This window comes from Furipterus horrens, unplaced genomic scaffold (genome assembly GCF_987537825.1).
Source record: "Furipterus horrens unplaced genomic scaffold, mFurHor1.1.pri manual_scaffold_6, whole genome shotgun sequence".
Taxonomy (NCBI): domain Eukaryota; kingdom Metazoa; phylum Chordata; class Mammalia; order Chiroptera; family Furipteridae; genus Furipterus; species Furipterus horrens.
In genome coordinates, this window is record NW_028327176.1 from 64665392 (window position 1) to 64737480 (window position 72089).

The window sequence follows — 72089 nt, forward strand, 5'->3', positions numbered from 1 at the left end:
GATATGTATTTAATGCACCCCAGTTCTTTTGACTGATAAAAAATGTAAAAAACTAGAAAAACCAGATACTGTCTTATTTATATCATGATGAATTTCAAGAGCTATTTTGAGTTATGAAATAGGGAATTAGAATATTTAAATTATTTCAATCTCTGGAATAGAAAGATACATGTAGCAATTCGAACATTAAGATTAATCCTCCAAATGAACTAGATCACTAACAATAATTCTATAAAGTATATTTTAAATAACATAATATGTAGAGTATATGACAATTTTAATTATAGTTCAATTTTTACCCCAGTGGTAAAATGTAGGATTTATTATTTGCTATGTAAGTTCCTCACTTGAATTACTATATCACCATTTCACGCTTTGGGCACTATACTTGTTATTAAAATATTAAAGAGATGAAAGAATTTTTCTGAAATATGATATACTTATTTCTTTGTTTAGTTTACAAAAATATTTTCACTGTCTATTGGTCTGAATCTATGGTGAGCTCTGGTATAAATTAAGTTTTAAAAGTTACAATATAATAAAAAAGTGAAAATAAACTACCTAGAAATAAATTTGACCAAAGAGGTAAAAGACTTGTACTTGGAAAACTATAGGATATTGCAGAAAGAAAATGAGAAAGATATAAATAAGTGGAAGCATATACCATGTTCATGGATTGGAAGAACTAACATCATTAAAATCTCCATAATACACAAAGCAATCTTACATTCCATTCAATTTCTATTGAAATAAAAATGTCATATTTCACAGATATAGAACAAATATTCCAAAAATTTATATGGAACCACAAAAGACCCCAAATAGCCTCAACAATCTTGAAAGAGATGAGCAAAGTTGGAGGGATCATAATACCTGATATCAAACTATACTACAAGGCCATTTTAATCAAAACAGCCTGGTATTGGCATAAAATCAGACATATAAATAAATGGAACAAAAGAGGGAGCCCAAGGATTAACTCACACCAATATGGTCAATTAATATTTGACAAGGAGGCAAGAGCATACAATGGAGTAAAGACAGTCTCTTCAATAAATGGTGTTGGGAAAATAGGACTAGTATATGCAAAAAATGATACTAGACTACCAACTTACACACACACACAACAATATACTCAAAATGGATAAAAGACTTAAATGTAAGTTGTGAAACCATAAAAAATCCTAGAATAAAACATAGGCAGTAAAATTTCAGGCATCGCTTGCAGCAATACTTTTGTCAATATGTTTATTAGGGCTAGGGAAATAAAGAAAAAAATAAACAAATGGGACTACATCAAACTAAGTTTCTAGACAGCTAAATAAACCATCATCAAAATAAAAAGGGAACCAACTGTATGGGGAAACATATTTGCCAATGATACATCAGACAAGGGTTTAATCTCCAAAATATATAAAGAATTTATACTTCTCAACACCAACGAAGGATCTGAATAAACACTTCTCCAAGAAGAATATACAGAGAGCCTGTAGAGATATGAAAAAATGCTCAACATCACTAGACATCAGAGGTATGCAAATTAAAACCACAGTAAGATATCACTTTACACCTACCAGAATTGTTAGGATGTAGAGAAAGGGAACCCTAATGCACTGTTAGTGGAAATGCAGACTGATGTAGTCAATGAGAAAAACAGTATAGAATTTCCTCAAAAAATTAAAATGAATCTGTCCTTTGACCCAGTGATCCCACTTCTGGGAATGTATTCTAAGAATCCCAAAATACCTAGACAAGAAAATATGCGCACCCCATGTTCATAGCAGCATTATTTACAATAACCAAGTTCTGAAAACATCCCAAGTGCCCATTAGTAGGGGAGTGGATAAAAAGATTTTGGTACATTTACACAATGGAATACTATGTGGCCACATAAAGAAAAGAAATCTTGAGGACTTCCGGCTAAGATGGAGGCTTAGACAGACACGCTTGGTCTCCCTCTACAACTAGAGAGGAATACAACTACTTCAAAACAAAAGATAACTAGAAATTTCAGAAAATAAAACTACACGGAAGCCCAACGTATGAAGTTATAAACCAGCGGCGCCCTTCGGGCAGGTAGGAAGAGCAAAAGTGGGTGGTGCTGTTTGCGGTCGCACCAGGGACAGCAGCAGGGGGAGCAATCCCAGCTGCAGGGAGAACAATCCCGGCTGCAGAACCCTGGCAGCTTGCAACCCCAACGCTGGGGAAAGCAGCCACCACATCGTCTTGAACAGTGAGGCCCAGAGGGCGGGAGGACGGATCCCGGTCTCCTAGTAGAATAACTGTGTGAATCCATCTTGTACCCCCGCCCCCACACAAAGCGCCACAGCTCTGCGAAATAGGTTGTGGATCGGCGCTGGTCGCTGGGTTGTGACGACAAAGCACCACAGCGCCGCGAAAAAGGTTGCGGATTGCCGCCGGTCGCTGGGTTGTGACGAGTACACAGGCACTGCCCCCTATAGCCGGCCCAAGAAAACAAAACGCATCTGTCAAAATGAGGCAGACAACTATAGAAATCCCGGCGGCGCAGCTCACCAGGCAACAGATGAAGAACCTGACAGATGAACAAATAAGAAACCTGTCAGAGGCTCAGTTCAGGGCCATTGTTATCAGGTGGCTTACAGAATTAACAAAAGATCTGGAAAAAGATGAGAAAGAATCGAAAAACACTCATAATGAAAGGAACAAAACCACATATGAGACAGATGGTGAGGAAAGAAAGTCCAGAGTTCAAATCAACAAACCAGAACACAGAGAAGGAACAAACAGTCAACCAGTGCAGAGAGAAAAAACAGGAAGCAAGGAAAATGATGAGAGGATCAGAAACCTCTGGGACAGCTATAAAAGGCCCAACATAAGAATCATTGGTTTGCCAGAGGGCGAAGAAGATGAACTAGAAATTGAAAAATTAAGTGAAAATATAATAAAGCAGAACTTCCCAAACTTGGGGAAGGAAATAGACTTACAGGTCCAGGAAGCACAGAGAGTTCCAAAAAAACTGGACCCACGGAGAACCACTCCAAGACACATTATAATCAAAATGTCAAAAGTTAAAGATAAAGAGAGAATCTTAAAAGCAGCAAGAGAGAAGAAAATAATCATGTACAAAGGGGTCCCAATTAGACTATCAGCTGACTTCTCAAGGGAGACCCTGCAGGCAAGAAGGGACTGGCAAGAAATATTCAAAGTAATGAAAAGCAAAAACCTACAACCACGAATACTCTATCCAGCGAAAATGTCATTCAGAATAGAAGGGCAGAGAAAGTGTATCCAGGACAAAACAAAACTGAAAGAGTTCATTAGATCCAAACCACTGTTATATGAGATGTTAAAGGGACTGGTTTAGAAAAAGCAGGATCAAAACTATGAACACTAAAATGAAAACTGCATCACAAGAAACAACAACAGAAGCTAGAGAATTGAAACAAAGGCAAACTAAACAGGCAACGAGAGTGGAAAAAGAACTATAGGTATGGGGAACATATTGGGGGGAGGTCAGCAGGGAGGGGGAAGGGGGAGAGGGAGGGAGATGATATAGGAATTAAGGATCATGGTAGGGGGGAATGGAATAGACAGAGAGAGGTTGAGAAGAATTATATGCACAACTAATGGACATGGTCTAAAAGGGGGGGATGACGGGAGGGAGGGGGGCCACCGGCTGGAGGGGAGAAGAGGGAAGGGAAATTGGGACAAATGTAACATTATAATCAATAAAACACATTAAAAAAAAAAAGAAAAGAAATCTTATGCTTTGCAACAGCATGGATGGATGTGGAGTTTATTATGCTAAATGAAATAAGCCAGTCAGAGAAAGACAAATACACATACAACATCAGTTATACATGGAATCTAATGAGTAAGTTAAACTGACTATCAAAATAGAAGCAGAGGCAAGGATGAAGTGTTGATTATGATCAGAGACACAGAAATAATTCCAGCAAGCAGGATGGTAAGATGATCGGGGTGCTGCAGCACGCTCTGGCTTTCAGCAAAGAGCAAGCAGCCTCACCGTCCTTTTATTAGGATTTCAAAAGTTACTAAAAATAGAACATGGGGCGGGGGGCTGGAGCTCTACAGCCGACAGTGAAGAAATTTTTACAATGTATCATTAACGTGTAAAATACAGCTAGGGTAACTTATGGCTTAGATAGCACCTATCAAGGACACATAGCAGACCCACTAATCCTCAAGGCTGGCTCCAATTAAAGACTTTATCTACAAGGAGGCAGATGGAGTACTTAACAGACCTCTTTGTTCTCAGGATTCCATGACCCAGTGGCCTGAACAGCTAAAGCCACAGGCGGAGACAAGACCAGCTCATCTCCTGAGCCACAGGACACCTGGACAGAGGGACATGGGAACATGCCCCTATCCAGAGATCTGAGTTCCTGAAACACAAGGATGCATGGAACATACTGACATCTGTCAGAGGGGAAGGGTTGGGAGGGACTGGATGAAAGATCATGAAAAGATTAGCCAAAGAACAAATATGCCTAACCCATAGACACAGACAACAGTGTGGTGACAGCCAGAGAGAAGGTGGGGGGGTTGGGGAGGATGGGTAGAGATGAGCCAAGGGGGATAAAAAGGGAACTCTAATAAAAATAAAAATGACTAAATACAAATAAATAAAAAAGACATATAAAAGAATCTACACTAAAACTTGGCAAGCATAACAGTGAACATATTTGCAATTCTATATGGACTAAATGGAAATTATGCTTTTGACTGGATGAATTAACAAGTTCAGACAGATGCTATGAGTTTGGAGTAATAAATAGAAATCTTTCAGAAATAGAATGACTTTAGAATTGACTTTAAAACATAGAAAAGGGCATTGCAGAAGCATAAAATAATGAAAAAGTATGAGACTTCGAGGACATTCCTCATAGTATGATTTTGGGAGAAGGGGTGGGCTGGGAGAGGGGGAGCAGTCGGGGAAAAATGGAACAACTGTAATTAAAAAACCAAAAAATAAAATTAAAAAAAAAGTCTTGTGTCACTAATCTCTTAAATGTTAGAAAGATTTAAATAAAATTGTGAAGAAATTATACATTGAATGTTCACTCATTACACTCATTCACAGAGAGCCAACTATAGGTTTAAGCAGGGATTGTGGTTCTCAAACTAGTTTTATTTTATTTGCAGTGTGTGCATTTGTGAGTGTGTGTAGTTTAATATTTCATATATATAATAGATTTTTAGTGAATATCTGAACAAAATATGATAACAGAGTAAATATAATGGAATATGTCATTGTCTTTTCTCATTGCCAAGTTATGGGAAAGAGGGTTGGCATATTGATCTGAGTCCCAGCAATAAGACAGTCTCTTATTTGTCCAATCTATTCAGAAACATGTTTTTGCTTACAAGTGGATGATTATTAATTCAGGTATTTTATAACTTAAAAGTAGCTCATGGAATTTTTTGATTAAAATGATTGTTTAATAAATTTTTACATGATTCAACTTACCACAATAGGCCTGAGATGAAGATTTTTGTGGAATTATCAGAAAATTCTTTTTTCTTCTGTGATATCTACCAGAAAATAACCTCCATTGATGGATATATAGTTTGTACCTGGTTTGCTCTTTCAAGTTGTGCTTCACCAAATGTATCTGAACTTCATATATTATTGTAGGTACAAAACTGTGGGTAAGCTTATTTTACTATGTGAAATGATTCAGAAGTTGGTGTTAGTTAATTGACATTCTATGTTGTGGTCGAATGTATAAACTAATACATTTTATAATATTTAGATTCATCCTTGAGTTCACAAGTTAAGACTGACTATAAGGTCAAAGTAAAATATATGTGTATATATATGTGGTTCAAATAATTACATTTTTTTTGAAAATAGCAAATGAAATAATTGAGAAAATATTTTAATGTACTCTAGTTTTTCAATATTTCTATAAAATATTTCTAAAAATATATGTAGAATGTCATTGTTATATTTTAAGATTTTTTTAGCTAACCATACTATTACCAACCATATTATTGTTACTTTTGTAACAATGGGAAATTAGAACCCACCCCAGCATTCTTTTGACATTATTTCTGTAAGTGCTGATTCTAACTAATACATAGCTTATAGATGAACAACAAATTTGTATAAGAATCCTAGGAATTAGTTTTAAAAGTTACAGACCCCAATCTTCAGCATCCCAACTCTGGGAGATATGCTGACTTTCCACAATGGAACCAGGATGACATGAAGCTATAATTTCATGGATCCAGGGTGACTAAACCAGGATGATGTACACCAGACCATCACCTGCCTTAACAGAATAGACTATGCTCATCTGCATGTAGAGAATTTTGCAACCACTTCCCTCAAGCTCTTTGTTCTGTTCCCCTCTCCCTTCTTATAAACCTCTGCCTCCACTGAGACAGGGGAGGTGGATTTTGTGACATGAGTCTCCATCTTCCAGGATATGGGCCCTGAGACATGAGTACCCTGTCTTTTAGATGGCCAGCATCTATAAATAAACCACTTTTCTTTACATCAGCACCTGTAGCAGCAGGAAACTGGACCTGCTTTCACTTACATTTTTATTAGAGAAAACACCTTGATGTATAATTATTCAGTCTCCCATGAAGATGCTGCTAGACTTAATTAACCTTGGGAACACGGAAATAATTTTGAAAAGTACTTTAACAAATACCTTTAAGTAATTTCAAACATATTATTTCATTATAATTTTGATATTGGAATGTTCTTTAATCATGGACTTAACCTAGTAGATTTATGTACAAAAAGGTCTCTGAGTCCATTTCTTTGAAAACAAGAAGTCAATTTTCTTTTTGGAGAACTGACTTCACCTACCCATGATTCATATATGAACTTGGCAGTTCTAGATAAAAAGGAGCAGATGATCCTTTTACAAGTGCTAAACATTTAATAGAAAATAAACACAATTCAAAAGCTCTTTTGATCAGGAAGTGTGAAGGGGGATAAACATGAGTTTGTGGTAGACAGAAAATAATGATATTTTATAAGATTTTAAAATTTACAGAACTATTTCTTTAAAAAGTAAAAAAAAAATGTGGACAATAATTATCATAACTTAAAAACATAGTTTGACAGGGCCTGTTTAAAATTGATGGAGCCCATATCCAGTTACCAGTGTTATGTACAATAGTTAATAGCCAAAACTTAAATACCAGAAGACATTATTGGAGAGACTTCTGAAAGGTAAAATTGCCTAAAACTATTTATCATTTTAATAATTAATGTTAATATTTAAAGTACTTTTTAATGTACTCATGGATTATAAGAACATTATTAGAATGGAGCACAACAAAATCAAAGCTTACCTCTCTCAGCTCAATTTTTAATCAGGAAGGCTAGCCAAACTGGGCATGGGGGTCTGGGCTAGCCTGTTATTCTTTACTGAAGCACTAAAAGAAAGCATTCAGTGATACATGAGCAAATTGAGAGACTCCAGCAGTCCATGGAGAAATATTTAAAAGTTCCTACTGCATCAGTGTTAACTTTTTGTATAGCTCAATCAATTTACTGAATATGAAGGTCATCTAAATTGGCAGAAGTCAGTGTAAAATAAAAACATGTGGCTCCTTATTCAAAAAACACAAAAACTGTTTTATTCAAAGTCCTAAACTATAATGTATTTTCCTTTGTTTCATGGTCTTTATTTACTTGTCACTTTTATTTATGTATGTATTTATTTATTTCAGATTTTCTAATTGTTATTCTATTAGAATTGTCCCAAGTTTTCCCCCTTTGGCCTCCTCTGCCATCCCACCCTCCACTCCCACAATCAATTACCACACTGCTGTCCACAAACATGACTCATTCATACATGCTCTTTAACTAGCCTCTTCCTCTTCTTTCCACTATTCCCCCTCCCTTTTTGGTCATTGTCAGTCTGTTCCATGTTTACTTGTCATTTTTTATTTGTTATTTGATGTAATTCTCAGAAAAATCAAAATAAAGAATTTATGAGTAAAATATACTGGCCATCTTTATATTGTACATTGTCAGATTTAAATGTAAATATAGCAGCAATTGACTCACATGAAAATTCACCAAAATTATAGTTTATATTTTATAGTTTATACATATGTATTTCAATCTCTCTAGAATACTGAAAACTTCACAAAACTAACTCAATTGTTTTCATTTCACTTCTTGATGCACATACTTTCTACTGAACCTCTCCACTTTCAGCTTGTTGATAAGAAAAAAGGAGCTGAGAAGAAAAGAGAGCTCTGACTGGTGTGGCTCAATGGGTTGGGCGTCATCTCCCAAACCAAAAGGGGGCTTGGCGGTGTGCAAAAGGCAACTGATCAATGTTTCTCTCCCTCTCTTTCACCCTCCCTTCCCCTTTCTCTAAAAATAAATAAAAAAATTTTTAATGGAAGGATATATGGGCTGTACTAATGTTCCTTTTATGTCATCCTTTTCTGTTAAATGGTTGGCTAATACAGGAAATAACATGAGTTCAAGAAAATATATAATGAGGTTTCTTAATCATTTATGTATCTTAGAATGCCTTACCTTCTTTTTGTGTTTGGGTAAGCTTCTTATGTGAATGTAAAGCATGACCCTGTGGGGCTGTAAAAACTATTGATGAAGATGTAGATGTGAAATGCTTACCTACTGTTTACTCTGAGTCTCATTTAACTTTTGTGAGCTGTGGGTCCAACAGAATTCTGCGATCATGGAACATCAGAAATGCCACTGAAACTTGCTTTTTTCCCTCTATATTTTGTTTAGAATTTTTTTAAATATGTTTTATTGATTATGTTGTTACAGTAGTCCCATTTTTTTTCCTTTGCTCCCCTCTGCCACATACCCCTCTTTGCTCCAGCAATCCCACGCCCCTTAGTTCATGTTTATTGGTCATGCATAAAAGTTCCTTGGCTTCACCCTTTTCTACATTATTCTTAACTTCCCTCTGTCTATTTTGTACCAAACAATTAAGCTTCTTGATCCCTGCACCATTTCTCCATTCCCCCTGCCTGCTGTTAACCCTCCAAATGACCCCCATACCTATGACACTGTTCCTATTCTGGTTTTCTTAGCTGAATTTTGTTTTTATTTTTTAGATTCAGTTGTTGATAGTTGTGAGTTTGTTGTCATTTCAGTGTTCATAGTTTTGATCTTCTTTCTCTTAAGTAAATCTCTTGACATTTCATATAATAATAGCTTGATGATGATGAGCTCCTTTAGCTTTACCTTGTCTGGGAAGCACTTCACCTGTCCTTCCATTCCAAATGATAGCTTTGATAGAAAGAGTAATCTTGGTTGCAAGTATTTTCTTTTTATCACCTTGAATACTTCTTGCCTGTCCCTTCTTGCCTGCAAAGTTTCTTTTGAGAAATCAGCTGATAGTCCTGTAGGCACCCATTTGTAATTAACTCTCTGCTTTTCTCTTGCTGATTTTAAGATTCTCTCTTTATCTTTCACCTTTGGCATTTTAATTATGATGTGTCTTGTGGTGGTCCTTTTTGGGTGTAGTTTGTTTGGGACTCTCTGTGCTTCTTGGACTTGTATATCTATTTCCTTTGCCAAATTTTGGAAGTGTTCCTTCATTATTTTCTCACATAACTTTTCAATTTCTTGCTTTTCCTCTTCTGGCACCCCTATGGTTTGGATGCTGGCATGTTTAAAGTTGTCCCAGAGGTTCCTAAGCCTCTTCTCATTTTTTTCAGTTCTTGTTTTCTCGTTCTGTACTGGTTGACTGTTTTTTTTTTTCCTTATGTTCCAAATCATTGATTTGAACCTCAGTTTTCTTCCCTTCACCATTGGTTTGTGTGGATCTTCCTTTGTTTCATTGAGCATAGCCTTCACTTTCTCCCTTATGTGTTTGCTCTATTTAAGCACATCTGTCAAACCTGTGAGCATATTTATCATCAGTGTTTTGAACTCTTCATCAGAGAAGGAAAACTCTGACTCCAAAAAACCTCCGCTGCCTTGCGGCATACCTCTTCAGGGGAAAGGCTAAGGGAGTAAACCCCGACAGAAAATCCGGAGCCGGAGTCCCTAAGGCGGTTTGACGTTGTAGTCAACACCGGCAACTCCTGCGGCGCACCTGAACCCAAGCTGTATTGACTCCGTCTTTCCCTTGGACCCTTCAGCTGCGAAGAGAGGGGGGGTCTGCTGCATGGGCAACAGCAGACCCTCCATATTACCCTGCCCAGGCTCTGTAGCTTCAGCTTCACTGGAGAGGACACTCCAGCGTCATCGCAAGATGTCGATTCAACACGGGAGGAGACAGATACCGTGTCACTCCCGAGTCGGACTGCACAGCCATTCTCGGCGGTGCAGATAGACTCTTAAGAAACTACACCATCGTCTCTCGAGACGGATGGCTGCCGACGACGACGATGTCAAACCTGTGAGCATATTTATCATCAGTGTTTTGAACTCTTCATCTGTTAGGTTGACTATCTCCTCATTTGTTAGGTTGGCTATCTCTTTGTCGCTTAGTTCTCCCACTGGAACCTTTATCCATTCCCTTTTGAGCCATACTTCTCTGTCTCCTCATCTTGACAGCCACCTGTGTTTGTTTGCCCCTGTGTCTTAGGTAGAGCTGTTGTTCCTGTTACATGGTAAGGGATGGAGCCTTAGATATTTGTCAGTACAGGGTGACCCATTTCACCACATTGTGGTGCTGCTTGTGGAGGAGGGGTCTGAGAGTGAACAATGACACTTGCTCAGCACTTGCCCCTGTTCCAGGCACTTCTCCCTCTGCATATGAGACTTGTGCCTCTCTAACTGTTGCCCTGTCTGTTTTGCCCAAAGTGGGTGGGTATGCAGATGTTTTAGGACCATGAGGCCCTCTAAACAAGCAGACTCTGCTGAGAGACCGGCAGTCTCTTCCTCCACCCCAACTCTCCTGGTTTGCACAGTCAAAAGCAATGAGGCTTTATTTTCCCCAGCTGGGAGCACTCCCCAGGTGTCCCAACTGACTTTTTAAAATGTGTGACTGTGCTTTCTGCTGGCCTGCTGCTGCATCGCTTCTGCCACCATGACACTGCATCCTCTCTGCCCCACCTCTGCCTGGATGAGTATTTCTTCTTTATATCTTTGTTTGTTTGACTTCTATGCAGCTTGATTTTCTGGAACTTCTAGTTGTCTCCAGTTTTGAGGTAGTTGTATTCCTTCTCTATTTGTGGAGGGAGATGCAGCATGTCTGTCTAGGCCTCCATCTTGGCTGGAACTGCTTAGAATTTTTTATCTTTTATGTTTGTAGATATTTAAGGATGTCATTAATTTTATGTATTTGGTATGCCATTGCTTCCATTTCTTTACTTTGCTACTGCTGATAGTGCTTCATAAAATGGCTTTAAGCTTGTTACTCTTTAGATATTTGTCATAGCTATTTTTAGGTTAAGTAACCCTAGAAATAAAATTGCAGTCAGAATATGTTCAATCTAATGTATGTTCATTCAATCTGATGTATATTGATATGTTGCTCTTTAAGTTGTAGCAATTTCTACTTGTTTCAAGAGGGCATTGAGTGCTTCCATTTCCACATTCTTGTCAAAATATCTATGTATTGGAGTTTTAATTTTTTGGCCAGTCTAATGATGGTCAAAAGTAATTTGTTTAACATACTTTTCTCTTCTTATTAGTGAGGATGAAAAAGTCTTTATATATTTATTAACCATTTGTTTATTTGAAAGATTTTAATGTCACTTACCTATTTTTCTTTGCAGTTTTTTACTTTTTATTGATAATATAGGATTTATTATACATGTTATGGTTATAAATCTTGTCAGTTATGAGCATTGCACATATCTCATTCATATCACTGACTTATCTTCTATCTTATTACACGATTGTGCTACGAAGAATTTGGTTGTTGTTAATGTAGTAAAATTGTCACTTAAAATGTTTCATAAGGTTGAGGTTTTTAAAATAAATCCATCTCTACCCTGATCTCTTCTTGAGAGTCTCCTAGATTTTCTTCTGAAGAAAATCAGGATAACCAAACTTTCTGTAAAGGGCCAGGTAGATAATTTCTTAGCTTTGTTGTTATGTTTGTAATACATCTATTAAATATGTTATGGTTAATGTATTGTGTTTTGCTATGCTATTTAATAATTACATTTATTTTCTTATTCAGTGTAAAGATAATTTGCTTTTATCAGGTAAATGTGGTCAATTTAACATTTTTGATTCCTGTTATATTTGGACACATTTCTACCATTTTAGTTTGTGTTCAAATTAAAACTTTTATTTGCATCTTTATTCACCTTTTAGAATCTTTTTTAATTTTACCTAATTTTGCTAATTCATTTACCTCTTCTTTAACCTTCCTCATTCTCTTATATTTTTGTAGATATCCTTAATATTTTAACAGGCATATCTAACTGAAAATCTGAATCAATCAGTAAATTTATTCTGCCACTGAAGACCATGTAGGTTTTAAGTTTTATTTAAAATAGATACCTTCAATATCTTATTTGAAAATTTTATTTCATCTTTGATTTAGTTATTAACTTTTTTTGCAGTCAGGTCTTGCTAAGACATAATAAATGTTAACTAATTTCTTATTTCAGCACTGTGTTCTCCAGAACCCATTTTTTCTTTTTATTTTATTTTATTTTATTTTTTGGCTTTTCAATTACAGTTGTCCCATTTTTCCCCTATTTATCTCCCCCACGCAGCCCATCCCATCTCCCACAATCATATCCCTCCCAGTTGTCCATGTCCATAAGTCATTTATACATGTTCCTTGAATAAACCCTTCCCTTACTTATCCCCTGTCTCTCCCTCCCCCTTCCCTCCTATTGACTGCTATTCTGCTCTTTGTCCTATTTAGTTCATTTGTTTGTGTTGTTCTTTAGTTTCCTGTATTAGGTGATATCATATGGTATTTTTCTTTCTTTGCCCGGCTTATTTCACTAAGCATAATTCTCTCTAGTTCCATCCATGTTGTTGCAAATGGCAGGAGTTCCTTCTTCCTTACTGTTACATAGTATTTCATTGTGTAAATGTACCACTGTTTTTTGATCCACTCATCTACAGATTGGCATTTAGGCTGTTTCCAGCACTTAGCTATTATCAACAGTGCTGCTATGAACATAGGGGTGCATAAGTTCTTTTGAATTAGGGTTTTAGGATTTTTCAGGTATAGTCCTAGCAGTGGAATCGCTGGTTCAAAAGGCAGTTCCATTTTTAGTTTTATGAGGTAATTCCATACTGTTTTCCATAGTGGCTGCACCAGTCTGCATTCCCAACAACAATGCAGTAGGGTTCCCGTTTCTCCACATCCTCACCAGCACTTGTTGTTTGTTGATTTGTTGATGATGGCCATTCTGACTGGTGTAAAGTGATATCTCATTGTGGTTTTTATTTGCATCTCTCTGATGGCCAATGATGTTGAGCATTTTTTCATGTGTCTATGCACCTTCTGTATGTCCTCTTCGGAGAAGTGTTTGTTCAGGTCCTTTGCCCATTACTTAATTGGGTTGTCTGTTTTCTTGATGTTGAGTCATATAAGCTTTTTATATATTTTGGAGATCAGACCCCTGTCTGTGATGTCATTGGCAAATATGTTTTCTCATATGGTTTGTTTCCCTTTCATCTTGCTGATGTTTTCTTTTGCTGAACAGAAACTCTTTAGCTTGATGTAGTCCAATTTGTTTAATTTTTCCTTTATTTCTCTTGCCTTAGGAGATATATCCGTGAAGATATTGTTAGGTGGGATATCTGAAATTTTCCTGCATATGTTTTCCTCTAGGACTTATGGTGTCATGGCTTAAATTTAAGTCTTTGATCCATCTTGAGTTTATTCTCGTGTGTGGTGTAAGTTGGTGGTCTACTTTCATATTTTTGCAAGTCCCTGTCCAGTTCTCCCAGTACCATTTGTTAAAGAAGCTCCTCTCACTCCATTTTATGTTCCTTCCTCCTTTATCAAATATTAGTTGACCATAGAGGCCTGGGTTTATTTCTGGGCTCTCTATTCTGTTCCATTGATCTATATGTCTGTTCTTATGCCAGTACCAGACTGTTTTGTCACAGTGGCTTTGTAGTATTGATATCTGGTGCTGTGATTCCTCCTGCTGTGTTCTTCTGTCTCAAGATTGCTTTTGCTATTTGAGGTCTTTTTTTGTTCCATATGAATTTTTGGAGTATTTGTTCTATGTCTGAAAAATATGTCCTTGGTATTTTAATAGGGATTGCATTGAATCTGTAAACTGCTTTGGGTAGTATGGCCATTTTGATGATGTTGATTCTTCCCATCCAAGAACATGGTATTTGCTTCCTTTTATTTGTATCTTCCTTAATTTCTTTCTTCAATGTTATGTAATTTTCAGAGTACAGGTCTTTGGTTAAGTTTACTGCTAGGTACCTTTATTCTTGTTGCTATAGTAAATGGTATTTTCTTTTTTGTCTCTGTCTCTGATATTTTATTGTTGGTGTACAGAAATGCCTTAGATTTCTGTATATTTATTTTGTACCCTGCTATTTTGCCAAATTCACTTATTATATCGAGTAGTCTTTTAGTGGAGTTTATAGGGTTTTCTAGATATACTATCATGTCATCTGAATATAATGATAGTCTTACTTCTTCTTTCCCAATTTGGATGCCTTTTATTTCTTTTTCTTGTCTGATTGCTGTGGCTAGGACTTCCAACACTATGTTGAATAGGAGTGGAGAGAGTGGACAGCCTTGTCTAGTTCCTGATTTTAGGGGCAATGCTTTCAGTTTTTGTCCATTGAGTATGATGTTGGCTTCAGGCTTCTCATATATAGCCTTAATTCTGTTAAGGTATGCTCCCTCCATTCCCAATTTGTTGAATGTTTTCATCATAAATGGGTGTTGTACTTTATCAAATGCTTTTTCTGCATTTATTGATATGATAATGTGATTTTTATCTTTCATTTTGTTTAAGCGATGTATTATATTTATTGATTTGTGAATATTAAATCATCCTTGCATCCCTGGGATGAATCCCACTTGATTGTGGTGTATAATCTTTTGATGTATTTCTGGATCCTGTTTGCCAACATTTTATTGTGGATTTTAGCATCTATGTTCATCAGTGATATTGGCCTATAATTTTCTTTCTTTGTTGTATCTTGACCTGGTTTTGGGATGAGGGTATACTGGCTTCATAGAAAGAGTTTGGGATTTTTCCCTCTTTTTGGATTTTTTGGAATAGTTTGAGGAGGGTAGGAGTTAGTTCTTCCCTAAATGTTTTGTAAAATTCGCCTGTGAAGCCATCCACTCCAGGGGTTTTGTGTGCAGGGAGATTTTTGATTACTGATTCAATTTCCTTCTTTGTTATTGGTCTGTTGACATTTTCTACTTCTTGTTGATTCAGTTTTGGAAGGTTATATATTTCTACAAATTTGTCCATTTCTTCTAGGTTGTCAAATTTCTTGCCATACAGTTGTTTGTAGTAATTTCTTACTATCATTTGTATTTCTGTGTTATCAGTTGTGATTTCTCCTTTTTTGGTTCTGATTTTGTTTATTTGGATCTTCTCTCTTTTCTTCTTGATGAGCCTGGTTGGAGGCTTGTCGATTTTGTTTATTTTTTCAAAGAACCAGCTTCTAGTTTTGTTAATCTTTTGGATTGTTTGTTTAGTCTCTATGTCATTTAGTTCTGCCCTGATCTTGATGATTTCCTTCCTTCTTCTTGCCCTAGGCTTTGTTTGTTGTTGTTGTTCTAGTTCTTGTAGCTTTAGGGTTAGATTTTGTATTGAGATTCTTCTATCCTTTTCAGATATTCCTGTATTGCTATGAACTTCCCTCTTAAGACTGCTTTTCTGTGTCCCATAGGTTTTGGGCTGTTGTGTATTCATTATCATTAGTTTCCAGAAATTTATTGATTTCTCCTTTGATGTCATTGTTAATCCATTCATTATTTAATAGCATGTTATTCAATCTCCATGAGTTTGGGTGTCTTTGATTTTTTTCTGTGAGGTTGATTTTTAGTTTCAAGGCATTGTGGTCTGAAAAGATGCTTGATATGATTTCAATTTTCTTGAATTTGTTGAGGCTTGTTTTGTGTCCTATCATGTGATCTATCTTTGAAAATGTTCCATGTGCATTTGAAAAGAATGTATATCTTGCTTCTGTGGGGTGAAAAGTTCTATATATATCAGTTAAGTCCATGTGGTTTAGTGTGTTGTTCAATGTCTGTATATCCTTGGTGTTTCTTTGCTTGGATCATCTGTCTATTGTTGATAATGGAGTGTTGAAGTCCCCTACTATGAGTGTGTTGCTGTTAATATCCTTCTTGTGGTCTTCTAGTATTTTTTTTATGTATTTGGGTGCTCCTATGTTGGGTGCATATATGTTTATCAGTGTTATATCTTCTTGAATCATTTTTCTTTTAAATATTAAGAAATGTCCTTCTTTGTCTCTTTTTATTGCACTTGCTTTGAAATCTATTTTGTCTGATATAAAGACTGCTACCCCGGCTTTTTTTTCATGTCTGTTTGCTTGGAATACTTTTTTATATCTCTATACTTTCAGTCTATGTAAATCTTTTGTTTTGAGGTGTGTTTCTTGTAGACAGCAAATATGTGGGTCCTGTTTTATTATCCATTCCGTTACCCTCTGTCTTTTAATTTTAGCATTTAATTCATTTACATTTAAGGTTATTATTGACATGTATTTATTCATTTCCCTTTGTACCTGTGTTCCGCTCTTTTTTTTTCTTCTTCTTCTTTTTCCTTAGAACATTCCCTTTAGCCTCTCTTGCAATGCTGGTTTGGTGGAGATGTATTCTTTTAGTCTTCCTTTGTCGGAGAAACTTCTTATTTCACCTTCCATTTTGAATGAGAGCCTTGCTGGGTAGAGTATTCTTGGTTGTAGGTCTTTGTTTTTCATTGCTTGAAATATTTTTGACTATTCCCTTCTGACTTGTGGTGTTTTCGTTGAGAAACTGTTGATAGCCTTATCGGAACTCCCTTGTATGTTATTTGCTGTTTTTCTATTGCTGCTTTTAGCATTCTCTCTTTGTCTTGGAATGTTGCCATTTTAACTATGATGTGCCTTGGAGTGGGTTTTTTTGGGTTCCTCTTCATTGGAACTCTCTTTGCTTCCTGAACTTGTATAACTTTTTCTCTCATCAGGTTGGAAAAGTTTTCTGTCACTATTTCTCCGATCAGTTTTTCTATTCCTTGTTCTTCTGATCCTTATTTAATTTCAATGATTCTGATATTTTTTTTTTCTTATGCTGTCCTGTAATTCCCTTATTTCTTCTTCATACTTTTTCAATCTTTTTTCATTTTGATGTATTGTCTGGGAATTTTTCTCTACATTATCTTCTAACTCACTAATCCAATTCTCTGCTTTGTTTAGTTTGCTTTTGAGTGATTCTACTGTGTTTTAAGTCATAGATTGAATTCTTCATTTCTTCTTTGTTCTTGTTAAGAGTTTCTATGTCTTTTTTTATGCTGGTGTAGTTCTCTGCAAGTTCCCTGTAATTTTCTTGGAGCTGTTGGTAACTTCCTTGGAGGTTGTCATAGTTGTTTTTAAGGTTGTCGAGTATATTGAGCTTCTTCACCACCATTGTTCTGAATTCCATGTCTGACATTTGGGCTATGTCTATTCCTTTCACCTCTCTTTCCAGGGATTCCTCTTTTCTTTTCATTGAGAGGTTATTTCTTCATTTTACCATGTTGGATTCTTCTTGTTTGTTTTTGTTTTTTGGGTTTGTCTGCTTTGACTTCCCACCTTTGTGGTATGAGATTCTTTATAGAAGGTCTGGGGGTTTCAGTGGTGCAGTCTCTTTGATCTCCTGAGCCTAATGTTTTTGGGGTACCCCTTATGTAATTTGTTTATGCTGTCTGGTTATATTTCAGATGCTGTTTGGTAGAATCTTCCTTCTGGCTAGTTGACTGAGAGTCACTCTATCCACTTTGTGTTGAGTTCTTTTGTGGAGATGCTGTTAAAAACATAAACACACTGCCCAGGCAGGAGACCCATACCCTCAAATGTATCCCCACCCTCTCTCCCACTATTGTCAGTCAACGAGCCAGTATTAATATAAATGTAGAAAGATTAGAGCTTTTATACTATAGGAAGAACAGATAAGAGTTGTTTTGAGGGAGGAAAAATATAATTTTTGAGAGAGGGGATGATAGATTAATAATAGTTGAGGCTATGCTAGACAATAGTAGTATTTACATTGTATGTTACTAACAATAGAAGAAAAGGAGGAAAGAATGCATAATATAGTAAGAAAGTGCGATTGTATAGTATTGAGTTTATATAGTAGTTATATATTTTTTATTTAGAGTGAAAGGGAGGCTCAACTAGACACACAAATGAATAAAAAACAATTAAAGAGAAAGGATGAGAGGGAGAGATTGCATGAAACAGACTAGAGATATAGTTTTTTTTTTTCCCTCCTCCCTTTAAAGAAGAAAAGAAAAGAAAAATGAATGCTTTTACTCAGTTCATCCTTTGTGTATCATCTTTTTCTGCGTCCACAGCTGGTCTCATGAGGCGGGTCAGAGGTTCCTGTTCCTTGCAGCAGTGGTGTGCACCCACAGTGGCCAGCATGGCGCGTTCCTTTGGCATTTGTTAGAGCTATCTGAGGTGTCTTAACACGCGCACCCCTGTACGCGCAAGGCGGCCCGAGAGCTAGCCTCAGTCCTTTCAAGCTGTGCTCGTGGAGTTGGTCTCTCACTTCTTAGAGTGTGGCCCCAGACTCTTGTGCACAGTGGAAGTGAGTATCTGCGAGTTGCTGCCTACCGCTGTTCTCATGCCACAACCGCCCAAAGTTTCTACACCCGCCTGGGCGACCACGAGCAGAGCCTGAGCAAGTGGTCTGCGCTCCAACCTGGCACCCACTGGAGCTGGCCAGGGGTGTCTGCACACAGTCTTCTGCGTGTCCTGTGGGCCCTCCCTGCGCCTGTTGGGGCACTGATCTTATGTCTCTTGGGGCGTGTTTGAGGAGCACCTGGACTCGCGGCCCCACACACTTATGCCAGTGAATGAGGGCACTTCCCTATGCACACCCAAGTGATCCAAGGGGAGGGTTGGGGAGTGGACAAGCACGCCTCTGCACCTGCGCTCCTCAAGAATGTCTTACCACCCTCAAACTTTCCACCCCTCTCCACAATCCACAAGAGAGAAATATAAAGGAAAATTACATTCTCACTTGCACAGCAGTATGCTTTCTCCTGTCCTTCAGTGCCAATGCCACCTGGTCGAGTCCTGTCTCTGCCAGTGGGAAGAGATCTGCTCTCCTCCCGACTCCTCTCTGGGGAAGCCTGTGATCACCAAAAAGCCTTTGTGTACTTTCAGCCGCAGCTCGGGGAGCCACCCAAGTCAGGAATCCCATCTCATCCTTTTTTCTTCTGCTATCCTCACTAAACAGGTTGTTCCCAGATGGTTTTTCTCTAATCCAGCAGTGCCATGGCTCAACTCCTGCCAGTGTCCAGCTGCTCACTGAGATGTTCTGTCTGCAATTAGCCCAAACTGCAGACGGGTCTCGGGATCCTGAAAGCGCAGCCTCCCCTCACTCCTCTGCCATCTTCTCACCCTCTATAACCCATTATTTTCTATTTTCAATAAAACCTCTATTGATATCTGGTCACTAATATTTTGTTTTTTTCATATGAAACTTTTCTTTTGTATTGTTAATTTAAATTTCTCTAATTAAATCTAAGTTGAAGATATTTCTATTGGCATCTATTTTGTTGATAATACAAATGCCATCCATACAATGTAATCTTATCTAGGTTATCTTCTTTCTCTTCTTGCTAATTAGATTTCCCTTTGTCTCTGATGCCACATAATTTTTTTATAAGCTGACTGCATAGAAATTTTTTCTTATCCTGGAGTGGAATGTTGTGGTTTTCCAAGACAAAAACACATTTTCTTTTTCCATTCCTGGTAATAGCACTTTTATCTTTAAATGTTAATTCTTTCTCCTTCTCTCTTTTATTTATTTTCTTATTTCTAGAATTCCTATTAAATGTTATGTGTCTTCTCTATAGAAACTCTATATATTTTAGATTCCCTTTCACATTTTATGTCTTTATACAGCTCCAAGTACAATTATGCATAGTTGTCTGAAATTCATTACCTTCTTCAGCTATGTTTATTCTACTCTTTTCTTTTATGATCAACTATTAATGTTAATGACATTTATTTATCATACAAATTCAATTTAGCTCTTTGGGCAATCTGCTAGTTATTTTTTCATAATGAATTAAAGTTAGAATAAAACTTCAGAGGAAAAAAGATTCTACAGCAATAACAGATTTGACATGAATGAAATGTATTTGAGTGACTCTGCTCTACCCTAATCACAACTTCAAAGTATCTCTCCTTAAGCTCTGTGGTTTCTTTCTTAAATACACCTGTTGGTTTCTAATATTTGAAAAATATGAATTCTAATGTTCTGTGCATTGAGCTGTCTAAAGCCTTTTTTGTTTGTTTTTTGTTTTTTATAAATTGTTTTAATCAAGTATAACTAGTTTTGCTCTGTTCTAATTAATACATATTTTCTCTGAATGTCTTTCAAGTTAGTAGAGGCAGTCTTCTTAAATGTAATACCACATTGATGTAATAATGTATTCTATATTTGTGACAAAAGAAACAAAATATACAATTGATTGACTAATTATTGTATACCTTGACTAACCTTGATAAATATACTGGTTTGTAGATTTCAGCTTCTAGATTTGGTTGTGGCTTTGTATTCTTTCCTGAGAAAGTAAGTCTACCTGCTTCATAAGTTAATACTTTCCTAACTGTAACTTCCCTAATTAATGGAATTGAAGCATCAACCTACACTCTACCATGTCCCACATCTATTTATCCTATCATCTGCTCTGATATCTCAACATACTCCCATGACAATATTTGAAATTCTATTTTTTCTTTTCCCTTTTTATGATTATTTTTTATAAGATTAACTTGACTGACTCTGAAACCTGGATCATAATAAAGACTACAAATTGAGAACAAAAAAATAAAAACTGGAAATCAATCTTATGTAGGTTTCAAGTATATAGTTATGATATATCATCTCTATGTTATATTGTATGCCCACCCAAATTCAAATCTTCATCTGTCACCATATATTTAACCCCCTCCATCCTTTACTTTCCCCCACCCCCTTCCTTCTGACAGAAGTAAAAAAACATGGGATTTCACTCATATATGGGATATAAAACTGAAGGAAAGAAATGAACAAACAAAAACAAAACAAAAAACTCATGAACATAAACAACAATATGGGAAAACTTAATTTATATTATTTATCCTAATAGTGAATTTATTAACCTGCCTTTGTCTTAGGTTGGTAGAAATGGTCTATAATTAGGAGAAAATTTTAATAGTGGATATAACCCTAAGTAACAAAATTAACCTAATACTGTTCACCTCATGACCAGATTAAATTAACTTCACAAGCTCTTTTCTATCAAAACTTGATACAAAATCTCCACCCTGACTGCAAAATACTTCCAGGAATCTACAGAGGGCAGCTGTAAGTACCCTTGGTCCATCTGTGGTAGCCATCGTGCAGTAACACCGTGCCCTCCTTTGGGTTTCTTGCTTACTTTTTCTTGGCTTGGGAAATTTCTTGAATGTACTTCACTATTCATATTGCTGTGAAAGCACACGTAAAATGACAAGACTGCTCTCTCAAAGAGTTGAGCACTTGAGTGTTTAGAGACATCCTTGAAAACACCGACAGATTACTTATCTAAATCCCACTGTGTCAGTCTTTGTCACTTGGGAAACTAAGCAGAGCCACTTGTATAACTGCCTATCACAAAGTAATTCAAAAATAGAGACCCTTCAGATTCAACCTGCAGTCACTCTCACTGTGTGACTTACACTGCCGATAATAGCAGATTAGGCAGAGAGCATTCTGCAATTCCTCTTTCCCCCGTCTCTTTATATTTTGTCTCCATTCTTTCCCAACAATCTTCTCAAATATCCTCTTCTTCATGCAAACAAAACAGATTCTTCACATTGTAGGAACATCCCAGACAGACCTGCATCCACTTTAGTCTTAGTTCAGGTCACTTCCTACATGTATGAGTATATTGCACTTCAGTAGGTTAGAAATACTAAGGTAATTCATCATTCTATAGCAATCCTTTCATTTTCTACTCTAGATTTGAATCAAACTTGCCACCTCTCTTGTTATCAGACTCTTTTTGGGGAGAGGATCAACTGGGTTCTCCCAACCATCGGTTTGCCCTGTGTGGTACTAGCAGCCCTACATCCTCATACTCAAGCCTGCTGCTCCACTTACCACCAACCTACCCACGCCACTATCCTTAATTGACATCCAGTCAGTTTCCTTTCTGGACATTTCCCTTGACTTTAATCTCTGCCTGTCTGTAAGCTATTAGAACTCTAACAGTCTCAGACTGGGGCATAAGATCACAGGCAAACTGCTCAGAAAAGAGGAGAAAAATCTTAAAAAAGAACAAGGCCACAGTATTTGGAATCAAAATTCTCAGAGGAATTTTTCAAGTGCTTGGAGGATTGTCTTGGAGCAAGAACAGTTTGAGATGGTGTTCCAGTCCTGCAGATTGCTCTCTCAATCTCAGCAGGAAACAATGGTAGTATGTTCTACAGATTTTAAAAAATAAGTATCTTAACAACTTGGAAACACCAAATCCAATCCTATTAGTGAGAGAAAGCAAGAATGAAAATCAAAGATATGGTGAGAACTATGTTTCTGCAGTCGTGATGGGGGGAAAAACTATGCAATGAAGATATTTCTAAATATAATTTTATGTTTATTTGAAAATAAAAATGCTAAATTATGGCAAGAAATATTCTATTTTTTGATTCAAAAGATAGTGGGAATCAACCATATGTGAAAAATTATTTTTTTATACAGTTGCTAAGCGAGACGTATGCTTTATGAAAGTAAAATTCTGTCTTAAGATGAGAATACAGTTGCCAAGAAAAGCTGTGAAATATTTCCTGTAGAATTTTTCCCACCTGATCCTATTATATGTAATTATTTTTGAAAATCTTTCAAAGCAGTGATGATTTCAAAGCTATAAAATGAATAAAGAAAAGGGCAATAGTTCCCAGCTGATATTGGAAGAGTAATAAAAATGTAAAGAATATGAAGGTCCTTTCGGCTGCATATTAAATTTTGAGAATCATATATCTAAAATTTTTCTTTCAAATGTCAGCAATGGTCTGATCTCATATGTATTTGCCTTCTTTAAAATCTTAAAATAGAAATTTATTTAATATGTACATGGAAAATAGATAAAGATAAAAATAGTCTATCCTGCACATCACTGCCCACATTCCTACTCTGAAAAACATTTCCCCAAAGAGTCTCATAATATGAATGTCTCCCCTATGGATAAATGTGTCTAGTGATAAATATAATAGTCATATGCTTCTGAAGACTGAGGCATGTGTGCTGTGGTCCCGCTGCCATAGGTTCTGGGTTTCTCAATTTTTTTCATTGTGTACTTAAAATTTTTAGAGAGAAGTTAAGAAAAATGGAGGAGAAGGTAAAGGATTTTCCTATATTTCATTTCTTAGGGATTCTTTTATGTCTGCTTGGTCTAGAATGTTCTGTAGTCATAATATAAGGTGTTCCCTTCTTCAACTTCTCCCTCCTCCTATCTTCCATGGTAAATGCTTTCATTTTCCTTTCTGACCACCTTTGTGTCTTTTACCAAATCCTATTCTAGCCCTCATTTCTTAGATATGGTGGTAGTCAGTGGTTCAGTCCCCAATTTTCTGCTATCTTTTCATTTATGGTCATTATCTACTCTCAAAACATCATAAACTTTCTGTGTGTTTGGGTTTCCAAACTTTATCTCTAATCACTCAACTGATTTAAACTTTATTTGGATGCCACTGATTCTTTAGAGCTTATTACTAATTGAAATGTTTCTTTCTAAAGAAGCTTTACTTAACCAATTTGTTGCAGAAAAAGAAGTTTTATGCAGCATTTTATGGCATATTTGCAATTTGTTATAATTATTTGTTTGCAAGGCCCTGAATGAGAAAAAGTTGTATAAGTTGGCAGTGGTGTGTCATTTTGGGTCTGGTAACATATAGATAGATAGATAGATAGATAGATAGATACAAAAAGGGAGAAAACACATTTGTAAATGTCTTTAATTTAAATATAATATCTGAAACAAAATGATACAACAGAAATAATAATGCATTCTAAGAATAGTGTATATAAATATTTGGTATATTTTTCTAGGCATTTTTATAGTTGAAAAATTTACTTCTGGAAAAACCACAGTTTTAGACAATCATCATATTAAAAGTTCAGGCATTTGGTGTATGTTTAGAAAATCTGATATTGGCACAACCTGAGTTGGCTGCCACCCATTCTGTGATTCAGGCTTTACAATATTGAAAAAAGATACAAAGACCAAAAATTAATTCACAATAGCTAAATGTAACTTTAAGAAATGAAATATTTATTTTCACTAACTGATCAAGGAATTCTTTATGATACAAATAAATGCAGTTGTGTTAGAAACAAGGACATAGTGACTCCCAAACCAGTAAAAAGTCATTAGTAACAAAGGGCAAATGTAATTAAAGGGTCTTAAGGGTAAATGTAATTAGAGGATCTCTGAAAAGGGAGTTGACAACACTGGCATATCTACAAACCACAGAAGGGGCATTTAGATAACTGTGTTAAATTGTAACTCTGGAGTAACCAGTAATGGAGAAACAGGGAAGAAGGAGAGGGGAGGGGGAGCTAATTGCGTTAGGGTGGGGAAGCTAATCGCTCCCACTTTAGGGCAAGGAAGATAATCACTTTAGGGTGGCAATTTTAGGGTGGAGAAGATAATCACTTTAGGGTGGCAATTTTAGGGTGGAAAAGATAATCACTTTAGGGTGGCAATTTCAGGGTGGGGAAGCTAAGACTATAAAACCAGTTTCCTTTGTCTACTTGGCACGCACATTCTCCTGGCTGTGAGGGTGCGCCCGGCTCTGCAGACTCATGAATAAAGGCCTCGCTTTACTGCTCAAGTCCTGTGTCCCAGTTTTTATTGTGAGCATTCCTCACAGTTGGGAAGTCAAATTATAATACGTATAATTGAATAGCATAGAATTTCTCCATTAAATCACATATGCATGCCCCTAGTTATTAATATCTTTGCCAAAGTTTGTGTCTTTGATTTAACCTGTTTTATATTCCCACCTAATTACACATTTTCACTGTGCTTATTGAAGCCTTAAATAAAATTAATGACAAATATTATCCTGGGTTTCATCCTGGCTTTAAAAAGAGCTTGGGATATAAACAATTTTCTTTTGTAATGGCTATTTTATAGGTTAAAACTCAGAGAATGATCTTATTTTTATATTTTGAAATGAAGCCAAAAGAGATATCAAGAATGGGGAAATAAATTTGGTATACCTTCCCCATGGCTATTTTTTCTTATATTCTAGGCAATTCTTATCTTACATAATACCTTGATAAAAACATAGTATAAAATCAACATATAAGATTTGAAATACATAAAGAAAATGGAGAATTAAATGAAGTCTATATTTTACTGTTAAACTTAAAACTCTAGGCAATTATGGATATAAAAATTACAGAAAAATACTCTAAAATATAAATTATGCTTCCATTTCTGTCCCTTTATAGATATGTTCACACTATATATTTGAAAATTGAGGATTGTATTTCTGTGCTCACATGGGGAGAAATGAAACAGAATGCTTGTAACCTTAGAGATAAGTTTTCTTGAAAAAAGGGACAGTGAACAATAAAACTGTTACAGAACCCAACGGGCTGTTCAGTTATGAGGGGCCTGATTGCCCGCCACCAGAAGCATAACTCAACATCAGAGTTTGGTGAAAAGAAAAAGGATTGTTTATTTAAAGATTATGCAGATTTAGACCTGTGGAGTTCCCATCTTCCTTGCAAAGAGAGCATGGATCTCTCCTCTACTTCTCTGCAATACTGCGTGATTCTCTTTCTCTCCCTTTCTCTTTGTAAACCACCTAATTCTCCTCCTCTGCCAGCCACGTGGAATTCTTCTTTTCTTTCTCTCCTCTTTTCTTCCTCCCCAAAATATCTGCCACCCTCTCCTTAAATCCCTGACTGTGGCATGTGATGCAGTAGGCATGGTAACTGGTTCTGACAATTCACAGAACCTTCCACAGGCCTCGCTTATTCATTGCTTATTATTCCTTGGAGCTGTGGAAGAATCAAACCATTTACATAATTAAGACCCTCGCTACCAGCCATAGATATGAAAAGACATCTTGAAAGCTGTTTCCCTCCCCCATCCTCCAAATCACAGGCTCTGGGCTTTTCTGGGGGACCCCACTCTGTAACAAAGTGTAGGAAGAAATGTATCAAATATTTTATTTTGAATCCAGAATTTAAATAAATACAACTTACTCAAGCAATGGGAAAGTCTTATAATTTGTCTTTGTTTTGTATTCTATTTTAAACTTAATAAAAAGCAATAAAGGAAGTGTAGAGTAAGAGACATGATTTTATATTGTTCTATCCTAACTCCATTATATTTATCTATCCTGACTCTATCAGTGCTGACAGCATTTCAGAGAGTGGAAGACTCTTAGTGGAGAACGGATATGCTGCAAAAATCCTATCAATTTGTTACCTGAAACACTAGTTTGCTTAGGTTTTATTTCAACAACACAAGTCATTCAGGTATTAGCATGACTGAATGTCTTATTCTGAGCATTCCCTTGGCCCAGCAACTATTTAATACTATTTCCTAAATTTACACATCACTGAAATATTATTATCTATACTCACGCTATTAAACATATATATTGCCATAATTGACAATCTTCCAAGGGTCCATCATACAAGGTGAATACATATCACTTAAGTCTGTCATATTTTATTTTCTTCCCATGGGCCTTAAAAATGCACCAGCATATAGTACAACTTCTACATGTCCACAAGAGATTGGCCTTTTTGATTAGTGTGTGAAATTCATTCTTGAATTACCCCAACTTTCTATGCTAAATAAAATGAAAAAACAACAATGGCAACCAAAAACAAACAAACAAACAAAAAACAGATCTCTTGAGGCCAAAGCCTCTGTTGATCTACACCAGTTGTTATTAATATCTGGTCCTTGAATCAGCAACATTATTATTACCTCCTAATTCATTAAAATGCAAATTGTCAGGTCCCATTCCAGACCTAATAAATATAAATGGTAGGGTAGGACCCAGCAATCTGTACTCAAATAGAGCCTCAAATGAATCTGATGCATGCAAAAGTTTTAGAATCACTGCTTTGTACTATGTTAAATTATGTTAAATTACGGTGGACAGTGTCTTAAGAATGTATAAACAATTGTTATAATACATATGTTATCATAGGCAACTTTCAAGTATTAGTAAATCCAAGACCTACATTTCATATCTTAGCTACAATAACATTTGATAATGTAAAATAAAACCAATAGAAACTGAATCAAATTTTTTGAATGTTAAGAATCTACTTAAAATAAACTTCAAAAATAAAATAAGATCAGACACAATGTGTATTTAAAGACAATGATATAAGATTTGAAATGAGCAGTTCCTATATTCAAAATTTGGGGACAACTGTAATTGAACTACAATAAAGAAAAGAAAAAAAAGAAAAGAAAGATTTTTCACATTTTTACCCTTTTTAATTAGAGGAAATTATATAATTTTCTGCATTTAATAAGTGTTGTTTGTGAGTTACATCAATTGATTTCCTAATGTAAAGTATTTTTACATTTGTATAATACATTCCAATTGGCTATCATGTATTAACAACAGCAACAACAACAAAAACTGTTTCAGCTACTTAGGATATGGGTGCCCTTGCACATGCTGAGGGATTTATAGGACTGTTGTAAAAGTAGCATGGGAGCGCATAACAAAGATCCTGAGACAGAGAAAGTACTCAATATGTACTTTCAACACTTAAATTTTGAGTGTTTTTTTTTTTTCCTTTGCTGGCATGAACCTGGATTATTTTTTGAGACTGACCTCATTGCTCTAGATCTCTATATGAGCTGTATGGAGTCCACAGACATTTTACTGAAGTTGCTAAACAATCCTCTTGAATATTTACACCTATATTCTCAAGACACTTATGCAAATACACAGGATGCCCTTGAGGAGTTTGCATTTGGATCTGTGATTAAGATAAAATGAGTCAAGAACATTTTGAGTGGCTTTACCTTCCTGGCAAAGCATCTGAAGAAGCTAAAGAATTGTCATTGTTGCTATTTTCCTAAACCCTCGTACTGCATTTCTTTCAAAAAGAGCCTTAAAAACTGCTGAATATAAAAAGTATGTAAGTAAATTCTTATTTACATACAAAACCATATTATTCAATCCTTCAGAAGAGGTAATGGGAGGTCTAAAGCCTGGGAAAGATATGTTTTTTGCTTCTATTGTATGTGTTTTATAAATATTATAATGAGATAGGATATTAAAATACACTCAGTTGTTTTGACACTGACTGAGTGAATGGAATTATTATCTCTTTATAAAGATCAAAGTGATTTTAAGCAATTATCTTTCAGCTTATTTTATATGTAATATTCTGAATATTTATTTCTTAGGGTTTTTTTTTGTATATGTATATGTTTTTGTGTATGTGTTAGAAGTTATACTGAGACCTTCTTATGGAAAATGTACTTAGCTAAGACAAGAGACAGAAGGATCTTCACAGAGATATGAAATATTGTCAAAGGGGTCTAATATTTCTGTTTGATCTTAAAATGGTAAAAGGATGGAAATGAAACCTAAAATAATAAAATTACAGTTGAGTATGACATAAATAGCTACAAAGAGTTCAATGGTCTAAGCCATTTGTCTTGAGGAAGTCAGAATTAGTATATGCAAATATTTTAAGTAGAGATCAAGTATTTAAAAGGAGTTAGGGTAGACACATGGGGTACTTAAAAATGAGATAGAATTAGTCACTGGCTTGCATATAGTTTAAGACTCCAATCCAAGAAAATTAAATGTTATTTAAATTTTTTTATGGAGGAAGAAACCAAGGTTAAAGGAGGTAGTTTTACGTGGCTAAGGTCTTGCAAATAGAAGTAAAGTAGAGGAATTTTCTAGGACTTCTTAACAGTAATAAGAATGTTCTTATCTCAACTTACAGCCAAGAGGAAGCCATAGACAGACATGCTGCGTTTTCCTCCACAACTAAGAAAGAATACAACTACCTCAAAACTAGAAACAACCAGAAGTTCCAGAAAATCAAACTACATGGAAGTCCAGCAAACAAAGATATACACAAGAAATACCCAGACAGGTAGGAGGGTTGGAACTGGGATAGAGAGGACAAGGTGTGCTGGCGGCAGCAGCGGTGGCAGCGGCGGGCCAGCAGAAAGCTTAGCAACAGGTTTTAAAAACTCAGGAGGAACACCTGGGGAGCATTCCCAGCTCCTTACCGAACCTTGAAGCTCATGGTCCCAGCACCAGAGAAAATCAAGCCTCAAAGCTTCTGACTGTGCAGACCAGTGGGGATTGGAGTGGAGGCAGAAACTGCCACTCTCAGCAGAGTCCGCCTGTTTAAAGGGTCACATGGTCCTAGAACCTCCACAGACCCACCCACTCTGGGAATGACAGGCAGGACAACAGCTAGACGGGCACCAGTCCAGTGCGGAAGTGGGAGAGGTGCCTGAAAAAGAGGCAAGTGCTGGGCAAGTGACATTGTTCCCTCTCAGACCCCTCCCCCACATACAGCGCCACAACGTGGTGAAACAGGTTGCCCTGTACTGACAAATACCTAAGGCTCCGCCCCTTACAATGTAACAAGAGCGACATCTCTACCTGGGATGTGGAGGCAAACAAACACAGGAGTCTGTCAGAAAGAAGAGACAGAGAAGTATGGCTCAAAAGGGGAAATGGATCAAGGTTCCAGTGGGAGAACTAAGCCATGAGGAGATAACCAACCTAACCAATGCAGAATTCAAACCACTGGTGATAAAGATGCTCACAGGCTTGACAGATATGCTTAAGTATGGAAAATGCATAAGAGAAGTGAAGGCTATGCTAAGTGAAACTAAGGAAAATCCACACAAAACCAATGGTGAAGGGAAGGAAACTGGGGTTCAATTCAATGATTTGGAACATAAGGAAGAAAAAAACAGTCAACAAGTACAGAATGAGGAAGCAAAAATTGAAGAAAATGAGGAATATTCCCAAATTTTGCAAAGGAGATGGACATACAGGTCTGGGAAGTACGGAGGGTCCCAGGTGAGCTGGACCAGAGGGGACTGCACCAGAACACATCATGATTGAGATGCCAAAGATGAAAGATAAAGACAGAGTCCTGGGGCAGCAAGAGAGAGGCAGAGAGTTGCCTACAGGGAGGTACCTATAAGACTATCAGCTGATTTCTCAGAGGACACTTTGCAGGCAGGAAGGGACTGGCAAGCAGTATTCAATGTGATGAAAAGCAACCTACAACCAAGATTACTCTATCCAGCAAAGCTATCATTTGGAAATGAAGGACAGATGAAGTGCTTCCCAGAGAAGGTGAAGCTAAAGGAGTTCATTATCACCAAGCCATTATTATATGAAATGTCAAAGGGACTTACTGAAGAAAAAGAAGATCAAAACTATGAACACTAAAATGACAACAAACTCACAACTATCAGCAACTGAATCTAAAAAATAAAAACAAAATCCAACTAAGCAAACCAGAATAGGAACAGAATCATAGGTATGGGGATCATTTGAAGGGTTATCAGCTGGGAGCGGGGGAGAGGAGTAATGGGGAAATGGTGCAGGGATTAAGAAGCATAATTGGTTAGTACAAAATAGAGGGATGTTAAGAATAATATAGGAAAGGGTGAAGCCAAAGAACTTATATGCATGACCCATGGACATGAACTAAGGGCGGTGGGATTGCTGGAGGGAAGGGGAGTACTGGGCAGAGGGGAGCAAAGGGGAAAAATATTGGAACTACTGTAACAACATAATCAATAAAATATACTTAAAAAATAAAAGAAATTTTATCTCCTTTACTAAATTCCCTCAGTACTTAGGAAGAAGGTAAAGAATAATTATGTGCTTAGTCTAAAAGAGGACTGAAATGTTAACTTAGTCAGAATAAGGATGTCAATGGGTTGCCAGATTAGTGGTATAATTAATAAAACAGGTGGCAAGTATTCATGATGAGGCCCCTGCTTTTGGTTCAAGGAGAATATTCATTGAATTTCCCTGGTTGGTTGTGAGGTTCACGACAATCTTTCTAGGGAACAAACAAAGGTTGCTTTCCTGAAGAACAGCTAGGAGGAACCTTAAGGCACAATGGGAAACCTGAAGGGCTTGTAAAAAGCATGGGTTTTACAGGCAAGGCCAGATGGCAAGTGTGTGGCTCAGCTTCTGTGACCAGAAGGGCAGACTGAAAGTCAACCTAAATGTTCCTAGTGTGAGTTCCAGCAAAGCAGACTTAAAGATAATATAAATCAATTGTTGCTCTTGTGTTTATGCAAATAAACAGGCTAAATTAAAACTGAATTTAACACAGTCCCTTTAATGACAAGGAAGGTAATATTAAGGAGAAAAATCATGATTTAAGGAAAATCACGATGCTCAGTGGTAGACTATAAACTAGTGCAGCTAACTGTCTGTAAAAGTTTGTCTTCATTTAAAAGTTAAAACTAGGTTTATAACAACATCAAAATATTCAATCAATAGGCAAGGAGGACCGGTCAAATTGCCACTGTTAAATATCATTCCAGCAAAGGCCCTGTGGCTGGATGTCTCCACAACTTACAGATTCAGAGGCTGGTTTGTGGGTTATGTTGTGTAAATTTACATGTATATTTTTCCTTATGTTTGCACAGGACATAAGCCTATTATCTCATTACCTGAGTAATTGTATGAACAAGCCTCACTTAAGAAGCCCATCTGTATCACTGCCTCCTGAGACTCAATGGTTTGGCTGAATTAAGTGGTAGGGTTGGTAAAGTATAGGACAGTCTGTGGGCTTCACTTCAAACTGGTTTCTCTTTTTTTCTGTCCTAATGGCTTGGATAGAAAAGGCCCAGAGGCCTGAAAGGGGGGAAATCCTAAAATATTCCCCTCAGCTCAAATTAAGTGTAGTGGGCAAAAGGGTTTTAAACAGGCGTGACATGCCTTGCACACCTTCTGCCAAAGAAATAAATTTTTTTCTTAATGTAGGACATTCAAAATTAATCCCTGTCTGTTGTCATCTAGTGGATATGATTTTAATTATGCCTTTTAACCCTGTGGCCAAATCTGTTGCCCCCAGAATATGACAAGGATGCCAGTTTTTTCAGAAGCCAGCCCTTGGAAACCAAGCATGCCATTGCCCAGGGACAGTCAACTGACCTGGACTTTACAAAACCCTTCCCAATGTGGGAAGGCCACATTCCTCTTCTCACTCCCACTCTATTAGGGATTTCTAGATCCAAGGGTAGGTAGGATGACGGCCATGTCCAGTTTGAAGCAGCTAGAGGAGCTGCTTATAAGATTATAAGGGTCTTAAGTCTGAGAGGAGGAATTGTTGCAAAGTAGGGTCCCCCAAAATTCCTCAGAGCCTGTGGTTGGGGAATGGGGGAAGAGGACATCTTTCAAGATGCCTTTGCATAGTTATGGCTGGTAGCTTGTATCTTAGTTATACAAATGGCTTTCTTCCAATGCCCCAAGGGGATGGGAGGGATTTTGACTGTAGAATGGTGACAAAAAAGAGGTCAGTGACACCTACAGGATCATTCAATCCTCACATCTACACTGATGTTGTTAAGGTCCCTAAAGAAGCTACAGATGAATTTAAGACTAAAAATCAAATAGCAGCAGGTTTTGAGTCAGTCCTCTTCTGGTGGTCGACCATTAATAAAAATGTTAATTGGATAAACTATATTAATTATAACTAGCAGAGGTTTATCAATTATACTAGGAATGCTATAAAAGGAATAATTCCACAATTAGATGTTACCAGTCAAATGACCCGGGCGAATAAGATGGCACTGGATATGATGTTGGCAGAAAAAGGAGGTGTATGTATAATGCTCAGGGAGGCAGTGTTGCACTTTTATCCCTAATAATACAGCCCCTGATAAGACTATCACTAAGGCTCTGAAGGGACTGACCACCCTAGCAAATGAACTAGCAGAAAACTTAGGCACCAATGATCCTATAACAGGGTGATTAGAAAATTAGTTTGGCAAATGGAAATGAATGATCACATAAGCTCTTGTAACCCTCATAGTGGTAGCAGGAGTCCTCACAGCTTTAGGCTTCTGTATTACTCCCTGCATCAGAGGTTTAGTTCAGAGACTAATTGAGACTGCACTAACTAAACAGATACCATTAACTTATCATAATCTCCTCCTGCTCGAGGCCAAAGAAAATCCTTGCTATGAGGGAGAAAGTCAAGAAGTCCTTCTTAGGTTTGAAGGGACAAATTAGAGGTTTGAGTAGTCTATTTCCCAAAAGAGACAGGGGGAATTGCAAGGAGCAGAAAAACCGGTGACTCTCAAACCAGTAGGAAATAATTAGCAGCGAAGGACAAATGTAATCTTGGATTAGGGGGTCTCTGAGCCAGAGTTAACAGTATTAGCACACTTGCAAGTCAGGGAGGGACATTCTGCAGCTCAGCATGAATGCCTGCCTCTGAGATCAAAAGGGAGAGATACTCATCACTAAACACAGGGAAATGGGGAAATGTAGCTAGACAGCTTGGCAAACAACTTAGGGAAATTTCAAAGGAGAGCTGGAGACAGACCTATAACCAGATCACCCTTAGTTAATTACTATCCTCAGTTAACTTAGTTAACCGTGTTAGATTGTAACTCTGCATTATCCGGCAAGTGGAGAAATGGGGGAGAAAGGAGGAAGGGGGGTTACTCACATTAGTATAAAACCAGTTTGCTTGTCTGCTTCTGTGTACTGCATGTCCATGATATGGCTGTGTATCCAGCTCTGCAGACCTGTGAATAAACAATGCCTCATTTGCTGATCAAGTCTTGTGTCCTGGTGTTTTATTGTGAGCATTTCTCACAATTTTAACAAAAAAGCAATACATTTTTAGAGAAATAAAAGCACAAAGGAAAAAGACTTTGAACTTCTAAGTGGGCAGATTCTTATAACACAACTATATGGGGAAATTGATGGATAAGGGCTTCTTTTAGCAAGGTTTGTTATGTAGATTTTACTGGTGCTGTTTCTGGGCTGATAAGGATCTAGAATTGTCTCTGGTGATAAGTTTCTATCCTTACTGCTAGAGAGGAATGGGGACACCATTACAAATCTATATCCTTCTATTGAGCAATAGGCAACCAGAAAGTGTTTCTTGTATTTATTTCTCAAATGCCTTTAGCTCAAAATAATCTGCATGACAAAGCAGTACATTTGGGGGTGGAAGTTTATGCTATATTCACTATTTTCATCTTTGCCTTTCATAATCAGCATTATTTTGTTATTATTTTAGAAATATTAATGCAATTTCTACAACATTTTTATTGAAATATATCTCACAAAATGTATTATATCCTACTAACAGATTTTTAAGAACAAATTTCTTTAAGTATTATGCTACTTTAATATTATTATATCCCTAAAAAGATTAATTCTGTTCATTAATTCCCTCACTTCCCTTTTTTCTGAATTTGTTACTATGAGCCATATTATTAGAGTTAAAATTAAAAGATGAATATATCGCTGCTATAAAGGAAATTCCAAAAGTAGGGAAGGAGACACTTGACAATAAAAGAAGACAGAAGATATAGTAGTAGAGTAACAGGTATACAATACACATGGTTTATTTAAACAAAAGCATCAATTTCATTCACATGTTTTACTATTTTTTTAGATGGCTACCTATAATATCTATTCTTCCCCTTTAAAAATTACACTGTAGTAGTAAAGACAAGAGTAACAAATAAAGTTAAGAACTATGTAATTTCAGAAAGATCCCAAATTTGGTATTTAGACACACACACACAAAAATGATGCAGAATGAAAAAAATTTAGTAAGAGACAGTATTGTAGTCACACATGAAAAAATATGATGGATATTACAATATCCATTAGAATATTTGAAACATATAAAACATTTTAAAGACTACTATAATGAATATTCTTTTGCATGTTACCCAAAATTGAATACAAAATATTGCCAATATATTTGAAAGCCTCTTAGGCCAACTCTCCAATGACATTCTCTTTCTTCTATCTCAGAGTTAATTATTGTTCTTGTAGTAGTAATTTTTATCCCCAAGTAAAACTATACCTTTTAAACAAATTTTCTGAGATACAATTCACATTCTATACAATTAACAAGTTTAAAGTATAAAATTCAAAGTCTTCTAATATATTAACAAAGTTGTGTATGCATGACCACAGTCAATTTTAGAACACTTGTTACCTCAACAGGAAATTCACACTCTTTAACTGTAAATACCCAAACTTCCACTAACTCCCAGTTCAAGCATCCACTAATATACTTGTGGTCTCTATAGATTTGCCTATTCTGGACAGTTCATATAAATGAAATCACACAATATGTGGTTATTTTAAACTAATTTATTTAATATGATGCTTTCGGGGTTCATCAATCTTATAACATATATCAGGACTTCGTTCCTTTTCATTGCAAATACATTCAGTGTATGACTATAACATGTTTTATTTGTTCATCATTTCATGGACATTTTATATTGTTTCACTTTTTCGCTATTATAAATATTGTTTTTATAAAGACTCATGAACCAGTGTTTATGTGGACATGCTTTCATTTCTCTTGGATATATTCCTAGCAATGAGATTGCTGGATCATATGATAACTCTATATTTAGCCATTTGAGGAACTGCTAGACTGTTTCCCAATGCAGCTACACCATTTTACATTTTTACCAGCAGCGTATGAGAATTCCATTATCCCTATTTTTCAGCTGATGCATTTTATTATCTGTCTTTTTGAGAATAGCTATTTTAGTTTTTGTGAAGTAGTATCTCATTGTGGTTTTTATCATTACTTTCCTCATGGCTAATTATCACTTGTATTACATATTTTAATGTTCTTAAACAACAGGATAGTCTTTTACAATTTTTAAAATGCTATATATTATCCCACTGTACTTATTGTCTCTAATATGTTTATTCAATATTTTATTTTTGAAATTCAACATGTGTTTATTTTTAACTATCATTTATATTTTTACTACTATATATTATTTTATAAATGTAACTATTTGTTCATCATTTCTCTTTTATTAATTAATGTTAAAGTTGTTAACAATATTGGTTATTATATGCAGTACTGCAATGGATACACATACAATTCATGCCTCCTTGTGCTCAAATACCAGAGTTTAGAGTAATCAACTTGTCCCAGTTTTTATCTGGCTTTAATTCTGAAAGTCTCACATTTGGAAAGCTCTCTAGTCTCAGGTAAATCAGGATAGCTTATCACTTTATCTCTGGTATATAATTAGATATAAAATTGTGAGATCCTGAGCTTTATGTGATATAGTTACAATCTTCTCTAATACAATTTCATCAATTTACATTCCCACTAATGGAATATGAGCTTTATGGTTTCTCCATATTCTTATTGATTTTAATGTTGTCCATTTGGTGTTTTCAGCGATGTTGTAAACCCTCAGCATAAAACACATTTCTTGATAACTTTAAGACATATATAAGTTGATAATTAGCTCCTCTTCTCTGTCTTGCCCCAGTTCTCAATGACTTGAAGCCTCATATTGTGGTTGGGATGAGAGGAAGAATGACAGGCCACCAATATCCTAAAATGGGCACATCAGTGATATTCTCCAGACATAATTTTACAAACTTGTGCTGATGAAAATAACTTCTGGAATCTCAGCCAACAACCAACCCTAAAAATGTTTCAAATATTTTTGAAAATAAATAGAAAACTATCATCAGTTTGTGATAAAGAACACCTGGATCAGAATAGTGTTGCATCACACATTTTTACATTAGAATTTTGGGGGGATGGTGGCTTAGACTACTAGTTCATGTCCTTTTATTATATAGTATTAACAAATGCCTAAAGTTTGTGCAATTTTAAGAATTATAGTTCACTATCACTCTATGGCAGTTTGAATTATATATTATAATTATAAGGAAAGTATAGATATGTGGGAGGAGCCAAAATTTGAATTTATTTATTAAAATTGTGTATTTATTCTTACATGCTTAAACTTCAGTCACTTTCAAAGTACTCTTCATTGATGCAATACACCTATTGAGATGTTCTTTTCACTGCTCAGAAGAGTTTTTGAATTCATCAATTTTGATGCTCGTTAGTGCTTCTGATACTTTTTGTTTCACCTCTTCCATATTGACAAAACATTTCCCTTTGAGGACATTTTTTCATCCAAGGAAATAAAAGAAATTGCTTGGGCAGAGATTAGGTGAACAGGGTAGTTGGGCCATGGGGGTCATGCCATTTTTGCTGAAAAACTGCTGAACACTCAGCACCATGTGGGCAGATGTGTTCATAAATCACTCATCATGAAATGGGAAAATGTGTTGAAGGAGTTTTTAAAAAAATCTCACTGAGGCCAAATGCAGACTTTCACAACAATGCCAGCTGGTACATTGATACAGATGGGTTTCTAGAACACTCATCTAGCAGGGAAAGCCTGTATTACAAAAAGCTCACCCTCTAGAAGATAATTTTGGTTTTGATGGGGTCCCTCCTATAAGTCTATATTTTTAATAGAAAGTGTTACATAAATGATTTTGCTTTATACTTTTGGTTTGCTGTTGTAAACTTTTAAACATACATTATACAAAACATATTTCCTTAAATCTATTTTCTAGCTCTACACCACCTTTTGCATCACTTTCTCTTCATTCTTTCTTTTACCATCATGACCAACATGCTCTCTCACCTGCATTAATGTACTTAAAGTCAACTATGTTATAATTTCTGATATCACTTAATTCTCTTTTGTGTGGGTGTGCACGCGCACGCGCACACGCACACACACACACACACACACACACACACCCCTAAACTCCTCCAAATTTTGCTGCTAAGGTAATTTGGTGAAATGTAAAATTCAATATGCAATGTTCACAGCAGAATAGCTTTTACTATGGTTTCTAAATTCACAAGCATATTATTATCATAGAAGACATGGATGATGCTATTCAATGTGTCATCTTAAAGGACATGTTTTCAAGTGATATGAGTATTTGGTCACTCAACCTATAACCAAAACTCTGAGCTACTTCTTGTGTTCAGATTTAGAAATTCTTATATTTTAAATCTAAATGATTTCTAGATACATTATACATGTGAGAGAGAAAAGTCTCATTTCAACTGGTATTGTGAGAGCATGAATATCCACATAACAGTAATTCCAGCTGGAGAGTAAGAGTCCAAGAGTCAAAGATTCACATTTTTACTACCATAAAATCACCCTCTCAATGACTACGAAATTCATAAGCACTTTGAACATACAAAACATTTTATTGATCCTTTCATAAAAAATAATTTGCACACTGTGGATGAAAGTTAACAAATTTATTGCCAAACTCTTTTAATTGAAGTAGCAAAATGTATAAGCCCTTTTTACCCAATGAGTTTCCAAGTAAGTGAACATTTGGAAAAATGAATTTTTGGCGACTCTTTTCAATCCAATTTAAAGAATTAATAAGAAGTCAAGCATAGTTATTAGTTCTAGTGGGATTAAAAATAGATTATTGTATTAGATAAGTAGTTATCTCTATTTATATATTTGTATTTTTAGTAAACAACAATGCAGAGCTACATTGTACTTCAAGTCCAAATGATGTTAGATGAGAGATGGATATATGGTAAATCTGTAGTATATTTGAAAATATAACCTCTAATTTTCTGAAGGTAAGAATTCATTTTGTATCATTAAGTTGAAACTTTTCAAAAAGGTGTGTCTATTGCCACTTTAACAGTGAGTCAAACAGAGTGATAGATAGAAGTCTGAAAAATCATTAAAGAATCATTTGCAAAATTTGCAGGATAAACACTCTTAATTTATGATTACATTTTTTCTTGTTGATTTACCTCTGCAGAGGAAAATCTGAATGGAAACCACAAAGGGTAATATTGTAAATTATTAAATTGTTAGCATTTGAAAATATGAGGTTGATTCATTTAAATACCCACTACTTATCATCATATCATTATAATAGCCTTCCTCAAATGCTCCTGTATCGTCTATTTATTACAGCCTTTTCTCAAATGTACAGAGCTTATAGACATTATATTTTCTAGTGGTTTTTCCAACAAACCAGTGAGAGAGTTACAGTAAAAATAAATATTCTTATTTCCCAACACAACTACCAGTATTTTTGTTCTTGTAATTAGTTAAGCTATTGCTATGGAGTACATTGAGATTAAAATATTGTGGTAAGGCACTTTTTTTTTACTTCTGGACATATCTATGTATTAGTTCCTACAGACTGAAAGGTTTAGTTTTTTTTAAATTTTATTTATTGTTAGAAAGAAATGGAAGGAGTCATAAAGAGGGGGAGAGAAATGTGGATGTGAGAGCCAAATATTCATTTGTTGCCTCTCATGTGCCCAACAACCCAGGAGAAAACCTATAACACTGACAGGGAAATGAACGAGCAACCGTTTGCTTTGCGAGACAACGCACAACCAACTGAGCCACACCATCCAGGGCCAGGCTTAGTTTTGAAGTAGACTTTGAAAAAAATTGAAACCCTTTTCAAATACTGATGTCAGCTCTTAAATTGTCATTTGAGCTGTGTCTAAAGTAACCACTGAATAAATTAAAACTATTTGATTGTTTCAGCAGATAAATTAATAAAAATAGATCCTAGAGTTGGAAGAAAATTTAGAATGCTCAATTCCATTATTCTATCTCTTTTTCTAGTATATATTTTTTTAATATGCTTTATTGTTTATGCTGTTATAGTTGTCCCAATTTCTTCACCCTTTGTTCCCCTCCACACAGTGAAACCCCTCCCTCCAGTTGCCCCCGCTTAGTCCATGCCCATTGGTTGTGCATATAGTTCTTCTCAACATCTTCCTATCTACTCCACTACCTCCTACTATGCTTCTTAATTCCTGTACCATCACACTCCCTTTCCCCCTCCCCACTGACTTCCCTCCAAAATGTTCCCCATACTTATAATTCTTTTCCCACTCTTGTTGCCTACTTAGTCTACCTTTGTTTCGATTTCCTAGCTTCTGTTTTTGGTTGTTTTGATACAGTTTTCATTTAAATGTTCGTACTTTTGATCCTCCTTCTCCTAAAAAACTCCCTTTACCATTTCATGTAGCAGTGGTTTGGATCTGATGAAATCCTTCAGTTTTGCTTTGTCCTTGAAACAATTTCTCTGCCGTTCTATTCTGAATGACAACTTTGCTGGCTAGAGTAATCGTGATTATAGGTTTTTGCTTTTCATTACTTTGAATATTTGTTGCCAGTCCCTTCTTGCCTGCAGAGATTCTTTTGAGAAATCAGCTGAGAGTCTTATTGAGGCCCCTTTGTATGTAATTCTCTTCTCTCTTGCTGCTTTTAAGATTCTCTCTTTAGCCTTAACTTTTGACATTTTGATTATAATGTGTCTTGGTGTGGTTCTCCCTGGGTCCAGTTTTTTTGAAACTCTCTGTGCTTCCTGGACCTGTAAGTCTATTTCCTTCAGCAAATTTGGGAAGTTTTCCTTCATTGTTTTTTTCACATATTTTTCAATTTCTAGTTCTTCTTCACCTTCTGGCAGCCCAGTGATTCAGATGTTGGCTTGCTTATAGCTGTCTGATAAGTTTCTGAGCCTCTCCTCATTTTCCTCACTTCTCATCTCCCTTTTCTTCACTGGTTGACTCTTTGTTCCTTCCCTATGTTCTGATTTGTTGATTTGATCCCTGGTTTTCTTGCCCTTACCACTAGTTTCATATGTGTTTTTGTTCATTTCAGCAGGACTAGCCTTCATTCCTTCCCCATCTTGTTTAAGATCTGCTATTAGGTCTGTAAGCATTTTTATAAGCAAAGCTCTGAACTGAGCCTCAGAAAGATTTCCTATCTCTGAGCCATTAGATTATATATTTGCTGTCTGGTCAGCTGCATCACCGGGATCTCTATTGTGATCTGTGCTATCCTGACCATTTTGTGTTTACCTTTGCTTCCTGGGTGGGGCTGTCACACCTCCTTCGCTATAGGGGGCAAAGCCCTGTGCACTCATCACAACCGGGCAACCCATCTTACCATCTGTGGGGGTGGGGGCCCAAGATGGATTCCTGCTGTTCACTCTCCACTGAGAGACCGGGAGCCTCCTCCTCCATCCCCATGCCCTCCGGGCCTCACAGTCCAAGGCAATGGAGGTCTGCCTTCCTCTGCTTTGGAATTGCAAGCTGATGGGTCTGGTATGTAGCCAGGGGTACTCCCCAGGTGCTTCTCACCTCCCCCTAAATGCAGGTGTCTGTGCTTACCACTGTACTGCCTCCATCACTGCTGCTGCCATGAACAGCACAGTTTGAACTCTCCTCCCCAGGTTCACCCATCCTACCTGTCCAGATGAGCACCACTTTTTTATAATTTCATATGTTGGACTTCCATTTTTTTTTTCTGGAACTTCTGGTTATTTCTGGTTTTGCAGTAGTTGTATTTCTTCTTAATTGTGCAGAGAGATGGAGTGTGTCAGTCTAGGCCTCCATCTTGGCCAGAAGTCTCCTGTGTTTGTTTATTTCCATGTCCCAGGGACAGCTGTCACTCCTACTACGTTGTAAGAGGCAAAGCCTTAGGGATTCATCAGTAATGGGCGACCTGTTTCACCACGTTGTGGCCCTCTATGCAGGGCAGGTGTCTAGAAGGAACAATGCCGCTTGCCCAGCACTTGCCCCTTTTCCAGATACTTCTCCCACTTCTGCACTGGACTGGCGCCCCTCTAGCTGCTGCCCTGCCTGTCGTTCCCAGAGTGGGTGGGTCTACAGATGTTCTAGGTCTGTGGGGGCTCCTTAAACAAGCAGACTCTGCTGAGAGGCCAGCAGTTTCTGCCTCCGCCCCAACCCCCACTGGTTTGCACAGTCAAAAGCAATGAGGCTTGGTTTTCCCTGCTGCTGGGAAAATGAGCTGTGTAGCCTGGTGAGGAGCTGAGACCGCTCCCCAGGTGTCCCTCCTGATGTTTCAAAACATGTAACTGCACTTTCTTCCAGCCAGCCGATGTTGCCGCTGCTGCCACCACCACACTGTGTCCTCTCGGCCCCGGCTCCACCCCTTCCACTTGTCTGGATGAGTATTTCTTATTTATATCTTTGTTTGCTGGACTTCAATGCACTTTGATTTTCTGGAACTTCTGGTTGTTTCTAGTTTTGTGGTAGTTGTATTTCTTCTTAGTTGTGGAGGGAGATGCAGCATGTCTGTCTACACCTCCATCTTGGCCGAAAGTTGGTATAATATTTTAAGTTACATATAAAATATACAAGGGCTATCCAGAAAAAGTCCAGCCACTGTTAATATAACATAAGTTATTTGGGCAACATCAGTATAACCTGACAGCCAAGGAGAGTGGACTGGAATGTGCATGTGTGAACAAGGAAAACTTTACTGTACTAGTCAGTGGGGGGTGGTAAGCACTGATTCAGTAATTATGTGTACTGTGTGGCCATTGACTGATCAAATAGAGCAACAAATCTGCCTCAAATTTTGTGTTAAGCTTGATAATTCTGTTACAGAAACATGGGTGTCCAAAAACAAAACCCAGAGTTTGCGGCTCAGGGATGGAGAAAAGGAAGCAGCTTTTACGACACCTTTGCATGCCTGGGGCTAGTTGTTAGTGTCTTTGTTATGCAAAATGGCTTTGATACTCCCAAGGCCCAAGAAGATGGGAGTAGTCTTGAACTGTGGGATGGTACCGAAGGAGCCTACAGAGCCTGTATAGGGTTCTGTGAATGGTCAGAACTGATTGCAACACCCACTGCATCAGAGGACGCATTCAGGGATATATAAGCAGCTGCAGACATTTTAGCTGGGACTTGCTCACTTGGACCCGCTCTCTCGGGCTCACTCTCTCTCTTGCACCTCCTCCATGCGTCTTGGTGAAGGGGTCTTCTCCATGCGGATTAAAGAAGCTGAGTTCTCCATGCAGTTTTGAGAAGGGGAGGAGATCCATGCGGTTTGCCGGAAGAAGGCAGTTTACAAGAAGGGTGAGAATCCATGCGGTTCTGCATTGAGAGCTGAAGGGCACCACAGCACAGAAAGGACCTCCCCAATCAGATTTGAGTGATTGGCAACTACTGGTAAAGCTGAACTGTGCCTAGGAAGTAGGGAAATGGTGTTTCCAACTTTCTTAAGGCTGGCCTGGGTTGGTAGGGGGAGACAGAACTATGTGTTTGTGGGTATTTTAAAGAACATAAGACTCAACAGCAGAAATCCACAAATAATCTAAATCTAACTATTAAATAAACAGTTCTTTTTTTCTTTTCACTAAACTCTAGTACTGAGAGTTGTAATTCTGGTGGCGGACAATTGGGCCCCTAATTAATGGCCTGTGGGTTCTGTTTTAATCAGAGTAGCCCAGAGGTTCTGTTACAATTCCTTGGTGGAAATTATTTGGATGATTCAGAAGGCCGCAGCTACGCCAACTGGCAATTGACAACCTCATCACAACAATATGCCTGCTCCTGCATCATGTCCTATGCAGAGTGCTTTGGTGAAATATCAAATCACCCGGGTAACACAGCTCCCCTACAGCCCAAATTTGGTGTCCTGCAATTTCTGGCTTTTCCCAAAACTAAAATCACCTTTGAAAGAGAAGAGATTTCAGACCATCTATAAAATTCAGGAAAATATGACAGGGAAGCTGGTGGCAATTGGGAGAACTGTGTGAGGTCCTAAGGTTTCTACGTTGAAGGGGATTGCAGTGTCATTTTCCTATGTACAACGTTTCTTGTATCTTATATATTCTTCAATAAACGTCTCTGTTTTTCATAGTACATGGCTGGATACCTTCTAGACAGACCTTGTATATGTGTATATATTCTTTCTCAGATGAATTACAGCTCCTTTTTGATCTTCAAAGTCCTAATTAAGAAATCCAGACTCTAAGGGGGAAGAAGACTGAGATAAAAGTTCTAGAATAAAAAAATAGAACAAATCATAGAAAGTCAAGTCTAGTAAATTAATGATCATGGCTTTGAAACCAATACGAGTTTAACTGCAAAGAGAAAGTAACAAACTGGAGAGCTGTTATTCTCTTAAATCTAAGTTTTTCTTGGAATAATATTTTACAATCAATAAAGAGTCATATTTTAATTTTTACTGTTTTACTTCTTTTTATTAGTTGTATGAGTTAACGATGCATTTTGCAAGTGGTGTGTTTAGTTCTATGAGATATGATATCATAATTCCTATTTTATGAGGATAAAGAGCCTGGAACTCAAGAAGATAAGTAAACTTACTGTAGGTTATACACTTTAGAGATACTATAGCCATAGAAGTATAACTTCCCAGACAGTATTATATACTACTCCTTTGAAATATAAAGACAAATTTGTCATAAGCACAGAAAAAAGTAATTGTTTGATGCTCAAACTCAACAATGACCCTCAACATTCAATGCAGTAATGAAAATGTAAGAAACAATAACTAGAATAACAGATCAACACATTATTTAAAAGATTTTATTTTATTCAATTATTGATACCTTTTATGAATAAATAACCCATCAAACATTTATTAATTCCTTTAGATGTTTAGTACATTAAAATACAGGCAAAAATTTCAATGAATCAGAAATTCAAGATCTATTCATTTTAATACCTACACAAAATGTATTTTATTTCCCCAAAAGGTACATTTTTTTTAAGAATCCTATATTAATTTAGTAGTCTATGTATGTGCCTGGCACAGTAGTGATATACACCAGAGAGTGAACTTCTGGAATGTTTTTACCAGTAAGTGTTTTAAAGAGCACCAATAAAATGCTAATGAAGAGCTATATTTCATGTAAAGGATTTGGCACACATTGCAGGCCTTTTATGAGGCTCCTCCTCAAAAACTAATCAAAGGTAGTATATTTCCTTTTAGGTTCAAAACGTTGGAAGAAGATTGGCATAACTGAAGGTCAATTGGCAGACAGGCATGTCTCCTTAGGAAGCTGGCCTTGTTCTGGTGCATTCCTAATCAGGTTTTGTCTGATGGCTCTCAGCCTCACCCCTCCTCAGGGCCTCAGGCATTCCGCTCCTGCAGCTGCAGCAGCTCATGTTGTTGAGCAGTCACTGACCTATTCATTACACAGGAAAGGAAGAGCAAAAAGCAAAGATCAATCAGCTATGAACTTTGCCTTCACAGATCTTATAGTTTGTGAAGTGAGATAAAATAGGTATGTCAATTTTGGTATATAAAAATTAAAGAAAGAAACCCTGGCTGGTTTAGCTCAGTGGACTGAGCTCCAGCCTGCTAACTGAAATGTCATGGATTTGGTTCCCAGTTAGGGCACATGCCTGGATTGCGTGTTGGTGACATGTGAGAGGCAACCACACAACAATGTTTTTCTCTCTCTCTGTCTCTCTCCCTTCCCCTCTCTTTAAAAATAAATAAATATTTAATAAAAAAAGATTAAAAAAGAAAAAAATTAAAGATTTATGTCTATGTGAGAAGAATGGAAAAATCCACAATTTCATTTAGGCAGCATTTTTAACATAAATATGATTTGGATTTCAAGATAGTATCTTGCTAGGTCAGTAGGTTTAATAAATCTCTCTCCACCTTTAACTTTATGAAAACCTTAAAAACAACACCTTTATCTGAACTCTGAGACTAAAGATTTGTCCAGTCATTTCCTATCCACTCCTTAAAGATTATTTATTTTTTGTCATTCTTCTTTTTCAAAAACTTTATTCCTATTAATTGGTATTCCCATCTATATTTGGTACATATGTATAAATAACTAGCTAAAATGTCTGTTTTGTCTTGTTATTTGATTCAATGAATATTAAACAAATTAATAAAAGTAATTCACTGTACTAGGGACTAAGGTGAGACAAAAGAGACATATTCTTTTTCCTCATCAAGTTTGCATTTTACGACATTGGATGGTTTTGAAAGCTGTCCTTCATTTTCATGTATACTCATATTACTATCAGTAAACTTGTTTAATTTATTCCAATAATCAACAAACCATGTAAAATTCTGTCAGTTTCCTATTCACAGTCCACATAGGTAATTCATTGAACTACAGCTTATGTTGGAAAAAATTTATAAATATGAGGATGCAACTATTAACACAAAATCCTCAGCAAGAAGGAAAGAACAGAGAAGATGTGATGGACACAGAGGTGAAAGGTCATTGTTTGATTGCTTTTTGGAGTATGTGAACTTGAGTAGTAGAATGAAGTTCAGGACACAGATTACTGATTACCATAATACAAGGCCAGGCTAAGTGATTAAAGGAAATCCTTAAATACTTTAGGCTATTAGAGAAGAAAAGGCTAGAGAGATTTAAAGTAAAATAGGAAATAATAGCTCAATAGAATATTTGCAAAAAGATTTAGATTGTCAAGGTAAAAGATACTTTTTTTTTCAAATATTTATAAATCATGTTAAGGGGACTTTATAAAACAAATGGATTCTTAGTTTTAGTGAGGATTGTAGGCCAATACACTCTTGAAAGCCAAGTCTCATTGCAGTCAAGGTCTCTAATAGTCAGGAAATTATAAATGAACCACTGACCTTTATGTCCTATCTAATTAGCTAAAATGTTTTCAAACAACTGGGCTCTGGAATCACCTTTGGATGTGAAGGCAGATGTCATGTGTGACAATTTATATGAATAGAAAAGGTTGCTAAAGAGGAGTAAAGAACAGAGGTCTGAAGATGTCATAGCAGAAATGGTGTATTCTTATAAAATTACTTGAGTATTAGAGATATAGGCCTTCAGTGGCATGGAAGGTTTGGGATTCATTCTTCACATTTGTATAAATCCCTAAATTTCCAAATGAAATCTTTATTTTCCACAAAACTTTAATCTAGTTTAGATTGTATTATTTTGTGTATATCACACATCATTTTGCACTTCATTTTTCTACATATACGTTTACATTTTTCTCCTTTGACACTGAGTGTACCTGAAAGGAAAGCTTATTCTATAAACTGCTGAGCACTTAGAACAAAACAAAGCTACAAATAGACAATAGGTTGATAATTAATGATTCATAAGTTTGCAACACTGCATAACTACCTCTTAGTCCCTCATGTGCCAGTACCCTCAAAGGAGTAGAAGGCACAGCAGAAGAAGAACTGGAGCCAGAAGCCCACAGAGCTTAAAGCCCAGTAATATCAGCTATGGCAGCTGCCATAGGACTGAAAAATTGCAATGATGGCCTGGGGCCAACCAGAAGATGTTAGTCAAGGGGGAATATATTTCTCTATCCCTTCCTGAACACCTGCACTGGCTTAATTTAATGTGGTTGATTCAGCAGTGCAGGCCACTTAGCAGACCATATCTATGGCCCAGAGAAGGAAAACTCTGACTCCAAAAAATCTCCGCTGCCTTGCGGCATACCTCTTCAGGGGAAAGGCTAAGGGAGTAAACCCCTACAGAAAATCCGGAGCCGGAGTCCCTAAGGCGGTTTGACGTTGTAGTCAACACTGGCAACTCCTGCGGCACACCTGAAGCCAAGCTGTATTGACTCCGTCTTTCCCTTGGACCCTTCAGCTGCGAAGAGAGGGGGGGTATGCTGCATGGGCAACAGCAGACCCTCCATATCACCCTGCCCAGGCTCTGTAGCTTCAGCTTCACTGGAGAGGACACTCCAGCGTCATCGCAAGATGTCGATTCAACACAGGAGGAGACAGATACCGTGTCACTCCCGAGTTGGACTGCACAACCATTCTCGGCGGTGCAGATAGACTCTTAAGCTACACCATCGTCTCTCGAGACGGACGGCTGCCGACGACGACGACGACGATCTATGGCCAGCATTCAATACCCACAACCTCATTAAACCCTGATCAAGTAGTAGGAAATGAAAAAGAAAGAAAAATAGGGTAATTTTTTTTTTCTTCTTGGCTCCTGGGGTCAACAGAAAGCACATATTTTGGAAACAACACTACCAGAGGTCAAATTGTATACACAAATTAAACACACAGCCCTGTGACAACCTAATTAATTTTATGTCAGATTTCTGGCAATCCCAAAGCTCTGGAAGAGGGTCAATTATATGGGGGAAAAAAAAGACAAACCTGACATTTACTTGGCTTATTGTAGCTTATGGAGGACTGTTTCATACATTATATTTCTTGAGAATTACAAGAATGATATGAAGTTATTACACAGTCAATATATACTTTTCTTCAAAGGAAGCAAAGGTAAATATAATCATAGAAATAATAATATCAGTCACTATTTAACACATTTTATAACCACTATCAAACCTCATAAATGACAAGGCTATAATTCAAAACAGCATGTTTCACTTCAAGTTTAGGGTATACTCAAAGGACTTAACCTCTTATAATGTCCATGAGTCTAAACTGTATATTCCAAAAACATGCTTCTGAGAAAATTAATTCCATGGTTAAATGGGATAGATTATGATAGCATAAAAAATGTTTATTTGCTTTATTTTCCATAGGATTTATAAACATTTTATATCTTCTTAAACATTAAGATATTAAACTAATTTAAAAAAAATAAAGAGAGTTGGTAAAGTCAGACATAGTAGCAATAAAAAGCTGTAGTTATGAGTGAGGGAGCTAAAATGAAGAATTGTACACACTTGTGCAAACACAGTCATAAAATGTAAATACTGCAATGAGGAGATATTATGTCTTAGGTTAAAAACAAGCTGTTTTACATACTGTCTTAACCACACATTATAATAACTTGTTCAAAATAATGACCTCAAGGCAATAATAAAAATTGAAATTGAGTTTGGAGTGTTCCACCTAAAAAAGCAGGTAATTGTATTACATAGTTGAGACTTTCATCTAAAAAAGAACAGTAACAGCAGCAACAAAATCATTATACTTATTTTTTAATAATTTGTATGTTTATTTATTTTATTTTTAGAGAGAGAGGAAAAGGAGACAGAGAGGTAGAGAAACATCACTGTGTGGTTGCCTCTCACATGCCCCCAAATGGGGACCTGACGTGCAACCTAGTCATGTGCCCTGACTGGGAACCCAGCCAGTGACACTTGGCTCGCAGGCTGATGCTCAATCCACTGAGCCACAGCAGCCAGAGGGCCTCATTATACTTTTGATGGAATGACCTCCAGTTCTTTGGTAAAAGCATTAATAAAACAGGTAAATGGTATGCAATTAATTTCAAATTAATGTTTTAAGAGCCAGTAAGACAAATCATAATCAAACATATACTGAATCAATAGCTTATTCATTTTGTATAAAAATAGTAAACATTAAGAACATAATGAAAATGTAAATGCTTATAATAAAGTAGAATGAGCAATTTATGAAGCTCCTATTGAAAACCACACAGTTTAACAGCTTATAAACTTGTCCATTTGGAAGGAGAAACCACCCCCAGTGCCAGGTCCTAGTAACCCAATGGTCCTCTTTGTTATGATATTCTCTTTCAGAGGAAAGGCCCTCACTTTTGTTATGTATGGTTGAATTAATATATCCCTTCTGAGTTGGTGGACCCAAATTATGTGTCATTTGTTTATTCAAATATATGTTTCAAGTGATTGATGTATGTTGGGGGATGTGACAGGTGCAGTGTGATAAAAATATTAAGATTTGAACCCATTCTATATATGTCTTTTGAATACGATGTAATTGTATTCATTTAAACTTAATGAAACTTCCCCTATAACTAAAAAGCTTGAAATATTTGCAAAACAGTGATATTGTTTTCTATTATGAACTTTCCTGGAATAAAATCAAAATAATAATAACAATAAACCACCTATATATAGAATCTGAAGGGATGGCATTAATGCTTATAATTTATAACATGGGATGAAAAGACAGAAACAACAGGACTTTCTGGGTAGCCAGGAGGGGAAGGATGAGGGAACTGAAGAAGGGAACTGTGGGCATACAAAGAGGCAAGTTAGCAAGAAAAAAACAGAGGACTCCAAATATATCCTCTGCTGAGTAGTTTTTCCAGCAACTTGAACACTAGATTAATGTACAGCTGTGACTTAATTGCTTCACACTTGACTAGAAATGGCAAGAAATTTTGGCAATGGGTGCACTGTATTTCTATGTACATATCAACTTTAAAATCTTCATGAAATATTGGAAAGAACATAAGCTCAGGAGACAAACCTAAAATTAAATCCTGGTTGCTTTACTTTTTAAACTAGTAAATCTGGACAAAGTACTTAAATGTTTTCTTGTTTCAAATGCTAGCTTCATCATTACACTGATGGTAGTTACCATTAATGGAGATTATAACATGCCAAGTACCATTTCAAGCACTTCAGGCACATCAGTACATCCTTTCTTGCATAACCCTATGAAATAACCTTTTACAGGGAGGAAACTGAGTCACATAGTTTTTATGCAATTCACTTAAGATCACACAGCTAGAAAGTATCAGAGACAAAATTCAATGTCAGGATCTCTGGTCCCTTTAAAACCCTTATTTTTAACTATCTCCATAGTTTAAAAATTTACCCCCAAAGTGATATGCACATGCATTAGAATGGCCAAAATTCAAAACACTAAAAACACCAAATGCTGATGAGGATGAAGAGCAACAGGCATTCTTATTCCTTACTATGGCAAATGCAAAATGGTAAAGCCATTTTGGAAGACAGTTGGGTACTTTCTTAAAATGCTAAACAGGCATTCCACAATATCCCACAATTACACTCCTAAGTATTTATCCAAGTGAGTTGAAAACTTATGTGCACACAAAATTCTACACACAAGTGTTTATATTAGTTTTATTCATAATTATGACAGATTGGAAGCAAATAAAATAACCTTTAAAAAAGTGAATGAATAAACAAACTATGGTATATCCATTCAAGGAAATATTCAATGATTAAAAGAAATGAGCTTTCAAGTCATGAAGCAAAAAACATAGAAGTTAAACTGTGTATTGTTGAATGGAAGAAGCCAATTTGAAAAGGCTACCTACTATATGAGTTCAACTACATGATATAAAAAGAAAGGTAAAACTATGGAAAAAAAATAGAAAGGTTAGATGTTGTTTGGAGCTTGGGGATAGAGATAGAGGTATGAAATGGCAGAGCACAGAGCATCTTTTAATGTAGTGAAATTATTTTAAATGATCCTATAATGATGAATGCATGATATTATGCATTTGTCAAAACCTATAGACAATATAACACAAAATGTTAACACTAATGTAAAATATGGACTTTAGTTAATAAAACTGTACTAATACTGTCTCATCAATCATAACAAGTGCACTAAACTAATGCAAGATGTTAATAATAAGATAAACTTTCTGGGTAGAATAGAAAGAAAGTATATGGGAACTCTCAATACCTACTGTGCAATTTTTTGTGAGCTTCAAAGTCTACATTTCAGTGTTTTGAGGAGTAAATGAAATAAAACTGAGTAAAATACTGAACATGATGCCCTGAGCTGTTTAAAAAAAGAAATCCTACAAAATTCACTTTAAGTTTTTATAATTACCATTGAGGATAATGTCAGACTTTGAAAATCTTTCTAAAATGCACTGTTACCCAGTGCCTATAACTCAATGAAGCTGTTCCTTCTACTTCCAAAAGGGAACTAAAGGCAATGCTGTAAAGGCATCTGTTCATGAGATATGAAGCACATTTAAGTATTAAGTGTTGAAAGCTGAGGCTTTTTCATTTCAGGTCATATTTTTCTTTATGATGCACTCTTTTTAATTGTTTCCTCAGTAGTCCAGCTGTGTTAACTGGGACTCTCTGGATGGTGATCTTTTCTAAAGCTAACAATACTTTATGGGGAAAAAAGGGATTTTATTTTACATTAACAAGATATTTTCCCCAACAATAGTGTAATCCTAGAAAGAAAAGCATTCAGGACAGTCATCAAATGAATCCCCTATTTTCAAATGTGATCATACGTAAATTGAATACAAACATTATTTGTCAATCATATCCTTAAAGTGTTATGATGGTCACTGAATTTAACTCCTTTCAAAGCTTTTTAATGTGGTTTAGATGTGTTCAAAAGATAGTAAATTAGGCTCGGTAAATCAAATAAACATGTATGTCAATGTTGGCATTAGTATGTGCATAACAAATCCATTTACTAGTATAGGATTGTAATAATTTCTCACTAAAAATTTGAAATTAATTATCCATTACATGTCTAAATACTAGCAGGATTTTTAAAAGAAAATAAAATAAAAGAGAAAAGAAATGCTAAGGTCTAAAGAGTTCAGTAGAAAGAAAACAACAGGAAGCTTTAAAATTTTGTGCTTCTTTTTGTCTCCTCTGTGAAAAGCTTGCTCTTTATTTAATGTCTTTCTATTATCACCATATTTGTGATGTTAAGTACAGGCACACCTTAGTACTATAGGTAGAATGAGCCAACCTTTGGGCCTTAGAGCCAGCTCTGTCACTCCACAGGGAGCTCTGGTTCACACAGACATGTAGAAAAAGCTTCAAAAATGACTGCTGAATACCTGGATGACTCACCTTTATCAGTCTTTCCCATGTTTCATTTCTGACTTTATACTCCAATTTTATATCTAGGGATAAGCCCTGGTTTTGCAGGACGTGCTCTAGGGATGTTGGAACTAAAACAGAAATGATCACTTGTAAAATTTACCATATCCTAAAAGAATAAACAAGCCAGGTCCTCACGAGGAACAAGAAATAGCATAATTTCTGATACTCAGAGCAAAGAGAAAATTTCTGCAAGGATTCCAGTAAGAGTGTACATGATTTAACTGAGTGAAAATTAATCTCAATAAACAAAGAAAAATAATTTTATAAAGCCATTTCTCTATGGCATTGTAAACAAAATAAACTGTTTAAGCAATTATTCATGGAGCTAGAGCTGTGTGTTCCTGGTGCAGCTTTCTCATGGTCAGAGTTGAATTTTTTAATTAAAAGTACCTCAAATAGCAGTTTTCTTTTTCCTTTATTGATTTGGGGTTCATTTGTGGTGAGGTAAGTCAGAGACAAAGGTAGTGTGAGCTCTTGGGCATTTTAGAATTTAACATATATAAATATATACTCAGACTTTTTAAAAATAATACAATTCCAGGGAATTCAGAAAGCTCTGAAATGTATCCGTGAAAGCTTAAGGAGGCTGTAAACCCAAATGGATGAATATATAGCATATGTTTAAGGATTTTTATATGAAAACTATCATCTCCTCGATGGGATTGTAGGAGTAATGATTTCAGTGAGTTCTAGGTTACTGTCTGTCACAAATATTCCTAGTCTGTCCTGAATGCTTAATGTTGTTTATTTCAGTCCACGATCTGAATGTGAATGTGCAGCCTCACACATCAGCCATGAGAGGCTCTAATAAATAAAGCAAGGCCTAGAAAGCAGTACAACGTAAACTGACACCTCATGAATATGAACTGTGTGATGACTAGGTTCTCTGCAATTAAGAAAAGAAACTCCTCCATAGACTTATTGGCAGTATTTGTCATCCCTCACACAGTAGAGAGAATGTCAAGGTTGTCAAAGTCTGTTCACTTGCCGATGTGACAGATTTTTCTTCAGTCTCTTCAGACTGCAGTCTATGAATACATTTTCCTACTTGTAGTTTGGGAACTAGCCAAGGCAATTTGCTAAGAGCCTACAGATTGGAGCTACCTAAAGAGCTTTCACAAATGGATTTCACACTTAAAAGACCTGATATGATTAGCCTGGATTAGGGCCTAGGCATAGGAATTAGTAAAATTCCTTAGACACACTTTACAATCACTCTTATTGTCTGGAGTATGTGTTCTATCCAAGGAGGCTGTGAAATCCAAAGGCCCATTCCACTAATGTTGTCTCTTTCAGCTTTGTTAGGAATTAGGGCAAAATTTTGGTCTGAATGTATTCTTATTGCTGTTGGTACATGCTTTGTAAATTTATAGACAATAAAACAATAAATCTGTGTTGTTTTAAGCCACTAAATTGGTCAAAATTTGTAGCAGCAGCAGTAATAGCGAAGTAATGCAAACAATAACAGATTTTATGGTTGTTGTTTCCTTGGTATTTTAAAGACTCTTTGATTTCCAAGAATCTATGAATAAACAGTTTAAAATGGGTGATTATTTTGGGATATCTTTATTTTTTTAGTTGATCTAGAGAACATGTTCAAATCCAAATTCAGGTGTTACAGAGCTTGTCTGAATTGATATATGTTTTCAACTCTGTGCTGTAAAAAGTAAGTAAAAGCTGGTAGCAATACCTTAGCATATGGAAAATACTACAAATTGTAATAATCTGATAAATGAGATAGATGGTTAAGTTTTGAAGAAATGAAAATATAATCTTATAATATTAAATTCCAACATATAGAAGAATTCTTGGCATCTGGTGGCCAAAGCATAGGTATTTAATAAACATGTGATTGATTCACCTGCTCTTCCCAGAAACATCACGTTGTTTCTTGCCTTCAAGCATTCTCATCCAGTACCTCTCAGAAGTGGCCTCCATTCCTTATTCTACTCTTTTCACTGGCTTACTTACAAACATCCTTTACATTATATCTGATGTTGCTTCTCTGGAATCTTTCCCAATGTTCTTTGTGTGAACATAATATTTGGTGTATGTTTTTAATAATAATACTAACAAGTATTTTTATTATTATTTTTCCTATGTTTATCTCCTACAACATAAAGTGGGTGATTTCCTTTTGGGGATCCTCTACCACATTTAGTCTATAGCTTTAGCATCTATGCACAGTAGATAGAGCTCAGAGCTTATAAATGCATATAAAAATGAACAAATCAATATGTGACTAAAAGTATGATAAACATGTTACTTATATATATAAAGAAAGGTAGTTTCTAGGTTCTTTCCTGTTCTCTGTGTTACTGTCATAGCTCCTTAAATTACTTTAATGACCTATTCCCTTTTTTAAAAATTGAGATATAATTGATATATCACATTTTATAAATTTAAGGTGTAGAGCATGTTGATTTGATACATCTGTGCATTGTAATATGATTACCACTAGGGTGTTAGCTAACATTGTCATCATGTCACATAATTTTTATTTCTTCTTGTGATGGAAACATTTATGATCTAGTTTATTAGCAACATTGAGGTATGTAATACAATAGCATTAACTATAATTAGGTGTTGTGCATTAGATCTCCAGAACTTATTCATCCTTCCAATGAAAAGAACTGAAAGTTTATATGCTTTGACCTATTCTCTCTTGAAGATAGAATGGCCTCAGGGAGTCAGGAAAGTTACTTCTCATACTTCCTTTGAAAGAATTTACCTTACCTACTAAAAGTTGCATTTTTTAGATTAAAAAAATAAAATCAAGTTTGGAACCGGTGATCTTAAATGTTATTCCAAACTTAATGCTCAAAATTTTGATTTGTGTAAGTCAGAGCCCCCAGAACTACTCCTAGAATCAGGATTAGTCCACTGCCTTGATGATTGAAGCTTACTGAAACTGATAAAAATCCAGTACTGACACCATTAAAGGATGAGCTAACCAGCGATGATGCTGTCTCTTGATATTGTGCACTAGAAATCCCAAACTCAGCTACTAGTAAGATTTATGTGAACTAAAATCATGATTACTCAGCAGATGTGTCCAGCTTTGCAGTGCAATAACTTTAAAGTTCTGTCACAATGAGTTTGGAGCATAAATAGCCAGAAATTCACAAATACTCTTGGATGGCCATTAGCCTGTTCCCACCTCAACCTGTACTCTTTTTCAAAATACCCAAATTCCTATTCTTTATTATAGACTACTGGTTTTTCACATGAATGATTTTGTGTAAATACAATCTTACTAAAAAGATTTTTGCTGCATTTTATTAAAAAGTTATTATTTTAAAAGATGTCTAAAAGAATTATTTAAATTATTGAACTAATATTTTAAAAATATTTAAGTTTACTATTTAATCTTTACCTCCAAATCTGGAAAATCAATGGATGCAAAGATTTAGCACCTTTCCTCAATTCTCAGCTATGGCTCAGATTTCCCATGAGGCTGTATGTTTTTCTATCAGTTTTTAAAACCCTGAAGCATTTAAGAGACATTGGTTCTTCATATATACTATCTAGTATTGTGATAATAATAATAATAATAATAATATCTAGAATTGTAATAATTTTTGAAGACCCAAAACACTTTGAAGGACTAATTATTATATTTTATCTTTACTTACAACTAAATAAGGTAAACAGTACAACTGATATTTAACATATTTAACATGAGTTAACTACATGGCACCAACTGATCAGTAAAGAACAGATCACTGAGAGTAGGTACAACTGATATGCCTACTGTTACACTTCAGATGAAGATTAATTCTGTTTTCTACTTTCATTTTATGGATAAAGAAAGAAAGAATAGAAGTAGTATTATGATTTAGAACCCTCAGCCAAATTCTTGAGCTGAAGTCCTCTGTTCTTTCCACTGAATATAGGCACATATAAAGTATTTGCCTTTTAATACAAAATAATATGTACTATTCTTTTCTAATCACATTTAAAAGCTTATATATATAGATATAGAATAGGTATAGCTATAGATATGCATATAGACCCATAATAGAAAGTACTGAAACAATAGAAAGTTTAAAGAATATCATGTAAATTTTAGATATCATTGATACTATCAATTTTTATACGGTTTTAAATGTTTTTATAAATTTCTATTGCTTTCTCTTTGTTTACTTTTAAATGATTCTTTTAAAATTGTTTAAATAATAAAATATATATCTTGTCAATTACAGTTTTGAGCATTTTTATATATTAAATATGTTATTAGAACATTTTACCCTGGTTGGTTTGGCTCAGTGGATTGAGCGTCGGCCTGCGAGCTAAGTGTCGCTGGTTCGATCTTCCAGTCAGGGCACATCAGAGAAGGAAAACTCTGATTCCAAAAAACATCCACTGCCTTGCAGCATACCTCTTCAGGGGAAAGGCTAAGGGAGTAAACCCCGACAGAAAATCCGGAGCCGGAGTCCCTAAGGCGGTTTGACGTTGTAGTCAACACCGGCAACTCCTGCGGCACACCTGAAGCCAAGCTGTATTGACTCCGTCTTTCCCTTGGATCCTTCAGCTGCGAAGAGAGGGGGGGGTCTGCTGCATGGGCAACAGCAGACCCTCCATATTACCCTGCCCAGGCTCTGTAGCTTCAGCTTCACTGGAGAGGACACTCCAGCGTCATCGCAAGATGTCGATTCAACATGGGAGGAGACAGATACCATGTCACTCCCGAGTCGGACTGCACAACCATTCTCGGCGGTGCAGATAGACTCTTAAGAAGCTACACCATCGTCTCTCGAGATGGACGGCTGCCTCCTCCTCTATTAGAACATTAATTCTAATGACTTCCTAATCTGCCAATGTAGGAAAAAACATATTTACCCTTTTTTTTTATTGGAAAAATAGGATTTTTTTTCCATTTAGTTAATATAAATAAAGTTTCAATATGCATCCATGCACTTGATTTTCTGTCTAAACTGATTATTTCTAAAGACTGTTTTATAAGTCATAATAATATGTTAAATAATAGGAATAATATAAGGTTCTTAATCTATATTTCCAAACTGATCTACAGAGACTCTGGGTGAGTTTCCATGCCTTCCCATATTGTATTATTGTGCCTTATGTTAGGCATATTACATGTTTATTATATATGCTATAGATCATTTTATTCAATAGAAATATAATTCAAACTACAAATGTGATCTACATATGCAATCTGAAAAATTTTATTAGTCATATTTTAAAAATTAATAAAAATGGGCAAATGTATTTTATTTAGTTTAATCCAATATATAAAATGATTTTTATTCACTATCCAATTGATATAAAATTATAAGTGAAATATCTTACATTATTTTCTCATAGTAGGTCTTCAAAATTAAGAAGGTATTCTATACTTGCCTCACATATCAGTTTCTACTTGCTCCATTTCAACTGCTCAATAGCCATATCAAGGCACCAGTAAATTCAATGTCTGGTAAGGGCCCAGTTCCTCAGATATGGACAACTTTTCCCTGTAAAATCACATGGCAGAAGGGGGCAAGGGAGTTCTCTGGGATTTATTTTATAAGGACACTAATTCTATTTATGAGGGATCCTACCTCATAACATACGCACCTCCCTAAGGCCTTACCTCCAACTGCCACAGCTTTAGAGATTGTTTCAACATACAAATTGGGGGAGGGGGACAAAAATCCAGTCTATAGCAAGCCCCTTGTTTTATTTTGTTTTTTTCTGATTTCAAAATTACATTAGATCAAATCATATGATTTAGAAGTAAACATACAGTCATTAAATGGGTAAGATTACAATGATCAATTATGGCTGGAGAGAACAGAATTCCTTAAATTAAAAGAAACAGTAGAAACCAAAAACATGAATCTTGAAGCTACTAACGAAGCAAACAATAGGTCCTGAATAACAATATGTTACAGAAACAGGGGTGTTCAAAAACAAACCCCAGAGTTTGTGGCTGGGGGATGGGGAAAAGGAAGCAGCTTTTAAGATGCCTTTGCATGCCTGGGGCTAGTTGCTAGTGTCTTTGTTATGCAAAATGGCTTTGATACTTCCAAGGCCCAAGAAGATGGAAGGAGTCTTGAACTGTGAGGTGGTACCAAAGGAGCCTACAGAGCCTGCATAGGGTTCTGTGAATGGTCAGAACTGGTTGCAACACCCACTGCATCAGAGGATGCAGTCAGGGATATATAAGCAGCTGTAGACATTTTAGCTGGGACTCGCTCACTTGGACTCTCTCTCACTTGGACTTGCTCTCTCAGGCTCGCTCTCTCTCGCGTGCCCCCTGCATGTGGCTTGGTGATGGGGCCTTCTCCATGCGGATTAAAGAAGCTGAGTTCTCCATGCGGTTTTGAGAGGGCTCTACAGGCTGCTTTAAGAGGCTCTTGCCATGCAGTTTTGAGAAGGAGAGGAGATCCATGCGGTTTGCAGGAAGAAAGCAGTTTACAAGGAGGGTGAGGATCCACGTGCTTCTGCATTAAAAGCTGGAGTGCACCATGGCACAGAAGGGACCTCCACAATCAGATTTGAGTGATTGGCAGCTACTGGTAAAGCTGAACTGTGCCTAGGAAGTAGGGAAATGGTGTTTCCGACTTTCTTAGGCTGGCCTGGGTTGGTAGGGGGAGACAGAACTATGTGTTTGTGGGTATTTTAAAGAACATAAGACTCAACAGCAGAAATCCATAAATAATCTAAATCTATTTAACTGTTAAATAAACAGTTCTTTTTTTTTCTTTTCACTAAACTCTAGTACTGAGAGTTGTAATTCTGAAGGCAGGCAATCGGGCCCCTAACTAAATGGCCTGTGGGTTCTGTTTCAATCAGAGCAGCCCAGAGGTTCTGTTAAAAGTATAGTATTTTAGAAAGTTCTAATCACTACTATAAATAACAACATAAAATTAAACTATCTTGGGGAGTCTGTTTACAAAATGTTAAGGAAAAAAATATTCCCATAAAAGAAAAAATATTAAGCAGGGTATCCTTTTAATGTCATGAAGACATTATTTAATAATCCCACCACAGAATTATTATTGATTGAATATCAAATAATTAGTGTTATACGTTAACTTGTTTATTTGTTAGAGATGCAAAACAATTTAGTAGTTGAAGTAAATTTATTATGACTCTAAACCATGAAAAGATATTTCACTTCTATGAGTTCTAGTCTTTTTTTTTTTTATAGAATAAAAGACTGGCTTACATAACTGGGGGTTGCCTAAGATTTTAGCATGCTATGATTCAGCTTGAGTTTTATTCAGAGAAAGCATTTTTGGGGTTTCCATAAGCCACAGAACACAGACTATTGGATCAGCTTTGGGCGGTGTCTGTCAAGTTGTAGACCTGAGTCACAAATATGCACAGTGTCACTTTCAACTAAACATTGCAATCTGTCATGCTTCTTATATGTATTCTAATTTTAATCCAAATTTTTGCATCTGTCCCTCTAAATGGTATAACTTCTACAAGAATGACTTAGGTCATCAATGGTCAGTCTTGGAAACATTTGACTTAATCAAAATTATTCATTTAAGAGGTAACTTAGACAAGAAATGGAATACTATTTCTCAGACACATGAATAGATTTTTTAATTAGTATCCAGAAGCCTCCAAATAAAATTCTGAATAAAAAATTACTTCACTAAGGACTTCCAGCCAAGATGGAGGCTTAGACAGACACTCTGTGTCTTCCTCCACAACAAAGAAGGAATGCAACTACCTCAAAACTAGAGACCAGAAGTTCCAAAAAACTGAGCTGCATGGAAGTCCCACAAGGAGAGATATTAAGAAAAAATACTAATCCAGACAAGTAGAAGGTGTGGAGTCAGGGCAGAGAGAACACGGTATGGTGGCGGCAGCAATGGCAGCAGTGGCAGGCCAGCTGAAAACACAGTCACACATTTTAAAAAGTAAGGAGGGATACCTGAGGAGCACTCCCAGCATCAGACCAGACTGTGAAGCTATGGTTCCAACACCAGGGGAGATAAAGCTTCATTGCTTATGACTGTGTAAACCAGTGGGGGTTGGGGCAGAGGAAAAAACTGCCTGTATCTCAGTAGAGTCCACTTGTTTAAAGGGCCCCCACCATCCTAGAATGTCTACAGAACCTCCCACTCTGGGAATGAAGGCCAGGGCAACAGCTAGAGGTGCCAGTCCAATACGGAAGTGGGAGAAGTACCTGGAAAAGAAGTGAGTGCTGAGCAAGAGACATTGTTCCCTCTAAGACCCCTTCCCCACATACAGTGCCACAACATGATGAAATGTGTCGCCCTGTACTGACGAATACCTAAGGCTCTGCCCCTCATGACAGGAGTGACAGCTCTACTTAAGATACAGAGGCAAACAAGCATAGGAGCCTGTCAAGATGAGGAGACAGAAAAATATGCTCCAAAAGGGAGAATGGATCAAGGTTTCAGTGAGAGAACTAAGCGACAAGGAGATGGCCAACCTAACAGACAAGGGGATAGCCAACCTAACAGACGCAGAGTTCAAAACACTGGTGATAAAGATGCTCACAGGCTTGACAGATATGCTTAAGTATGGCAAACGCATAAGGGAAGAAGTGAAGACTATGCTTAATGAAACGAAGGAAAATCCTCACAAAACCAATGGTGAAGGGAAGGAAACTGGAATTCAAATCAGTGATTTGGAACATAAGGAAGAAAAAACACTCAGCTAGTACAGAATGCGGAAACGACAATTGAAAAAAAATGAGGAGAGGCTTAGGAACCTCTGGGACACCTTTAAACATACTAACATCATAATCATAGGGGTGCCAGAAGAAGAGAAAGAAATTGAAAGGTTATGTAAAAAAAATAATGAAGGAACACTTCCCAAACTTGGTGAGGGTAATAGACATACAAGTCCAGGAAGCACAGAGAGTCCCAAACAAGCTAAATTCAAGGAGGGCCATACCAACAGACATCATAATTAAAATGTCAAAGGTGAAATATAAAGAAAAAATCCTAAAAGCAGCAAGCAAAAAGAAAAGTTACCTACAAAAGGGTGCCTATAAGACTGTCAGCCGGTTTCTCAAAAGAAACTTTGCAGGCAAGAAGGGACTGGCAAAAAATATTCAATGTGATGAAAAGCAAGGACCTACGACCAAGATTACTCTGTCCAGCAAAGCTATCATTTAGAATGGAAAGGCAGATGAAGTGCTTTCCAGACAAGGTAAAACTAAAGGAGTTCATCATCACCAAGTCATTATTATATGAAATGTCAGAGGGACTTACTTAAGAAAAAGAAGATCAGAACTATGAACATTAAAATGACAATAAGCTCACAACTATGAACAACTGAATCTAAGAAATGAGAACAAAATCCAAGTAAGCAAACCAGAATAAGAACAGAATCATAGGTATGGGGATGATATGGATGGTTATCAGCTGGGAGGGGGAAAGGGAAGAAATTGGGAAATGGTGCAGGTATTAAAAAGCATAATCAACTGGTACAAAATAGACAGGGGGAAGTTAAGAATCATATAAGAAAGGGTGAAGCCAAAGAACTTATATGCAAAACCCATGGACATGAACTAAAGGGGGTGGGATTGTTAGAGGGAAGGAGGTACTGGCTGGAGGAGAGCAAAGGGAAAAATATTGAGAATATTGTAACAACATAATCAATAAAATATACCTAAAATTTTTTTAATTACTTCATTAAAAGTGCCTTTGTCCAAAGCTAATGAGATATTTGACAAAATTAAGCAACAACAAACTTGATCCATTTACCTAGTAAGTCTTTTCTGTTCTCCAGTTGTCTCTCAGTATAAAGTTCTCCCTCTTTCCCTATTCTTCCAATATCTCTTCTTTACTTTCTTCTATTTCTTTCTCCCCTTTCCCTTAGCAGACTCTCTTTATTCACCCAAACTATCTTAAGACCCCCAACTATCAGTTACTTCTAAATATTCATCTCTCTAACAAGCCAAGTATGAAGTCAACTATAAATTTTAAGTCCTAAACCTGGCTGAATTAAGTGCTATACTTAAGGAATTCTATAAACAGAGATAAGACAAACACATAAGAAGTTAGCATTATTTTAGAATTATTTTTAATGCATATGACCCAGGTTTAACTGCCCTATTCCAACTTGTGCACATGTTGGTTGGAACCTCAGATGCTAATTCCTGGCTGGCAAATCTGATTGTACTAACAGAAAAAAGAGCTACATAATTATTTCTCCTACAGTAAACCTCAGGGTCAAAACATGACCCCCAAATAAAATAAGGTTTCCTCAAAGATATATCTGAAATGTTTTCTCAAAGGTATATCTGAAAGGTTTCCAATAAGAATAAATTAGATCATGCATTTCTCATAGAAAAATGAAACTTTGGTTTTTCTAATAGGCTAGAGAATCTTCAATAACATTTGAGATTTTAAAAAAGGTTCTGGGCTTCTCCATGCGGCCTCTCTGCATGGGCTAGTTTGGGCTTCTGTGCAGTATGGTGACTGGATTCCAAAGACATTAAAAATGTTGCTTTAGAAAGAGGTCTGGGATCAGAGAAGATGGAGGAGTGAGGGGAGGCTATGCTTTCTGGCTCCTGAGTCCCATCTGTAGTTAGGACTAATTGCAGACAGAACATCTCAGTGAGCAGCTGGACACTGGCAAGAGTCAAGCCTTGGCAATGCTGGATTAGAGAAAACCATCTGGGAGTAACCTGTTTGGTGAGGATATCAGAGGAAAAAAGGACAAAATGGGATTTCTGACTGGGGTGGCTCCCTGAGCTGCAGCTGGAAGTACACAAAGACTCTTTAGCGACCACAGGCTTCCGCGGAGAGGAATCGGGAGGAGAGTGGATCTCTGCCCGCTGGCAGAGACAGGAGAGTACTAGGTGGCAACTGGTGCTGAAAGACAGCATACTGCTGTGCATGTGAGAATGTGATTTACCTTTATTTTTTTCTCTTGTATACCGCGGAGAGGGGAGGAAAGTTGGGGGTGATAGGACATTCTTGAGGAGCGCAGGCGCAGAAGTGCACTCACCCACTCCCAAACCCTGCCCCTGGGTACGCATGGGGAAGTGCCCTCATACACTGGCCCAGGCATGCAACCAGTTCGCTGGCAATGCATCTGGGTGCCCCTCAGACACACCCCAACAAACATAAGATCAGTGCCCTAATGGGTGTAGGGAGGGCCTGCTGGCCACGCAGAAGACCATGCACAGACACCCCTGGCCAGCCCACTGGGCAACAGGCCAGAGCGCAGACTACTTGCATGGGCTCTGCTTGTGCCTGCCCAGGCGGATGTGAGAACAGTGGGCAGCGGTGACTCACAGATGCTCACTTGCACTGTGCACAGGTGTCCGAGGCCCCACCCCAAGGGGCAAGAAACCAACTCCCGGAGCGCAGCTCGGCAGGCCTGAGGCTAGCGCACACACATGCTCCCCGGCCGGCTCAAAACAGGTGCCAAACCTGCAAAGATCAGGAACCTCTGGCCCACCTCATTAGACCAGCTGTGGATCAGAAAAAGAAGACGAACACAAAGGCTGAACTGAGTAAAAACTTTCCTATTACATATGTATATTTTTTAAATTTTTATTTCTACTTTAGTTTTTTTATTTGTATTTTATTTTATTTTAATTCTTTTAATTTCTTATATTTTATTTTTATTTTTATTTTAGTTTTTACTTTTATTTAAAATTTTTTTTTAAAACTATCTCTTTAATTTGTTTCATACCATTTCTCCTTCTCATCCTTCCTCTTTAATTTTTGTTTACTTGTTTGTCTGTTTTGTTTAGCCTCCCTTTCACACTAAATAAATAGAATATAACTACTATATAAATCTAATACTATACAATTCCAATTTCTTACTATATTCTACATTCTTCCCTCTCTTTCTTTTATTATTATTAACATACAATGTAAATATTACCTACTGTCTTGCATAGTCTTGACACTACTTGCTACTATTACTAATCTATCATCCCCTCTCTCAAAAAATCATATTATTCCTCTTTAAAAATAACTCATAATTCTTCCTATAGTATTAAAGCCTTAACCTCTCTACATTTATATTAATACTGGCTCATTTGCTGACGATAGTGGGATAGAAGGTAGGGGATATTTCTGAGAGTATGGGTTTCCTGCCTGGGCTGTGTGTTTATGCTTTTAATAGCATGTCCACAAAAGAACTCAAGACAAAGTGGACAGAGTGACTTTCAATCAACTAGCCAGAGGAAAGAGCCCACCAAAAATCATCTGAAATATAATCAGACAGCATAAACAAAAGACATAAAGGGTACCCCAAGAACATCAGGCTCAGGAGATGAAAGAGACTGCACCACTGAAACCCCCAGATCTTCTATAAAGAACCTCATACCACAAAGGTGAAAAGTCAAAGCAGACAAATCCAAAAAACAAAAGCAAACAAGAAGAATCCAACGTGGTAAGACACAGAAACAACCTCTCAATGAAAACAAAAGAGAAATCCCCAGAAAGAGAGGTAGATGTAATAAACATAGCCCAAATGTCAGACATGGAATTCAAAACAACGGTGGTGAAGAAGCTCAATATACTCAACAACCTCAAATAAACTACAACAACCTCCAAGTAAGTTACAAACAGCTCCAAGAAAATTACAGGGAACTTACAGAGAACTACACCAGCATAAAAAAGGACATAGAAACTATTAACAAGAACCATGGAGAAATGAAGAATACAATCTTTGAGCTAAAAAACACAGTAGAATCAATCAAAAGCAGGCTAAATGAAGCAGAGGATCCAATCAGTGAGTTAGAAGACAATGTAGAAAAAAATTTCCAGACAATACAACAAAATGAAAAAAGATGGAAAAAGTATAAACAAGATGTAAGGGAATTACAGGATAGCATGAGGAAAAACAAAATCAGAGTCATCGGAATTAAAGAGGGAGAAGAAAAGGAATGAGAAAAGAAAAGCTGATAGGAGAAATAATGACAGAAAATTTTCCAAACCTGATGAGAGAAAAAGTTATGCAAGATCAGGAAGCACAGAGAGTGCCAATGAAGAGGAACCCAAAAAAACCCACTCCAAGGCACATCATAATTAAAATGGCAACATTCAAAGATAAAGAGGGAATCCTAAAATCAGCAAGAGAAAAACAGCAAATAACATACAAGGGAGCTCCGATAAGGCTATTGACCGATTTCTAAACAGAAACACTACAAGCCAGAAGGGAATGGTCAAAAATGTTTCAAGCAATGAAAAACAAAGTCCTACAACCAAGAATACTCTACCCAGCAAGGCTCTCATTCAAAATGGAAGGTGAAACTTATTTCTTTCTGAGTTTCTCAGACAAAGGATAACTAAAAGTATACATCTCCACCAAACCAGCATTGCAAGAAATGCTAAAGGGAATATTTTAAGAAAAAGAGGAGAAAAACACAGGTACAAAGGGAAATGAATAAATACATGTCAATAATAACGTTAAATGTAAATGGATTAAATGCTCCCATTAAAAGACATAGGGTAACGGAATGGATAAGAAAACAGGACCCACATATTTGCTGTCTACAAAAAACACACCTCAAGACTTCCGGCCAAGATGGAGGCTTAGACGGACACGCTAGGTCTCCCTCTACAACCAGAGAGGAATACAACTACTTCAAAACAAAGGATAACTAGAAATTCCAGAAAATAAAACTACACGAAAGCCCAACATATGAAGTTATAAACCAGCGGTGCCATTTGGGCAGGTAAGAGTTAAAGAAGGCAAAGCTGTTTGCGGAGCGGCGGGGCGGGGCGGCGAAAAAGCCCGGAGGCAATCAAGCCCCTGGCGTGCGACTCCAATCAAGCCCCTGGCGTGCGCGACTCCGGCGCTGGGGAGCAGCCGCAGCATCGCCTTGAACAGTGAGGCCCAGGGTGGCGGGAGGACGGATCCCGGTCTCCTAGCTGAATAACTGTGTGAATCCATCTTGGACCCCCGCCCCCAAAGAAAGCACCACAGGGCTGCGAAATAGGTCGCGGACAGGCAGGCGCCGGCAGGTCGCTGATTTGTGACGCTTACACAGGCACCGCCCCCGACAGCCAGCCCAGGAAAACAAAACGCATCTGTCAAAATGTGGCAGACAAATATAGAGATCCCGGTGGTGCAGCTCACCAGGCAGCAGATAGAGAACCTGACAGATGAACAGATAAGAAACCTGTCAGAGGCTCAGTTCTGGGCCATTGTTATCAGGTGGCTTACAGAATTCACAAAAGAGCAGGAAAAAGATATGAAAGAAGCGAAAAACTTTCATAACGAAAGGAACAAAACCACGTACGAGACAGATGGTGAGGAATCCAGAGTTCATTTCAACAAACTGGAATATGGAGAAGGAACAAGCAGTCAACCAATGCAGCGAGAGGAAATGGCAAGCAACAATGAGAGGATCAGAAACCTCTGGGACAGCTATAAAAGGCCCAACATAAGAATCATTGGTTTGCCAGAGAGTGAGGAAGATGAACTAGAACTTGAAAAATTGAGTGAAAATATAATAAAGGAGAACTTCCCAGACTTGGGGAAGGGAATAGACTTGCAGGTCCAGGAAGCAAGGAGAGTTCCCAAGAGACTGGACCCAGGGAGAACCACTCCAAGACACATTATAATCAAAATGTCAAAAATTAAAGATAAAGAGAGAATCTTAAAAGCAACAAGAGAGAAGAAAAGAATTATGTACAAAGGGGTCCCAATTAGACTATCAGCTGACTTCTCAAGGGAAACCCTACAAGCAAGAAGGGACTGGCAAGAAATATTCAAAATAATGAAAATCCAAAACCTACAACCACGAATACTCTATCCAGCGAAATTGTCATTCAGAATAGAAGGACAGAGAAAGTGTTTCCAGGACAAAATAAAACTGAAAGAGTTCATGAGATCCAAACCACTGTTATATGAGAAGTTAAAGGGACTGGTTTAAAAAACAGAAGCTAGGGAGATGAAACAAAGGCAAACGAAACAGGCAACGAGAGTGGAAAAGGAACTGTGGGTAAGGGAAGCATAGTGGGGGGAGGTCAACAGGGAGGGGGAGTGGGGAGAGGGAGGGAGATGATATAGGAATTGGGGATCATGGTAGGAGGGAATGGAATAGACGGAGAGAGGCTGGGAGGAACTGTATGCACAACTAATGGACATAATCTAAAAGGGGGGGACAACTGGAGGGAGGGGGCCACCGGGTGGAGGGGAGCAGAGGGAAGGGAAAGTGGCACAAATGTAATATTTTAATCAATAAAACACATTAAATCTGAAAAAAAAAAAAAAAAACACCTCAAAACAAAAGAGTTACACAGACTGAAAGTAAAGGAATACAAAAAAGTATTCCAAGCAAATGGACATGAAAAGAAAACTGGGGTAGCAGTCCTCATGTCAGACAAAACAGATTTCAAAGCAAGGGCCATAAAAAGAGACAAAGAAGGACATTTCATAATACTTAGGGGAACAATCCATCATGAAGATATAACACTGATAAACATATATGCACCCTACATAGAAGCACCCAAATACATAAAGAAAATACTAGAAGACCACAAAGAAAGATATTAACAGCAACACACTCATAGTAGGGGACTTTAACACTCCACTATCAACAATAGACAGATCTTCGAAGCAAAGAAACACCAAGGATATACAGGCATTGAACAACACACTACACCACATACACTTAACTGATCTATATAGAAATTTTCACCCCAAAGAAGCAAAATATACATTCTTTTCAAATGCACATGGGACATTTTCAAAGACAGATCACATGATAGGACACAAAACAAGCCTAAACAAATTCAAGAAAATTGAAATTATATCAAGCATCTTTTCAGACCACAATGCCTTGAAACTAAAAATCAACCTCACAGAAAAAAATCAAAGACATCCAAACTCGTGGAGAATGAAAAACATGATATTAAATAATAAATGAGTTATCAATGACATCAAAGAAATCTATACATTTATGGAAACTAATGATAATGAACACACAATAGCCCCAAACCTATGGGACACAGCAAAAGCAGTCCTAAGAGGGAAGTTTATGGCAATACAGGCATATCTGAAAAGGATAGAAGAATCTCAAATAAAAAATTTAATCCTACAGCTACAAGATATAGAACAACAACAAACAAAGCTCAGGGTAAGAAGGAGGAAGGAAATCATCAAGATCAGAGCAGAATTAAATGACATAGAGATGAAACAAACAATTCAAAAGATCAACAAAACTAGGAGCTGGTTCTTTGAAAAAATAAACAAAATTGACAAGCCTTTACCTAGTTAATCAAGAAATAGAGAAGACCCAAATAAACAAAATCAGAAACAAAAACGGAGAAATCACAACTGATACCACAGAAATACAAACGACAGTAAGAAATTACTACAAACAACAGTATGGCAAGAAATTTGACAACCCGAAGAAATGGACAAATTTCTAGAAACATATAACCTTCCAAAACTGAACCAAGAAGAAGTACGAAGTCTCAACAGACCAATAACAAAGAAGGAAATTCAAACAGTAATCAAGAATCTCCCTGTGTTACAGAAACAGGGATGTTCCAAAAAAAAACACAGAGTTTGCAGTTGGGAGATGGAGAGAAGGAAGTAGCTTTCAGAATGCCTCCACATGCCTGAGGCTGGTGGCTAGTGTCTTTCTTATGCAAAACTGCTTGGACCTCAGGTGGATGGGAGGGGTCTTGGACCAGGGAATGGTATGGAAAAAGCACACAGCCTGCATGAGGTTCTGTGAATGGTCAGAACTGGTTACCACAACCACTGCATCAGAGGATGTAGTCAGGGATTTAAAAATAAGCGGAAGACATTTTAGCCAGGGTGACCCTGTGGATTTAACTGGGGAAAGGTGGACCATATGAACTTAACTGGGAACAGGCTGACTATGCAGATTTAATGGGGTCTGATGATGCAGTTTTAAGGAAGAGATGTAACTTGCTACTTTGAAAAGGAACAGAATGACCATGTGGATTATAAAAGGACTAACTATACCTTTTACCATGAGGCTGAGAATCCACGAGGTTCTGGATTAAAAGCTGGTGGACCCCATAACACAGATGAGGTCTCCCCAATCAAAATTGAATGATTGGCAGCTACTGGTAAAGCTGAACTGGGTTTGGAAAGTAGAGAAACGGTTTTTCTAACTTTTCTAAAACTAGTCAGATTTGGTAGGGGGGAGGCAAGGATATGTGTTTATGGGTTTTTTAAAGAACATAAGACTTAACAACAGAAATCCACAAATAATCTAAATCTATATAACTGTAAAATAAACAATATTTTTTCTTTTCACTAAACTCTGGTATTGAGAGTTATAATTTTGGCGGCGGGCAATCGGACCCTAACTAAAGAGCCTGTGGGTTCTGTTTCAATTAGAGCAGCCTAGGGGTTCTGTAATACCTGCACACAAAAGCCTTGGATGGGATGGCTTCACAGCTGAATTTTACAAAACATTTAGGGAAGAATTAACTCCTACCCTCCTCAAACTATTCAAAAAAACCCAAGAAGAGGAAAAAAATCCCTAACTCTTTCTATGAAGCCAGTATTATCCTAATTCCAAAACCAGGTCAAGACACAACAAAGAAAGAAAACTACAGGCCAATATCACTGATGAACATACATGCTAAAATCCTCAATAAAATTTTGGCAAACAGGATCCAGCAATACATCAAAAAGATCATACACCACAATAAAGGGGGATTCATCCCAGGGATGCAAGGATGGTTTAATATTCGCAAATCAATAAATATAATACATCACCCTAAAAAATATGAAAGACAAAAATCACATGATCATATCAATAGATGCAGAAAAAGCATTTGATAAAGTACAACACCCATTTATGATGAAAACATTCAGCAAAATGGGAATGGAGGGAGCATACCTTAACATAATTAAAGCTATATATGAGAAGCCTGGAGCCAACATCATACTCAATGGACAAAGACTGAAAGCATTCCTCCTGAAATCAGGAACAAGACAAGGCTGTCCACTCTCTCCACTCCTATTCAACATAGTGTTGGAAGTCCTAGCCACAGCAATCAGACAAGAAAAAGAAATAAAAGGCATCGAAATTGGGAAAGAGAAGTAAAACTATCATTATAGGCAGGTGACATGATAGTATACCTAGAAAACACTATAAACTCCACTAAAGAACTACTCGATATAAGTGAATTTGACAAAATAGCAGGGTACAAAATAAATGTACAAAAATCTAAGGCATTTCTGTACACCAACAATAAAATATCAGAGACAGAGACAAAAAAGAAAATACAATTTACTATAGCAACAAGAAAAATAAAGTACCTAGGAGTAAACTTAAACAAAAAGATAAAAGACCTGCACTCTGAAAATTATGTAACATTGAAGAAAGAAATTAAGGAAGATACAATTAAATGGAAGCAAATACCACGTTCTTGGATGGGAAGAATCAACATCATCAACATGGCCATACTACCCAAAGCAATTTACAGATTCAGTGCAGTCCTTGTTAAAATACCAATGACATATTTCACAGACCTAGAACAAATATTCCAAAAATTAATATGGAACCAAAAACGACCTAGAGTAGTCAAAGCAATCTTGAGACAGAAGAATGCAGCAGGAGGAATCACAATACCAGATATCAAACAATACTACAAAGCCACTGTGATCAAAACAGTCTGGTACTGGCATAAGAACAGACATATAGATCAGTTGTACAGAATAGAGAGCCCAGAAATAAATTCAGGAATCTACGGTCAACTAATATTTGATAAAGGAGGAAGGAACATAAAATGGAGTGAGAAGAGCCTCTTTAACAAATGGTGCTGGGAGAAATGGACAGGGAAGTCCAAAAAAAATGAAACTAGACCACCAACTTACACCACACATGAGAATAAACTCAAGATGGATCAAAGACTTAAATGTAAGCCGTGACACCATAAAAGCCCTAGAGGAAAACATAGGCAAGAAAATATCAGATATCTCACGTAATAATTTCTTCACAGATACATCTCCTAAAGCAAGAGAAATAAAGGAAAAAATAAATAAATGGGATTACATCAAACTAAAGAGTTTCTGCTCAGCAAAAGAAAACATCAGCAAGATGAAAAGGAAATCAACCATATGGGAAAACATATTTGCCAATGATATCTCAGACAGGGGACTGATCTCCAAAATATATAAAGAGCTTATATGACTCAAAATCAAGAAAACAGACAACCCAATTAAAAAATGGGCAAAGGAACTGAACAAATACTTTTCTGAAGAGGACATACAGAAGGTCCATAGACACATGAAAAAATGCTCAACATCACTAGCCATCAGGGAGATGCAAATAAAAACCACAATGAGATACTTTACACCAGTCAGAATGGCCATCATCAACAAATCAACAAATAACAAGTGCTGGCAAGGATGTGGAGAAACGGGAACCCTACTGCACTGTTGGTGGGAATGCAGACTGGTGCAGCCACCATGGAAAACAGTATGGAATTACCTCAAAAAACTAAAAATGGAACTTCCTTTGGAACCAGTGATTCCACTGCTAAAATTATACACGAAAAATTCTAAAACCCTAATTCAAAAGAACTTATGCACCCCTATGTTCATAGCAGCCCTGTTTACAATTCTAAGTGCTGGAAACAGCCT